We start from the raw sequence: 72,089 nt of genomic DNA, 5'->3' as shown, positions 1-72,089 counted from the left end.
ACAATCTTCTCCCAGATTCTCCCCCTGAATCTAGCTTAGCCCCACTATTCTCTCCCATAATTCTAGCATTCCTAGTATGGTGGGCTGATTGGCATCGTTTAGACCACTTGCAAAAGTAGAGATTCCTTAGTAACTTGAAGGCATCCTGCTAGACAATTTCAATGACAATAACCTTAGACCAAATGACCCTTACATACATTAGTGACTTGGGAAATTTGGTGAATGTTATGTCAACCCAACAAATCCCCCCTCAACAAATATCTTGTTATCTAGTGTTAGGGACCATGCTATGGGTGTGAAGGTAATCTGTTGCCTACTAGTACAAAGGAATACAAAAGAGCCCACACTATGGGCCGAGGGTCCTGGTCCTTGGCTTTTTTATAAAGCCCAATCATCTACAGTGAAGTTAGCCTCATGAGAAGCTTCCTCCTCTTAGTCTTCTTCAGCTTCTTCTTTGATAAGTAGAGCTTTAACTTTGTTCTTCAGGAAACAGTTGTCTTCGGTGTGGTTGATTTTACCACAAAATCCACAAAGCCTTCTTCTTTGAGTCGATGTAGCCCTTTCTGTGGTTCTTACTAAAGGAACCTTTGTTGAAGAACTTCTTAGTGTAGAACGCTTCATCATTGTTGTAGATAAGACTTGATTTTTCTTATAACCTCTTATACTCCTAAAGGAGTCATGTCTCCACACTTTCAAGCTAGGTTCTGGCAAGTTCTTCAAAGTTGACACAAGATGAGAATATTGTTCACTTGGCATGCTTTTGAGAAGTACCTCAATGGCATCTTCTTCTTCCACTGGTGCACTTATATCTGCTAGTTAAGCTATAAGACTCTTCATATAATTTATGTGCTATGGGAGGTTGTCAGATGTTTTCATTTTAAGTTCGTAGAATTGGATTTTTAAACTTATTTTTGAGTGCTTTATTTTTGCCCCACAAATCCTTAATAGGATTTTTGGAGTGATGATTTGGAGAATTAAATCAAAGGGAATTTAGGGTTTGAAGTGATGGAGAGTTGTAGCACATCCCTAATGGTAAGAATGAACCACCAATGGTCTAAGATTTCTGAGTTTAGAGTTGATTAGAGCTTGATTAGTGAGCTTAACTCACTATTAACAGCACAAAAAATAGAGGTTTTTGGAGCTTTAATTTGATGAAGTTAGGGTTTGATTGAGAGCATTTGATCGAGCTCAAATTCTCTTGAGGCATAAAAAAGCAATGTGTTAACTCTGATTTGAGCTCATAAAATAAAGCTTTGATCAAATAAAGCATGGATTAATCATTGTATTACCAAATTGTGTCTCTATGGACTACACACACCTGGATCTCTATGTTGAAGACCTCAAATCGAAAAACTTACATTACCAACTTGTAGAACACCCTTAAAAACCCTTGGGGCTAAGTGGAATTAGCAAATGACACTTTGTAGCTAAGAAGATCTGATTTTCCCTCGAAATAAAGTTTGCTTGATTTTTGAGTTATTGCCAACGCCACGATGCTTCATTTGACAATTTTGCCTATAGGTGCCTACGCCTCGTGGGCTATGGGGCTAAGTAGAGGGAGCAATCAGCCCTCCACTCCACCTAGGTGAAGGGGATGATGAGAAGAAAGCTTAAAATGCTAACTATGATTAACTAGGATTAAGAAGGGATAAGTGAAGTAAAAATTGTTAGCCAACATGTATCGTTATTCATGATAACACATTACAGACAAAGAACATAAATGAATAACAACACATACAAACGTATTCAAAAGACAAGTAGTCGGCAAACCATCTATATCTGCATATATTTTTGCTTCTCTCTCTTCTGTGTACATATGCTTCAAAGTGATTGTGCTTTGCACCATAAGGTGTTTCTAGTTAAGATACAAAGCAACACATACTTTCAGTATGCTGATTGAATAATGAATAAGGATAAAGTATAACTATTACTAACTAAGGGTTAACACTTGGCACATCCAATGTGTCATGAACCATAGAGCTTGATTTCCACATGTACATAGGGGCCCATGGGCAAAAGGAGATAGTGACTATAAATAGGGCTTGGGATACTTTGGTAGGACCTTTTGACACTTTTACTAACTTTGGTCATCTTGTACCTTTGGGCTCCATCTATGGAGATTTGGCCTTCCATGGTCATCCTCTTGGTGAGAGGTTAAACACACTTAGGCTATTTGTGCATCTTCTCTTGCTACATGCACTTATAGATTTTCTCTCTTTCTTGTATATTCATGTGATGAGCCATTGGATCACTAATCTCATGATTAATGGATGCTAGATTCTTGCTTTGATGTGTTTGATTCCATATTTTGCTCTAGATCCATTTCATTTGGTATCAGAGCCTTGATTTTGATCCATTTTCAAGGTTTTGGGCATGAGATTAGTCATTTTCTTGATAATTTTCTGAATTTTCTCTTAATTTCTTGGAGTTTTGGCTTAATCTTACTTAATTTCTACTTAATCTTTGGAGATTAGTGGAGGAGAGGCATCATTTCATGTGATTTCATGTGATTTCATGGAGATTTAGCTCATTTGGACCTAATTTGGATACTCTGGACCAAATTTTTGGGGCGGGGTACAAAAATTAGGGAAAATTTGAATTAATCATCTTTTAATCTCTCTGTTAATCATGTTTATCTTTTGTGCTTCTTTTCCAAGCTTTCCATAGCCATTACTTCTCCTCTTTGCCCCGTTTTGCTTCCATTTGCTAGGGCTTTTGTTGAGCTTGAGGAGAGGAACACATAGAGTACCAATTTACATGCAAATTTCTGAAAATTTTTGAAATTTTTTTCCCTCTTCCTTGGAGAGACAAATGGAACATTAATTGATGAATCTATGCATAAATGGAAGAGGGAATGCATTTGCCTTGATGCATTGATTGAACCACATACATGGAATGGATGTTGGTTCATAATATGAAGGCTTTTGCCATGAGCATGATGCTTCTATGCATGGGAATGATGCTAGTGAGCATTGGAAAAGCTTGATTGATGATTGGAATCAATTGGCAATACTACATTCAAATGCAATGGATGCCCTTGGATGCCATTTGATGCCAATTACTCATAAGCAATGCTCATGGGAGTGATACCAAGTGGATTTTGATACCATTGGTTTATGGTATTACTTGATTTGTGCTTGTTGATGATTGATGTTGGATTTGTGGATGAATGGTGGACACTTGGAGCTATGAGGATAAGCATGAGTTCATGCATCATGGTTCATGAGTATATTGTAAATGGCATGAGTCATGCCACATCCTTGTAAGTGATTCCCCCCCATTACATTCACCTCATTTTGAGATTCAAGTTGCATACACCTCACGATTGTTTACACTCACGTCAAATTTCTAGAAACTAGATATGTGGTGAGGGTACCCCGGGTGTTGGTGGAGAGGCCCGTGGGTAGAGCATGACTTGAATCTACCGTGCCGTGATTGCCTTGGGAAAGCGGTACGGTGGAGGATTAGGTTTGGTGGTGAAGACTTGGCCTCAACTCATGCCTTGATTCGAACTAGGTACGAGGGTGGGAAGAGCTTGGCCGGGAGATCGGCAAGCTTCGACGCGCTACACCGACAATCCTCTTCAAACGATCACTCTCTTGGTTCATACATATGCTTGGGATTGCAAGGATTGCTATGCCTTTTTGGTGATGCATATGCTTGGAATTGCAAGGATTGTGATGCCTTTTTGATGATGCAATGAGGCACATGCTATGCAGTAAATTGAATTTGATAAGAAGATTGTGGAATTTTTATTGCATTGCTATTTGAGAAATATTGAGATTTAGCTCCAAAGACAAAGGAGACTATGTCGAAATTTTCTCAAAATTCTGGTTATGCATGGGAAATTGAGGTTGGTGAAACATAAGTTGCAGACCTTGGGATGTCAATGAGGTGTGGAAGGTGTTGACATTGGTTTGGGAGCAAACAAGGATCAATTGGGTACAAAAAGGGTCACTTTGGCAAGAATCTGCAGGTTTCCAAAAACCCTAATTCAATCCCAACCCTTTTGGACTGACTTAAAAGGGACCATATGAGCTCTTAGTGCTTCCTTAGAGCTACCCAACGAGCCCTTAACCTCTGCATTTCGATATCTCTTTAGGGTAGAATTTAGGGTTTTTACAGAAACAGTAAACCCTAATTCAGTCATAGGGGTTTGAAAATCTTCTAGATCCAATTAGATAGGCTTGTAGTACTCATCGAGGGCTTCGATTTGAGCTAAAAAGTTTTGCATTTGGATATCTCTAGCTCAAGTTATACCCAAAATACCGTTTCAGCCTATAACCCTATAAACCCTAAAACAGAGAATAGTAGCACACCTCATCTCTTACAAGTCTTTGCATAGTGGTCTATTACACTTCATTAGCTCTCCAACAAGCTTTAGATCACTTCAATCGGACATTTCTACCTCAATTTAGAGCAAATTTCTAAAACCAAAGGTTTCCATGGGGCCAAAGCCAAAAAGGGCGATCGAGGCGCAACACTTTGGCTTCTGATGAGGTAGAGGATGAAGAGACAATGATGGAACAAGGAATTTTGGATGCTCCGGAGGATACTCTTGGGCACACTTCAAGAGAAGGGGATACTTTTGGGCATACTTCAAGAGAAGGGAATGAGGAGTTGAATGTCGGAAGTGCCCATAAGCACACCCCACAATCTTCACATACCATCCCCATCGATTCGATCATGCAAATGCTGATGGAAATGAATGCTAAGATGGACACGATGGCTACAAGGGTGGAAGTCAATGGTAGGCTTGACACTATGGCTACAAGGATGGAAGTTTTGGAAGAAAGGGTCGCTCGGCCAATGAGCCAACCTTCCTATGATAGTGGTCATGGTGCTTTACATGAAGGCAAGCAATTTGGGACAGCTTTTGAAGGCCGTAGGGAAGGCAAGCTACCCATGGTACAAGAGGTTGCTCCCAAGGTAACACATGAGCATTCTACCAAGAATGTCACTTTTGGATTCATGGCGGATGCTAGAAAGCCTTCTATACATGAGATGAAGCCTACTACATTCCAAGCGGGTTCTTCTCAATTGGATGGAAAGCAACATGCACCTACATTCAGACATGAGGAGTCAAATTTTGGGGATCCAAGGAGAGTACCTTTGAAACCCAAAGCAAATCAGTTCTCCATGCTTGAAGAGGAGGTGTATGATATGGATGATGTGGTTGAGCTCGATTGGGAACATATGTCATTCTTTGAGAGACAAAAAAGCTGAGTGCATGTTTTGCACGGTTGCATCATTCATAATAAGGAACTCATGAGTGACATAAGTGTAGGTGGATGGAAATGCTAAATTTCCTCAAGAGGGAGTACAAAGATTTTGCACAATTCCTTGGATCTTTTGTGCAAATGCAAAAGCACAAGCCCTCGCACCATCATGAGAATGCATCGTCAACCGTGTCAAAGGATGTAAAGGACAAAATTTCACTCTCTAAGTTCAAGGGTGATGGTTCAGCCCCACACGAGTTGGAAGAATGGATGAATAAGTTGGATACATACTTTCAGCTCTATCCGAAGAGTGAAAGGGACAAAGTGCATTTTGCATCCTTGCATTTGGAAGACTATGCACATCAATGGTGGAGACATATGCTCAAGGAAGGAGTTATGCCACATACTTGGGAAGAACTCAAGCATGAAATGAATTTGACATTTGTGTCGCCTTTGGTTCTTGACCGATACCATGAAGAATGGTATGAACTCACACAAAAGGGCATGTCGGTTAGGGAGTACATCAAGAGGTTCATGAAGCTCTCTATGTTTGTGGATGGACTCAATGAAGGCATGCGATTGAAGAAGTTTGTGCATGGTCTAGAGTCATACATCAAAGCGGATGTCTCGGCACAAAGACCAAGCACTATCAAAGAGGCTATGAGATTGGCGGAGCTATATGAGCTAAAGTATAAGAGGGTTCAGCCCAATGTACCTTTTCATAAGCCATTTCACACTTCTTCAAATGTGGGGAAAAGTCTACCTTCTTCTACATCCACTTACACTCCCAAATTCCATACATCTTTTGGAAGTGGACAGTCCACAAGTGAAGTTCATAATGATGCTAAGAAGAGCAATGGGTTTGTCAAGGAGCCTCCTCAACCATTCATGAAGACTCAACGGATGGATGATCCTAAGATTGAGGAATTGAGGAGCAAAGGTCTATGTTTTAAATGCAAAGAGAAGTGGTCACCCGGGCACATTTGCAAATCAAAGAAAGTGGTGGCTACTATGATCATTATGGATGAGCATGATGATTCTAAGTCATCTCATGATGTGGAAGAGTTTGAAGATTGCAGTGAGGAGACACATGTAGAAGACTTGGAGGGTCATTCTTTTGTCAAAGAAGAGGATGAGTTTCCTTTCGACCCCGGTGGAAGGGATCATGCATGCATTTTGAGGGACAATATGCCAAAATAGAGTGCTGCCCATATTTACAGAAAATTACAGCAAGGAGATGGTGAAGAATTTTCTCATTATAAGCTTCGGAATGGTCTACTATGGCACAAGGATAAGGTGTATTTGGTTCCAACCTCATCCTACATATTCCAAGTTGGCACATAGATACTATGAACCATATTTGGTAGTCAAGAAAGTGGGAGATTTGGCTTATAAGCTTGACCTACCTCCTTCTACAAGGATTCATAATGTGTTTCATGTATCCAACCTTAAGAGGTTTGTGGGCTCTCTTCCTCAAGAGATTGAAGAGTTACCACCGATGGATGAAGAAGGGGAGATTATCTATGAGCCGGAGAGGATTGTGGACAAGAGGACAAGGGTTTTGAGGAACCGGAACATTGATGAATTCCTTGTGAAATGGAAGCGCTTGCCCATAGATGAGGCTACTTGGCAATCAATGGAGTATGTTCAACAACATGGTTTACTTGATGGAAGTATTCCTTGATCAAGTGGCATGATTATTATATGAAGAATGGGCATATCATGAGGTTTTATGTGTGCTATAATTTCTAGACAGCTTTGGTTGGATCTATTGTTTGGATTACCAATCTACTCCAATACACTTGGAAGATCATTTGGTTTGATGACACATATGTGGGACCTTTTTGGGTACGGCTACGTATCAATTGCAGCTCATTTTTATGGAGGTTTCATGAAGAATTTCAAGGGAAGCTTCATCGACAACATGGCTGCCATAACAGTCCTACATGCTATTTTTGGAGAAGGAGTTTACCGGCTTCACTACATTTGGTTTCCCTATTCCAAATGTATTCGAGGCACATTTTTGAAGACCTCTCTACTTCCCATGGGTTTACATTGAGATTGCGATTCAATTGTAAATATCTTGTATGATTTTGAGGACAAAATCTTTGGGAAGGGATGGTTTGTCATGAACCATAGAGCTTGATTTCCACATGTACATAGGGGCCCATGGGCAAAAGGAGATAGTGACTATAAATAGGGCTTGGGATACTTTGGTAGGACCTTTTGACACTTTTACTAACTTTGGTCATCTTGTACCTTTGGGCTCCATCTATGGAGATTTGGCCTTCCATGGTCATCCTCTTGGTGAGAGGTTAAACACACTTAGGCTATTTGTGCATCTTCTCTTGCTACATGCACTTATAGATTTTCTCTCTTTCTTGTATATTCATGTGATGAGCCATTGGATCACTAATCTCATGATTAATGGATGCTAGATTCTTGCTTTGATGTGTTTGATTCCATATTTTGCTCTAGATCCATTTCACAATGGGTAGTCCACCCTGCAGGATGAAAGACGAACCCACTTGATGATGAGGATAAGTAATGAAAAAACCAAATTCTGTAACTTCTTGAGAAAACTTTTCTTGAAAACCTAATCCAGCTCTATCTAATGGGTTTCTGAATAAGACCAATAGGTCCATTTGCTCCACCACCACTCCCGTCGAATCTGCCTGCACACCAGATTCATCATCATGTTGTCTCTGACGAGACGGAGCTCATCCGGGTGGCATGTCATTTTGATAATTTTCTTAAACTCTTCAATATATCCTGCATATAAAACTATCCATGAGTTCTCGGATGCAAGCTTCATAAGTATCCACCTCACTTGCGGATAACTCATAGACTTCTTGATTATTGTGAGCTTCAAGAGCACTGATTTAGCTCTACAGGACTTGCAAACTTGCCTGATCTACCTTGGCTTGGGCTTCATGTTGCTTCATGATGACAAACATGTGTTGGCTCCAATAGATGTTGACTTTAGCTCATAATTCATATATTTCTATTGTAGATCCTAGATCTCTTCTTTTTCTTTTTGTAGCTCCTCTTTTGTTGAATCTAGGCAAGTTTGAAGGACTGTCTTCTTAGTATTTAAAGTAGCTACCATTGTAATTGTCTGTAGCTCCTCTTTTGTTGAATCTAGGCAAGTTTGAAGGATTGTCTTAGTATTTAAAGTAGCTACCATTGTAATTGTCTGTTCGGCACACTAGGAGATATATCAACAGGAAACTTGTAGCATTATTGGGTCCACTTCCTTCACAATGTTCAAAAAATAAGGAACCAAGTCAGAGCTCTTCTTTATATTAATTGGATCCGGAGGTGCGGATCCTTCACCGGATTCCTTCCGAGGTTGATCTTTCGGGGTTTCCTCTGGAACTTCCTCCTGCACAGGGTTCTGTTGATTTTTCTTATTCTTTTTATCTTTGTGAAAAAATTTGAGGGCACCACCAACAACAGCAGTATTAGGACTTCGAATTTTCGCTAGAACTCCCTGATGCATAAACTAAATACATAAACCAATCTTGGTCTTGGAACTGGACCCAATGCTTTGGAGTTCTGCCTTCAATCATCTCACTGAAATAGCCCATGCCACCGGGTTGCCTGCAGAATCATAAAGATAAACTCCCATGGCCCTTTTGGACATGTATGTAGCTTTATGAGTCAAAATGATCATCTCAATTAAAAATCTGAAGCGCAACTTGTACTCCTTAGTCGTACCCTTGGAGCCAAAGTAGAACTCCATGTCCTCATCTGAAGCAGGTGGCACATTCATGGCCCCTTCCAAAGGCAACCCGAAGATTTCAAAAACATATTCTGTAGCAAATAGGGTATTGCTCTAAGCTATTTTGATTATGCTATTCTTTTGTACCTCCAACAACTACTCCAAAACATTGGTGTGCTGAGCACCTAAGGATTCCATGGCAATGAGGCAAACTGCAGGCAACAGGCCCACCTTCTCCAACTAAAAACCATTAAGGTTGAGATTAACGTTGAGAACTCCTATGAGTTTCTCGAACTAAACCATGGCTGCAAGACGAATGAACACAGTAAGCAAGGAAGCAGTGAGAGCGAAACAGAACATAGTACAAAGGCACAAATGGAAAATGAAGAGTTGGTGATGAAAACGTTAAAATGTGGTAGCAATTTTTCAAACAGCCAAAATATATGCACACCAATTCGATGATGATATTGAAGATGCACAACATTCGAGAGAACAGGGCAACGAAGTGAAGTAAAAGAAAGGCCGCCCCACAATGTGATAATAATAGCCCAATTTGGATACACATGAACCAGTGCATGATGAGACAACTTGGACAAGGACATGTGGTAGGTATATGCATAACAGTGGTAGTGTACACTGAAATAGACGCTGGTTCTAGTAACCGTCCAAAATAAGGCTTTAACCAGAAACCATTCACAGGCTTCGACAATTTCACACCGTCCAGTGTCATTAATTCAAATGTGCCTGTGCTAAGTTTGGAAGATATCCGGTATGGGACTATCCACGGTAATTTAAGTTTATCTGGATGAGGACCCATTATGGAATTGAATAATAAGACTGGATCATCAACATAAAAAAACCAAAATTATATTCCGATCAATCCACAGCTTCCTTCGGCACTTCCTTTGGTAGCATTGAACGACATCGAATGTCCAGATACTTTACAACCTCTTCTCCTCCAAAGCCAGTAACTGTTCCAGTCAGTTTTCTTCGAACTCTTCCAAAGATAATCGGGCAATCACTGCCACTCTTAAATTGGGTACGATAAACTCCATTGGAACCACCGTTTCCAACCCGTAGACCATGGAAAACGGCATTTTCCCCGTTTTGCTGACTTATATAAGCAGTCCGAAATGCCCATAATGCAGAGTGCAGCTTTGGTCCCAATCTTTCCGGTTCTCATTGACCACTTTCTTTAAAAAAATTTGTAAAATCTTATTGGAGGATTTTGCCTGACCATTGGCCTGTGGATAATAATACACTACAGATTTCTTATAAATGATCATGTGCTATTGAGTTAATCTCTTAATCACTTCATTTAGAAAATGTCCACTCTGATCACCAACTAATTCAATTAGACAACCAAACCTAGTCATGATGATTTCATACAGGAACTTTGCCACTAAGCTGGCTTTATTATCTCTTAATGCCTTAGCTTCCACCCATTTGTTTACAATAATCCGTGGTGGCTACCAAAATATACTTATTGCTAGTTTGATGAGCTGAAGGCTTAAATGGTATGACAAAATCCACACCCCATTTTTGAAAAGGTTCTATCGAGAGCACTAGATTATGTGGCATTCAATCCACTGCACTCGGCTGACCGAGCCGCTGACAAACATCACACTCTCGAGCAAATTACCTTGCATCTTTGATCACTGTAGGTCACCATAAAACAGCTTTTTAAAAAAATTCAGCCTTGTTACTTCTCCAAAAAATGGTCGCCCCACTGATACCTTGATGAGCTTCCATCAATATGACTTGCTGCTCATGTGACTGCACACACCAGTGAATAATTTAATCAATGCCCATTTTGTACAATTGGCCCGTAATCACCAAAAAGGTTTTACTGCAGAGAGCTAAATGCTTCCGATGATCTCTGGTCATGTCTGCCGTAAAATTTCCTTCTATTAAGAAGATAAGCAATTTCATCATACCAATCCGGAGCCACAATAATCCGAAACAAATCCACATATGGCAACTAATCTGATACACCTTTTGGGGGTTCTCCAGTGTCAATCCGAGATATAAAAAATCAGCCACACCCCGCTGCATGTTGATTACATATGAGTAAAATAATGGTTGAAACCCTAAAGGTAATTATTCTCATCATGAAGATTCTCTCTCTTTTATGAAAAGAAATTGTGCGTAATGCAACCATTTAGATGCATAGTCATGGAAGAGATGCATCAACCTCCGTATATGGGACATAGAGGTGTTTCCTCCACTCTTCAAGTTGTTGGCAAAGAATTTTATTGGACTACTTCAAGGTATATGGGACATAGAGGTGTTTCCTCCACTCTTCAAGCTATTGGGGGCAAAGAATTTTATTAGCCTTCTATAAAGAAAGATATTGCTCAATTTGTAGCTGAATGCATGGTATGCCAAAAGACTAAGAGCTACAAGGGTAAGACTCAAGGACTTTTAATGCATTTACTAATACCTACTAAGTCTTGAAAGCAAATATCTATGGATTTTATTACAAGTTTGCCTACTAGCTGGCAAAAAATTATATGAATTGGACTATAGTGGACCGCCTAAGTAAGCAAGCCTATTTTTTTCCATGCAAGAAGTCTTTATCATCCATCTAGAAACCAATGGTCAACTTGAAGTGACCAATAGCACCATACTAGATTTACTTGGAGCCTATATATCAATTCAACCAAAACTTTGGGATCCTTATTCACCTTCTACAATCCGTTTATAATAACACACCTTCTATAATCTGCTTATAATAACACACCTCACATAACCACCACTAGATGAGCACCATTTGAGATTGTTTATGGAGAAGCCTTCTCCATTCCGATACGAGGCTTTCACATAGGCTCCAGGTAACATATGATTTTAATATTGATTTTGATTCTATTCTCTGAGAGGTGCGTGTTATTCTTTTTGCACAAGAGAGTTATGCTAAACAAGCAAACAAGAAACGTAAAAATAGATCTTTTAAAGAAGGTGACTATTTAAATTTAAGGATTGACTATTTAAATTGAAAAGAGATGCTGACAAAGCATAGAGAAGCATTGCGGTATTAAATTGGCACTAAGGTTTTATGGACCATTCAAGATCATTAAAAAGATTAATAACCTTGCTTATTGATTAGATTTGCCATCATGATGAAAGATTCATAAGTCTTTTCACATTAGTCTTCTTCTTTCAAAGGACCTTTACCTTCCTATCTAATTTATGAAGAACCTCCTTTGATTGTTGATGAACAAGAAGAACTTATTCTAAATTCAGTCATCATCATTGACCATCAACATATTACAATAAGAACATGTAATGTATATACCGAGCCGATGTTATCTACTCATATCAATAGACATGCAATTGAGGTTGGTTGCAATCCAAGAGGGGATGTTACATGTGACAGGTACTATCTCTCTATGATGCACTGGCTATGCCTAGTGTGTCATTTTATTTAGCTCAATATCCTAGGTGATTATATTTACTTGATGTTGAATATATGCTTACGCGGATTTAGGTTATTGTGCTTGTACTTGTACCGTATGTGTGAGAGTTGATTTGTTCAGTGGGCCCAAACAATTTCGTATTCACATGATAATAGTTGGTTGTGATGAGTGAGTCCACTCAATTTGCTACTACATATTAGTATTATTTTGTTGAGTGATTCCAATTTAATTATGACCTAACATTGTGGATTGTATGAGTATAGGCTATGAGTACAAGGATGACGATATTTTTTTTAAGTGCACGTGTGCACCCTTTTTGGTTAGGCCGATTGTATATAGTTGTTGGGCAAAGGCTTTATTATTTTTATACCTTAGACATCGACAAAGCTTACTTTTGTAAAAAGAAAAACCTAATTTTAAAAAAGTAGACTACTAATGGTTATAAGGGCTTTTTTTGTTAATATAATTTAAATACCGCATGTGGGAGGAGGAGCCACACATGTCAGAGGCGGAAATATATCAGCAGACATGCAATTGAGGCCAGTTGCAATCCAAGCAAGAGATAATGTTACATGTGATGTGTACTACCTCTCTATGGTGCGTTGGGGACACCTAGTTTGTCATTGTATTTAGCTCAATATAGTGCATTGAGGACACCTAGTGTGCTATTGTATTTAGCTCAATATTGTGGGTGTTTCTATTTAATACTTGATGCTGAATATATGCTTGAATAGATTTCAGTTGTTGTGTTTGTGCTTCTACCATACATGAGAGTTGAGTTGTTGAGCAAGTCCAAACAATTCTGTATTCACATGATAGTAGTTGGTTGCGAATGAGTCCAATTAATTGCTACTACATGCTAGTATTATTTTGTTGAGTGATTCTAATTATTTAATTATGGCCTAACATTGTGGATTGCATGAGTATAGGCTATGAGTACGAGGACGACGAGGTTGGGCACTAGACGTGAACACCTCCCTCTCAGGGATTTCAGTTGTTGTGTTTGTGCTTCTACCATACATGAGAGTTGAGTTGTTGAGCAAGTCCAAACAATTCTGTATTCACATGATAGTAGTTGGTTGCGAATGAGTCCAATTAATTGCTACTACATGCTAGTATTATTTTGTTGAGTGATTCTAATTATTTAATTATGGCCTAACATTGTGGATTGCATGAGTATAGGCTATGAGTACGAGGACGACGAGGTTGGGCACTAGACGTGAACACCTCCCTCTCAGGGATTTCAGTTGTTGTGTTTGTGCTTCTACCATACATGAGAGTTGAGTTGTTGAGCAAGTCCAAACAATTCTGTATTCACATGATAGTAGTTGGTTGCGAATGAGTCCAATTAATTGCTACTACATGCTAGTATTATTTTGTTGAGTGATTCTAATTATTTAATTATGGCCTAACATTGTGGATTGCATGAGTATAGGCTATGAGTACGAGGATGACGAGGTTGGGCAATAGACGTGAACACCTCCCTCTCGGGGATTTCAGTTGTTGTGTTTGTGCTTCTACCATACATGAGAGTTGAGTTGTTGAGCAAGTCCAAACAATTCTGTATTCACATGATAGTAGTTGGTTGCGAATGAGTCCAATTAATTGCTACTACATGCTAGTATTATTTTGTTGAGTGATTCTAATTATTTAATTATGGCCTAACATTGTGGATTGCATGAGTATAGGCTATGAGTACGAGGATGACGAGGTTGGGCACTAGACGTGAACACCTCCCTCTCAGGGATTTCAGTTGTTGTGTTTGTGCTTCTACCATACATGAGAGTTGAGTTGTTGAGCAAGTCCAAACAATTCTGTATTCACATGATAGTAGTTGGTTGCGAATGAGTCCAATTAATTGCTACTACATGCTAGTATTGTTTTGTTGAGTGATTCTAATTATTTAATTATGGCCTAACATTGTGGATTGCATGAGTATAGGCTATGAGTACGAGGATGACAAGGTTGGGCACTAGACGTGAACACCTCCCTCTCAGCATTATTTTTGTCTAAGTGCATGTGTGCACAATTTGGATTTACTATGGTTAGGTCTAGTGTACGTAGATGTTGGGCAAAGATTATATTATTTTGTTATCTTAGACATTGGACAAAAGTCATTTTTGTAAAAGAAAATCCCAATTTTGGAAAAGCACTCTATTAATGGCTCCAAGGGTTAGTTTTGTTCATATGATTTAAATATTGCGTGTGGAAAAAGGAGCCACACAAATCAGGGGGGAAATTACACCCAATCGTGTGTTCTTGACTATTATCTTATGTGTTTGTTTATGCTTGGTGCAAGGTTAATTTATTGGTTATTATGGGCGAGAGAAATCTTCATGTACAAGATCCTTTGACACTTCTTCACCCCCTTCACCTTGCTAGTGGACATTTACACAACTCTTAATTTTCCTATCCTATCATCTAAACAAATGTGTTTTGAGCAATGAAGCCTAGCTAGACACATCTTTAGCTAGACAGTCCTCACTATCTCATATTTGAACAATTTTGATTTTTTTAATTGTAGTATATGCATTTAAAATGCTATAAATTATTAAGAATAATTGAACAAAAAATATCAAGCAAAAAAGTATTTACTACTTGCTCATAGTGCATTAAACATGCCTTACATGTACACATCAACGACGTCCTGAACATCATGGCATATCTCACAAACATGTCTCAAAATATTATACTTACTTGCCTCTATAACTTAGATATCTCAAAAACATGTTTATACAAAATGCAAATGTGAATAAAAACAACATGGAGTTCAAATTCATCTCTATGAGAACTTGAAAAGCAACATGCAGCTTTAGATATATCAAAATAAATAAATCCATGCAAAGAAATGAAGAGAGAGAGAGAGAGAGAGAGAGAGAAAGGGAGAGAGAGAGTTGCATGCACAAACCAAAATCATGTGGGGCTACTGCTACGACAATGCAAATCAAGTAGTAGGCGAATGATATATCTGTGCTTACACTAGAAGCTGCACTGATTCATTAAGGAGGAGTAATACATAGGATTATAAGAAGGGCATGTTTACAACATGTCATTGAACACATGCATGTAAAAATCAACATTGTGTGTGTGAAAGAGAGAGAGAGAGAGAGAGAGAGAGAGAGAGAGAGAGAGAGAGAGAGAGAGAGAGAGAGAGTCCCGACCGGTTTTGGTGCCCTCAAAACCATGTGAAATTAAACTGTATCAAGTCTCTAGTCAAGTTGTGAAGAGAGGAGCTTCAGTGAGCAATCAAACAAAGAAATCTTGTGTCGTAGATTGGTGTGTCTCAATGAAGAGATGCATGCAAAAATCTACATGGTTTGTGTGTTGAGAGAGAGAGAGAGAGAGAGAGAGAGAGAGAGAGAGAGAGAGAGAGAGCCATGCTAAAAGTGGGTATTACAGCTCACATAGGTCGTGTAAAGGGGTTACTATTGTGGCACGTCTCTTCCTTGCGGTCAACTCATTTGGTGGAGAATGACACGACTGTATATTGGATGAACTACATCTATAGTTCGGAGTAATTAGTAAGAGAAAGCTAGTGCATCAAATGGAAGCCATATGGCAAGTAATTTTTGATAATATATTTGCTATTAAGAAGAAGAAAAAAAAAACAGAGCCATGCTCGCATTGCCCACTATTTGGCCTTGGCGGGCAGCCGTTAGTGTGTAATTATCGTTCAGGCTCCTCCAGAGGATGGCTGCAGCTATGGCGATGGCAGCTTCTGCGGTGGCATGCGCTTCCTCTGCGCCACCACTATGTTCATTTTCGTCTCCATCCTCTTCCTCTCCAACGCCACCCCCTATCCCCAAACAAGTTCGAGTTCCAAACCCTAGCCTTAACCCTAATTTGCCTTTATCGTTGTCGTCATCCCCACACGACCCCTCCCTGCGGTTCGCGAACCTGCTGTGGTTCAAGGGTCCCTACAACACGCAGATCTTCGTTGGGGAGACGGAGCCGGCCGATTCCGTCGTCAAGCGCTTCCGGCGCGCCGTCATGCAAGCCGGCATCATCGCTGAATGCCGCCGCCGCCGCTTCTTCGAAACCCCCCAGGACATTACCAAGCGGAAGCGCCAAGCAGCCCAGCGCAGGAAGTCCAGATCGTAAGTTCTCTCGCCCCTTTTCATTATCATATAATGATCTTTGGAGCTTTTGTTTTAGTCGCTCTGCAGCTATGTAGGTGCATGTAGATGTCAGCCTAAGGAGTAGTATGCGTCATAGGCATTTCAATTACACTCATGTAGTAGGGGCCAGCCATAAGGAGTGGGCAGCGTTGCAAGGGGTAGGTAATACCGCTAGCCAACCCCTAGGCACCAGTCGGCAGCCTTATGGGCTTGGGCCAACGGTTGGCGAAGGCTAAGAGGCCTGGATAGCAGTCGGCCAGGGGCAGATTGCAGTCAACTAGCAACCAGTAAAGTCCACACAGCATATTAAGTATTAAATGCTAATTAAAACTGGTCGTGGCAGAAATAAACAAGCTGACAGCCTTGAGCCCCTTTTGACAAACGACCACCCCTTGAGTCCATATAAAAAGGCAAGCCATCATCAATCCCAAAAATCATCAGAATAAAATCAGAGTTACAAGCAATATGGTCAAGCATGTGTGCATAGGCCTCAGCCTTTGCATACTTACAGTCACTCTTTCAACCCAAGGCAAATGAAGCTCAGCTTCTTCAAGAGATTAGAACACACCAACCCTCAATTTCAGGCCGGTGTATCCTCTTCAAAGATAGCTTCACAATCGCGTACAACATATGCATAGTACTACCCAACGTTTTGTTGCTTTGTCCTTGCGTTTGGCGGTCAGTCAATCAGTTTGTCCGCTCAGTCTTGTGGACACAGTTTAGCTTGTATTCAGTTCTCCAGAAGAAGAAATAAAGCAAATACTCTTGCTTGCGGGGGGGCCCTTCAATGGGTAATTTGGGACCCCATCTGGGAAGGCCTTGTTGTTTCACACGGTCCTGGCTTGGCGTATGCTACATTGGTATGAGAGCTTGGGACGTGTTTCAACTAGGCAACCTAGGGTGAGAGCATCCAAGGTGGATGTTAAAGCTAAGATCGGGAAAAATCACTCCGTCCATCCACCATGGCATCAAGCTTCGAAGACATCACTAAAGAAGAAGAACCATTCGAAGAAATGCTTCCGCTAAAAGAAGACGAAGACAACCAAAAGTTAAAGGAACAGATAAGGCAAGTCTAGATTCAACTTGAAAGAGTCCAAATGGAAAAAAATCTGACAGAATTACAGGCAACCTTGGCCTAGCAAGAGACACCCAACGAACAAAGTTCCTCAATGGAACAGTGGTGTGGATGGATGACTGAAAAAGAAGAGCGAGATTGTGAAGCAACATTGGCCAAACAATTGGTAGAGAAAGCCAAACGCAAGGCCAAAGAGGAGCGACTGTGGGCAGAGCTCGAAGCGAAGGCGAACCACGAGCGACATGCCCGAGAAGACTTTAGGGATCAATTCCAACACACTCCGGACTCTGGTAACTTCTTTCCACCCTTCTCAGTCCTCCACAACCTAGCCACGACCTCGACAACAGTTATCCGTGCCTCACCGAACTTCACCAAGTACGACGGCAGGTGCGACCATTCGGTTGTGAGTCGTGACCTAGTTTATTCACTAGTTTGTTGCCCATTTTCCACTCTCCAAGATCACAGACACCCAAGATAAAGTCCATATGGTGGTTCCGCACCTCCCAAGTGATGCAGTCACTTGGTGGCAACATTGGTTCCGTTTGCGCACAAATTCTTACGCTGGCTTACCGGACTATGATTGGCACCCAGAATGGTTCCCTTGTGCTCACCTATTCCAACAAAGTGATCACATCAGCTCAACAGTTGGGGAAGTTCGAGGAGGAGAAGTTGAAGCAGTTCATTCGGGGATTGGGTCCAAACATTCGGTTTCCCGTTCGAGACTTTGAACCCTAGACTTATGATAGGGCTTTGACTCTTGCGCAGAACCATGAGAAGTGTTAGAAGTCATCTCGTGTCTTTATCAGACACCAGGGCCTCTGTTGTGGATGTGCCCGCCCTATATAGGTGTTTTTATCATTTTTCCTCACTCCTCGTATTTTTTCCCCATTTTTTCTCGTTTTTTTCCATGGTGTGGGTGGCTGCCACCACAGGTTGGCAGGAGCTTCTGATGCTGGCCGACTGCACTCTTGGACACGTGGGTCGGCCGACCTTATCAGAAGTAGTCGTGGAGTTTTTTTCTGCTGGCCGACTGGATGTGCCCAGTGGTGAGGGCTGGCGGCGCATGCTAGCGCTGGCCGACCCCATGATGGGGCCATATGAATAGGCCCCATTGCCCCACATTGTATTCATTCAGTTTTCCTCGAGATCTTGTGTATAGAGAAGTAGTCGTGGAGTTTTTTTCTGCTGTGGCCGACTGGATGTGCCCAGTCGTGAGGGCTGGCGGCGCATGCTAGCGCTGGCCGACTGCATGATGGGACCATATAAATAGGCCCCATTGCCACAGATTGTATTCATTCAGTTTTCCTCGAGATCTTGTGTATAGAGAAGAGTTATACGCCTATCTCTCTCCTTCTCTTGTGTTGTCTATTTTTTGCACTCTACTTGCTCTTGTGGTCTCAGATTTGGTCATCATTTCCGTTGCGTATTTTGACATGGTATCAGAGCCCTAGGCTCTTGAAAGATCTTGGGAGTTTTCTGAGCAAGAGGGGGATAGTTACGTTGCTGATTGGTGGACTGTTTGGACTGTTCGGGAAGAGAAGTTGCAAGAGGAAGGCGGGCTAAGGTGCTGGACAGCCACTTGCAGGTTTAGAGTTTTTTTCACACCCACCCACCCTTTTTCAGTTACATCCTCGTGATGGCAGATTTGTTAGAGATGGCTGAGAAGCATGTGAAGATCCCGACTCTCCCCACGTTCCCAGTGGACTGTCAGTTAGACGGGAACAATTACGGCATCTGGAAGGTTATGATGGAGTCTGTGTTGGAGTCATATGACCTTGCTGATTTCATCGTTATCGGGGTTCCACAGCCGGAAGCAGAGGAAGAGGAGTTAGTCAATGAAGAAGGACCGCGAGGCACAGGCACAGGCACAGATGTGGGATCGTGTCAACGCCAGGGTCCGGTCATTTATTTTCCTCAATTGCACACCACAAGTAATCAATCACGTAAAGCATATGACGCTGGCCAGAGGCATATGGCAGCACTTGGCTTCTCTTTATAACAGGGTATCACCCATGAAGAGGATCTCCTTGGAAGTGCAGATGCGGGTTATGAACCCTGCAAGTCATCGACGATGCGGGAGCACATTAACAAGCTGTAGGCCCTTCAGCAGGAAGTCCTCCAGGCTGGGAAGGAGATATCATCTGAAGACATGGCCATTACTTTGCTGTCCCACTTGTCTGCTGAGTATTCCGCTTTCTACTCCTCTTTGATTACGAGTGGCAGGCTCAGCACCATTACCTGGGAGGAGCTTGTGCCCATGGTCTTGGACGAGGAGGAACGTTTCACGAACCCTCCTCACAGCGGAGGTTCGGAGGCCTTAACTGGCCAACGGTCGAAAGGCCGGAATAACAACAAGGGCGAAGGAAAGGCTTCACCGGAGAAGTCTTCTGAGAAGAAGCCCGACACAGAACGAGAGAAGCTGAAGGCCGAACGATCCTGCAATGATTGTGGCGAGAAAGGCCACTATTGGAGGAAGTGTCCTAAGCGGATTGGGAAGAGTGCTGATTCTTCAGCCTCAGCTGCAAAGACTCTTGCATTTGTGCACTTAGAGATGATGGACTCCGATGCTTCATCGTCTTCGAGCGAGGAGGCAGTTGGCTTCACCGCGAAGGATACCCGGGAATGGATTCTTGATAGTGGTGCTTCTAGGCACATGACTGTCCCGTGACTTCTTTTTGGATCTGAAACGGCAGTCAGGTCGCATTTTAATTGGCGACAACTCCACTTTTCCGATACACAGTGAGGGCTGGATGGAGATTATTCCCGACCGCAAGGGGAGCAAGCATGCTTCCCGTGTTCTTTACATCCCTGCTCTGGGTTTTCATCTTCTATCAGTGCATGAAGTATGCAAGACTGGCTTTCGGGCGGAATTTGAGGAGCATTCAGTTGCTCTACGGGACCGGGAGACTGGCCAGGTTGTTTGGGAAGGCGGTGTGGAGAATGGTATCTACAAGCTCTTTGCACTCTCCTGGCCACTTAAATGTGGATGCACTGCGGCGAGCTTTCCGAGACCAGATGGTGGTTGGCTTGCTAGATGTTGGCAGTAGGCAAGGACGTTGCAGTTCTTGCATACGTGGTAAGCAGCACAAAGAATCCTTTCCGAAGCAGGCTTTCAGGCGGGCTTCGAAACCGTTGGAGTTGATTCACACTGACTTGTGTGGGCCTCAGCAGACACCATCATTGGGAGGATCTCTCTAATTTATGCTACTTGTTGATGACTGTACCAGATTCATGTGGGTCTACTTTCTTTCACAGAAGGACGAAGCTTTTGCACGGTTCAAGGATTGGCACGTGATGGTGGAAAAAGAGTCTGGATTGCAGGTAAAGACTCTCAGGGCTGACAAAGGGGGTGAATTCTCCTCGACTGTATTTCTCAGATTTTGTGCAGATCATGGCATCAAGAGGGAACTGGCCAACACAGGATCGCCTTCAGAGAATGGAGTTGTAGAACGCAAAAACAGGACTGTGGTGGAGATGGCGAGGATCATGCTGGAGCATCGTGATCTTCCTCGTCCACTTTGGGGAGAGGCTGTGGCAACGGCTGTCCATACCCTCAACCGGTCTCCAATGACTTCAGTACCTAATATGACTCCGTTTGAGGCATACTTTGGCAGGAAACCTGATGTCTCACACTTCTGTGTTTTTGGGAGTGATGCGTACGTACATATTCCGAAGAAGCAGAGGGGGAAGCTTGACTCCAAGTCCCGCAAGCTTATATTTGTGGGGTATAATTCTCTTTCCAAGGGATACAGATTGTATGATCCAGACAGGAATGAGATTGTTGTCAGCCGGGATGTGGTCTTTGATGAGCATGTTCCAGTATCCACTGTCGAGGAGCCGCCACTTCTTGGAGATCCAGAGGAGTCTGATGATGATTCCCAGACCATTGTTCGAGTTGATCAACCTCAGTCAGTACAAGAGGTTGAGCCCGCAGCTGGAGTAGAGCCCTGGCAACGGCCGGAGGCTCCTCCATCTGTTCGAGTACCCAGGTGGTTGTTGGGCACCCTTCGGGAGTCAAGTGTCATGGAGTTATCCTCCGAGTGGACCACAGAGGACGGCCCTCGAAGATCACACAGAGTCCGAGACAAAAGCAATACAGCGGAGCTTCTTCAGGTAAACTATGCTCTGATGTCTCGCATTATGCGGGACAAGGAGCCCACTTCCGTAAAGGAAGCCCTCTCACAGGATACTTGGAGGAAAGCCATGCAGGTGGAACTTGATGCCATCGAGAAGAACAACACATGGGAGTTGGTACCGAGGCTGTCGAAACGGTCAGTCATTGGTGTCAAATGGGTCTTTAATATGCGTCTGTCATGTGCATGGTCAATGCCATGGACAATCTTCAGACGCTGATCCAGAATAGGCACCCAGATAAAGAGTATTAGAACTAGGACATGGAGCACAAAGTGCTATTTAGCAGTGTACAGATTGGAGCAAAAGCATGGAGAAGGATTGTCGGCTGCGTTGGAGGCTGTCGGGAGCAGAGGAGTGCTGTCGGCTGCATGAGGACCAGATGGTGATGATTATGGACATAAAGAGGGCAGTCGGCTGGCCGACCAGCAGTCGGCCAACAGCCCAAATATTCCCAAGTGACTATAAATAGCATGGATGCTCATCATTGTACTCATTCACTCCCACTTTGGGTGTGGGTCTAGACTAGGAGATTTTGGTGTTTACCACCTTTTATGTAAGGCAGCCTATGGCTGTAGATTAGGGTACCTTTTTGTACCATATGAATATACTGAATTTCCAGCACATCTCTCTCTCTCTACTCTCTCTCTATATCTGCGTTTTGCATCAGATGGTTTCCAAGAGTACACGGATATGAAGCCCAAGGCAAAGAACACAGAATCGGGAAGAGCTCCGAGGAGGTTTGTTGGTGGTGTTCCACAAAGCCAAAGGGGATGGCAGTCCTGTGAGCCAGACAGGGTCTCGGGCAACGGTCCCAAGGGAGGTTTATCCTCCAAGGGTGATGTGAGAGTGCCAGACTCATTTCTCAGGAATGAAGACCAAGACGGTGTTCAAGGCAGGGCAGGAATGGATTGTGGACTTGATGAAAACAGATGCATAGATCTTCGTGTGAGACAGAGTGGTTTGGAGAACAGGCCGGGCTTTCAGAGAAAAGGGTTGCCAGGGATGGATGGATGACAGAGGGACTTCGGGAAAGGATTGGGATGATGACAGTCATCCAAGAGCAGGTTGGATTCCCGTCATCAAGTTTAGCAGAGGGGGATGTCATGTGCATGGTCAATGCCATGGACAATCTTCAGATGCTGATCCAGAATAGGCAGCCAGATAAAGAGTATTAGAACTAGGACATGGAGCACAAAGTGCTATTTAGCAGTGTACGGATTGGAGCAAAAGCATGAAGACGGACTGTCGGCTGCATTGGAGGCTGTCGCGAGCAGAGGAGTGCTGTCGGGGCTGCATGAGGACCAGACGACGATGATTATGGACATAAAGAGGGCAGTCGGCCAGCAGCCCAAATATTCCCAAGTGACTATAAATAGCATGAATGCTCATCATTGTACTCATTCACTCCCACTTTGGGTGTGGGCCTAGACTAGGAGATTTTGGTGTTTAGCACCTTTTATGTAAGGCAGCCTATGGCTGTAGATTAGGGTACCTTTTTGTACCGTATGAAAATACTGAATTTCCAGCACATCTCTCTCTCTCACTCTCTCTCTCTCTACTCTCTCTCTATATCTGCGTTTTGCATCAGATGGTTTCCAAGAGTGTTTAGGGCTGAAAGAAGACTCCCAGAGCTTCCGCCTGTTTACAGTGTCAGATGGGTCGGTGGACAAACACAAAGCCAGACTTGTGGCTAAAGGTTATGCTCAGCGGCCAGGCATCGACTACGAGGATACCTTTGCACCGACAGCACGGATGACCACGATTCGGACGGTTCTTGCCCTTGCTTCTTCTCAGAGGTGGCCCGTGTATCAAATGGATGTAAAATCTGCGTTCCTTAATGGTGACCTGCTGTATGTTGAGCAGCCTCCAGGCTTTGTTGTTCCAGCATCAGAAGGGATGGTTTATAGGCTATGTAAGGCCTTGTATGGTCTTTAAGCAGGTTATGGTGTTGCTTGCGAGGTTGTGTGGTTGCGGAGGCTGCTAGGCGAGATTGGGTTTCCACAGAAGGAGCCCACAGTCATCCAGTGCGATAACCAGAGTTGTATAGCTATCGCTGGAAACCCGGTCTTCCATGCCCGGACCAAGCACATAGAGATACAGTATCACTTTGTACATGAGAAGATCTTGGCTGGTGACATCTTGCTACTTTATTGTTCGACGGAGGACAATGCAGCGGACCTCTTCACAAAGTCTCTACCTCAGGCTACGCTCAGGCGGCACTCCAGCTCCCTTGGGTTGATTTCATAGCCAGGAGCTGATAGGGGGTGTTAGAAGTTATCTCCTGTCTTTATCAGACACTAGGGCCTCTGTTGTGGCTGCCACAGGCTGGCAGGAGCTTCTGATGCTATACGACTGCACTCTTGGACACGTGGGCTGGCCGACCTGATCAGAAGTAGTCGTGGAGTTTTTTTCTGCTGGCCGACTGGATGTGCCCAGTCGTGAGGGCTGGCGGCGCATGCTAGCGCTGGCCGACTGCATGATGGGGCCATATGAATAGGCCCCATTGCCCCACATTGTATTCATTTAGTTTTCCTCGGGATCTTGTGTACAGAGAAGAGTTATACGCCTATCTCTCTCCTTCTCTTGTGCTGTCTATTTTCTGCACTCTACTTGCTCTTGTGGTCTCAAATATGGTTATCATTTCCGTTGCGTATTTTGACAAGAAGATGCTCAATGGAGGCAAGCCCAAGACCGCTCCAGTCACCCCCAAACCTCAGTAGCAGCAGACGCAGATCACTTAGTAGAACTAGGCGTCTATCCAATAGGCAGGTAAGGGGGCACCCAACAACAAGGACTAAAAGAAGAAGGGCCAGACTAGCTCTTCTACTCGGAAGGAGTGACAGGATGGACCCAAGAAGACCCATGAAGAAAAGATCAAGGAGGGCCTTACTGGAGGATTCTTACAGTCAGATGAGAAAGGGCGGTATTTCAAAGAGAACCGTTGTTTCTTTTTGCCACCACATGGGGCATGCAAAGAAGGATTGTACCAAATGGCAAGCAGGAAAAGGCAAACAACCAGCCTCTATAGTGGCTACCGCCATTGTTCTACCACCCCCTCCACCCTTGCCCTCAACCACCAATGCTGTTCAGCTTTTGCCCACTTTGAATGCGGTACTCGTAGTGGTATTCAATGACAAGCAGGAGGGCGGAGGTGAGAAGGTTCAGAAAGGTCTTATCGGAGTTGAGAAGGTTCAGAAAGGTCTTATCAGAGCTTATGGCATAGCGAAGGGTAACAATTTGTTATTCTCTTCGACATGGGTAGTTTAGAAGATTCCATCTCTCTGCAGTTGGCGACCAAGATAAAATGTGCCCTAGTGCCTTATCATTTGGACGTGGATGGGTTCACTCCCAGCTTATGTACCCATATCACCCAGAAAGCTCAATAGTTTGCCTTCACAGTCTAGAAGGCTCAGTTTCAGAGGGATTTCATTCTCGCCCCTCCTCGGATGCGACATGATCCTAGGGATTCAGTGGTTTTGCTAGTATGCGCCCATTCCTGATTGGAGGCAAGGCACCTTCACAATCGTCAAAGGTCCAGAGCCTACTATTATTCGCGGGGATCGGAGCATTCAACGTATTTCGCTCGTTTCCCACCTCCAAGCTCTATGTCCGCCCATAGAAGATATCGACATCCATCGCAACTCCGTTAGAGCCACAGATGATAGGCCTCCTCCAACAGTTTCAAGACGTCATGTTGAGGGATGATCTTTCACCCAGACCTCCACCCTCTTGTCCTGAAGACTATCGTATCGATTTGGTACTTGGAGCTGAGCCATCGAGGAAGCTAATGACAAGTGTTTCTTTGTTCGAGTCGCAGAGCGAGCTTGCTCGTTTTTGCCCCTGGCTCGAAAAATAAAAACAAAAAACCACTCAATAAGTTTTCGTACCGTCTTTCCAAGGCGTTGGAAGCTGAGTTGGAGATGCAACTAGCGCAGTTGTTAGGTCTGGTTCCTGTTAGCAGTCATCTCCTGTATCTACAGTGAGGGCCTTTGTTGTGGGTGTGCCCGCCCAGAGCCTTTTCTCATTTTTCCATATTTTTTCTATTTTTTCTTTGGTCGTGGGATAATCCTGTGCTGGCCGACTCCCTCTGATATGGCCGACTTCATGTCTTTTTACTGGCCGACTGTTTATGAGCTGGCCGAGTGGCTTTCTCCAGTTGTGGACATGTTTTGTTGGCTGTCGGCTGTTTTTGCTTGGCCGACTAGCATAGGAGGGTGGTATAAATACCATCCTTGGTCCCCCACTCCAGGTTGTACCGGATTCACCTGTATATAGTAGATTTCTCACACATCTTTCCTGTGCATCAATGACACTTGTATGAGGCAGCCTTTGGTCGAAGATTTTCATCCCTTGTCACACGGTTGATCTCTCCTTCCTTGGAAGCCAACAAGACGACAAACTTTTTTAGCCATCATTGAGTCAATCAAAGAGCGTCTTACCAAAGCTCAGGAGGCTTACACCAGATAGGAGAATAAGTCACGGAGAGACATCAACTTCAAAGAAGGTGAATGGGTATATTTAAGGATTATGACGCAAAGACTCAAGCAAGTGGGCAAGGGCTGTCCAAAGTTGTCATTCAAAAGTTTTGGTCCTTTTTCCATCATCAAGAAGATAAGCGATGTTGCCGTGCAACTCAAATTGCCAGACAGTTGGACGATGCACAACGTCTTCCACGTCTCTTGGTTAAAGCCCTATATCAGACCTTCATTGCATAATGTTTTAGAAGAGTAGTAGCCATAAATGGTTGATGAAGCAGAAGTCACAGAGTCTAAGCTGATCCTGCTACATCGTTGGAAGCGCGGTTTTGGACGACGTCTTCGCCAATTTTAAACCAAGTTCAAAGATCGAGGAACCCATGAAGCCGTTTGGCTAGATGAAGAATTCTTCCTCGAGTATCCATAGTTATTGGTGGACTATCTAGAAGCCATGAACCTGCCGCCAAGCTAAGCTCGAGGGAATGTCACATGCACCCATGCACTCTGGTACACAGTGACAAACTGACTCATCAACAGTGCAAGAATCATGGATAGAAGTAGTAACTTTTAGGATATTTTGTTGTAGGCCGTGACCCCTTTGTGAGCCCCATTCCGGGATATGTTAGGCACAAGGTACGTAGGTCAGTCTCCGAGCCATAGAGGTCAGTGTTAGGTCAATCCTCTTAACCCACTTTGGAGAATTCAGCAAGTGATCATCACGTAGGTGCATGCAGATGTCAGCCTTAGGAGTAGTTTGCATCATAGGCTCATTAGTTACTCATGTAGTAGGGGCCAGCCCTAGGGCCAGCTCCAAGGCAGCCCCAAGAAGTGGGCAACCTTGCAAGGGGTAGGTAATACCCCTAGGCACCAGTCGGTAGGCTTATGGGCTTGGGCAAGCAGTCGGCCAAGGCTAAGAGGCCTGGACAGCAGTCGGCCAGCAACCAGTCAAGTCCACGCAGCAAATCAAGCATTAAATGCTAATTAAAACAGTTGTGGCAGAAATAAACAGGCCGACAGCCCCTTCTGACAGCCGACTAGCCCATATAAAAAGGCAAGTTATCATCTGTTGGGTTTTATGCTGTGTATGCACCCAGAGGAGTGCTAGTGATCATCAGTAGATTACTGGGGCACTTTTTACTTCAGTTAGTGGAGGTTTTTTCCCCCAGTTTAGCCTAGTTTCACTTATATTCAGTTTATAGGTGTTTTGGTCCACCCGACACATTTTATGGCCGGACATGTGAACACATATCTTTAGGGTCACTATTATGTGGCTATTGTACTTCACTTTTCATCAAGCATAATACTAAAGTCGTGTTCTCCCTCTCTGTTGCTCTCCACGCTTGTTTGCAGCATCTTCAAACCCTAACCCTAACACCTTCATTGCCTTCATTTGGTATCAGAGCTTTGAAGGCTTGCCTTGCCCTGCCCGTACACTGCCAGTACATCATTGCTGCTGCCCGTACAACTCTGTACGTTATTGTTGCTGCCCGTACACCTGTGCGCCGTACTGCAGTTACCGTACCAGTTCGTCGTTGTCAGCACCCGTACCTGCTTCGTACAGTCAGCGTCGACTGTACTTGTCAACGCTGGTCGTCTGTCGTGTACTCAATCGACTGCTGCAACAGGTGTCGCCTTGCTCTTCACTGTGCAACAGGCGTGGCCTTGCTTCCGTACAGTCAGCGCCGCCTTCAGGTATTGTACCTGCCCCGTACACCTGTCAGCGCCGCCTTCAGCATCTGGTCGCCTTGCTCTGTACAGTCCTCTGTACAAACCTGCGCAAACAGCCGTGCAGCATTCAGTGCTGGGTACCTGCTTCTGTACCAGTCGACTGTACCTTCTGTACATTCGATTGAAGCTTCAACACTGTACCTGCTTCGACTGTACCTGCTGTGCCCAATACGACTTCCAGACCTGCAGAGTACCTGTTCGCACTGTTCAGTACAGTGCTCCGTCAGAGTACATCCACTGTACTTCAACTGTACCTGCAGTTTGCTCCATACAGTAAACTGTACCTGCACAGTACAACAGTCATTCACATTGAAGTCAATTTGTACCTGCTAACATCACACTGTGGTAAGCATTACAAGTTTTGAATATTGGGCATTTTTATTTTCTCTGTGAAAATCTACAGGCAAATACAGGCAGACTTTCTAGCAAAGAACTATACAGGTTTTTTGCACAGTTTGGGTGCAGTAAATTTGGGCATTTTTGGGGCATTTTGGCATTGTGTACGCCATTTGCTGCTCTACTCAGTCATTGGTGCATTGAGCTGCACATTCAGAGGATTGAGAGTGCAGGCATACTTGGGTGAACTGTATTCAGTGGAGTACAGTTGTTTTCAGGGTTTTTGCTATTGGGTTTTTTGATAAACAGGTACAACATTGTGCGTAAGCATAATGGCAAATCAACAGCAAAGTGATGTATTCACGTATTTGTCTAAGGAAGACAAATTGGACGGCACGAACTACTCATTGTGGAGTTTTATGCTGAAAAATGTGCTTGTGGCAAAAGGTCTTTGGGATTTTGTTAGTGGTGATGAACCACGTCCAGGTCCATTGGCTCCAGAGACTCCTCCCCAAGGGGGTGCTCGTGGACGAGGACAACAGGTACAGGCTCCAGGGCAGCCATTGCCTGTTCAAAGAACAAATGCTCAAAAGACATGGGATGCCAGGGATGCACAGGCTTTGTCACTCATTGCATTGTCGGTACAGAGGTCCATTATACCTCATATTCGTTCAGCTGGCTCTTCACAGAATGCATGGGTGACTTTGGAGCAGATGTATGCTGCTCGTAATGAGGCTAGGATCTCATTTTTGAAAAGAGAGCTGGAAAATCAGAAAATGAATGAAGGAGATGATATGTCTAGCCACTTAAACAAGCTGCAGGATTTGAGAGAGCAACTCATCAATGTGGATGAGATTATTCCTGAGACACAGCTTGTGTCCACCATCTTGCACTCTTTGCCAAGATCTTACTTGGCTTTTCATACCTCTTTGAACCTCAGCATGAGGAATGCTGTTGAACCCCTCAAGTATCAGGAACTTGTTGCTCTCTTACTACAAGAGGAGCAAATGAGGAAGAATATGAACATGAACACAAATGCTGAACAAGCATTTACTACAGGTCAAAAGGGGAAAGGAAAAACTCAGCCAAAGAGTTCAAATCAAAATTCAGGTGATGGTGGTTCTTCACAGGATACCAAGAAAGGTGATGCACAGCCCAAGAAGAAGGGCAAATGTCATTACTGTAAGAAGCCAGGTCACTACATCACGGAATGTAGGAAGAGGATTGCCAAAGAGAAGGCAAAGGAAGCTGGGATGTCTGTTAATGATGCTTCTAAAGCTCCTCCAGAGACTGCTTCTTTTGTTGAGGACAGGGATTACTGTTTTTATACATGCAGCTATGATGCCTCTTGGTCTTCACAGGCACTCAGTTTGACAGAGCATGCATGTACTTGGTATTTTGATAGTGGTGCCTCAAAGCATATCACATCTCGCAGGGATTTGTTTAGTCATGTTGGCCCTGCCCCTGTTGGCAAAACTGTTCAGTGTGCCAACAATGCTTCATATCCAGTTCGTGGCATTGGGGAGATTCAGCTCACAGCCATTGATGGCTCCATTCTCCGCCTTACAGATGCCTTATATGTACCAGGGATAAAGAAGAATTTGTTGTCCATTTCTTCTTTAGCACATTGTGGTATGCAAGTCCACTTTGATGATGATAAATGCATGGTCAGCAGAGACAAAGCTAATGCCTTGACCTTGATGCTTACTGGTACATTATGTCATGGACTTTATCAGTTGGATGCATTTCAGCCAGTGGATCAGTCTGCTTATAATGCATTCACTCTTACTCCCGCTATGGTTGATGCGGAGTTATGGCATGCTCGTATGGGGCATGTAAATTTTGGTAGTCTTATGCTTATGCAGCGACATAACATGTTTACAGATCTACCTCTCGTGGAGAAGCCTCCAGATCACATTTGTGAAGGATGTATTTTGGGAAAAATGCATAGGTTTTCCTTCCCACGTGATCAGGCTCTAAGAGCAACTGCAAAGTTGCAGCTTATACACAGTGATCTTTGTGGTCCCATGCGGACGAAGTCATTAGGTGGTTGCTTCTATTTTGCAACATTTATTGATGACTTCTCTTGTATATGCTGGGTCTATCCTTTGACACAGAAATCACAGGTATATGATGCATTTTTGGCCTTTGTAGCACTTGCTGAGACAGAGTCAGGATGCAAGATCAAGACTCTCCGTTCTGACCGAGGGGGGGAATATATGTCACATATGCTGAATTCCTTTCTTGGGAGTAGAGGTATAAAACATCAGTATACTACTCCTTACACTCCACAGCAGAATGGGGTTGCAGAAAGGAAGAATCGGTCACTCATGGAGATGGCCAGATGTATGCTAAAGGCAAAGAGGCTACCACATATCTTTTGGGTGGAAGCTGTCATGTGTGCTTGTCATATTTTGAATCGATGTCCCACAAAGGCATTGGTTTCTATTACTCCTTTTGAGGCTTGGCATGGCCGCAAGCCTTCTGTATCGCATTTTCGTATCTTTGGGTGTCTTGCATATGCACACATACCCAAAGAGTTGAGGAGGAAGTTGGATGATAAAGCCACAAAATGCATTTTTGTTGGGTATAGCCGTGAGAGCAAGGGCTACAAGTTATATGACCCACTATCGAGGAAGATATTCACTAGTCGAGATGTAATTTTTGATGAAAAATCAGAAATATCCATGGCTGGTTATGAGGCAAATCAGGCTGAAAATGATGTGTTTGAAGGTCTACTACCTATGGAATTTCATTGCACAGTTGGTGATCCAACTAATGAGGGTACAGGACAGCCAGCAAATGATGTAGGTGGTGCAGAAATTCAGCAGCAAAATGAACCAGAAGCTGAACCAAATATGGGGCAGCAGGCACCACAGGTCAGACATATACCTAGATGGTATTTGAGGACATTACAGGACAGCCATTTAGAGGGTCCTCTTGCTGGTCGTACTCGTAGGGAGACAAGGACCAATGAGCATGCACACATCATGGATTTGAATCTGGTTATGGCAGCCAGTTTACAGGATGATGATGAACCTGATTCATTTGTGGATGCACGAGATAATGTGCATTGGAACAAAGCCATGCAAAATGAGCTTGATTCTATTAAAAGGAATCAAACATGGGATTTGGTTGATCTGCCCAAAGGCAAGAAAGCAATTGGTACTAAATAGGTCTATAAGTTGAAAAGACATGCAGATAGATCCATTGACAGGTACAAAGCCCGTCTAGTTGCAAAGGGCTATGCACAGAAGAAGGGCATTGATTATGAGGAGACATTTGCTCCTACATCTCGTATGTCGACACTTAGGTGTGTCATTGCATTGGCTGCACATCGTGGTTGGGTTGTTCACCAGTTGGACATAAAGACTGCATTCCTACATGGGGACCTCGAGGAGGAAGTTTATGTATTTCAGCCCATGGGTTTTGCAGAACATGGTCATGAGGAGAAAGTATGCAGGCTGAAAAAGGCCTTGTATGGTTTGAAACAAGCTCCATAAGCTTGGTATGCAAAAATAGATGCTTTTCTACTCACTCAGGGATTTGTGAACAGTCCATCAGAAGCCACTCTGTATGTAAAGAAAGAAGAGACAGATCTGCTGGTCATCACTCTTTATGTGGATGATCTCTTGCTCATGGGATCAAATGATGACAAAATTGCAGCTTTTAAGGAGATACTGCAACAGACATTTGACATGTCTGACTTGGGGCTTGTACATTACTATTTGGGCATACAGTTTGTGCAGGATAACAGAGGCATTGGGTTGTTGCAATCACGTTATGTTGCTAAACTTTTGGAGAAGTTTAAATTTCAGGATTGCAAGCCTATTAGTACTCCTATGGAGCCTGGGATGAAACTGTCACTACAAGATGACAGTATTTCCTTTGATGCCACTACATATGCTTAGGCTGTTGGGTGCCTCATTTACTTGTGTAATACAAGGCCAGATATTCAGTATGCAGTCTCTCAGTTGAGCAGATTCATGCACAGCCCGCGGTTGTCACATTGGCAAGCTGTGAAGCGTGTATTCCGTTATTTGCAGGGTACCTTGTCTCTTGGATTGCTTTATCCTGAGGGGGGTGACATGCAGTTATACGCTTACAGTGATTCAGATTGGGCTGGTGATTTTGATACCAGACATTCCACTAGTGGAAATTGTTTCTTTCTTGGCTCTTCATGCATTTCTTGGCTAAGCAAGAAACAGACCACAGTGGCCACTTCGTCTTGTGAGGCAGAGTACAGAGCAGCCTACACTACTACTGTTGAGTGTGTTTGGCTGCGTCGTCTCATGACTGATATGGATATTTCAGTGGAGGAGCCTACACCTATCTATACTGATAGTCAGAGTGCCATTGCTGTGGCCAGGAATCCTGTGTTTCATGCTCGCACGAAACACATTGAGATTCACTATCATTTTGTTCGGGAGAGACTCCAGGCAGGAGATATCAGTCTGATCTACTGTCCTACAGTTCAGAATGTGGCAGACATCTTCACCAAGGCATTACCACGTCCGAAATTTGAAGCATTCCGCAGTGCTTTGAATTTGTTTCCTTTTGGTGGATGATGTACAGTGATCACATATCACTCCAGGGGGGTTTGTTGGGTTTTATGCTGTGTATGCACCCAGAGGAGTGCTAGTGATCATCAGTAGATTACTGGGGCACTTTTTACTTCAGTTAGTGGAGGTTTTTTCCCCCAGTTTAGCCTAGTTTCACTTATATTCAGTTTATAGGTGTTTTGGTCCACCCGACACATTTTATGGCCGGACATGTGAACACATATCTTTAGGGTCACTATTATGTGGCTATTGTACTTCACTTTTCATCAAGCATAATACTAAAGTCGTGTTCTCCCTCTCTGTTGCTCTCCACGCTTGTTTGCAGCATCTTCAAACCCTAACCCTAACACCTTCATTGCCTTCATCATGAGTCCCAAAAATCATCAGAATAAAATCAGAGTTATTAAGCAATACAGTCAAGCATGTGTGCATAGGCTTCAGCCTTCGCATACTTACAGACACTCTTGTGCTTTTAGCCCAAGGCAAACGAAGCTAAGCCTCTTCAAGAGATCTCAGCACACCAACCCTCAGTCTTGGGCCAGTATCCTCTTCGAAGATAGCTTCACAGTCGCGTACAACTTATGCACGGTTCTGCCCAGCATTTGGTCGCTTAGTCCTTGCATTTGGCGGTCAGTCAGTCATTTTATCCGCCTAGTCTTGTGGACACAATTCAGCTTGTATTCAATTCTCCAGAAGAAGAAATAAAGCAAATACTCTTGCTTGCGGGGGGGGGGGGGGGTAATTTGGGACGCCATATGGTGTCGTCTCGACTACATCTTTCAGATTCATGTATGCTGTTTAAAGGATTGCTAAAAACTCGCTAAACTCAGGTTTAAAGGCCTCGTTGTTTCACATGGTCCTAGCTTGGCGTATGTTATAGCATAACTACCTCTTGAAGTTCCAACATCTTAGTATCAAGGTATGCTTTTCTACCGCTCCCATCGCCTTGGTCTGCACAGACATAACTACTTCTTGATTGCCCCGTTGGTGATGTCCAGCCGGGGTTTCCATGAGAATAGAAGAAATGTAAGGAGAAACACCATCCTGCAAATCTCAAGAAAGCGTGTATATATGGTCAAATCTTGCCCGTGTGTGTAATGAAGTAGTGCAAAGGAGACACCCTCTTTAGAGTTCAAATCTTGCCACAAGGGATGGGAGCTCTTTTGTTTGTTAAGTCTGGTGTGTACCCATATAAAGCAACACCCCCCCACGTTTTTTTTCTGAATGAAACTGAACATGCAGGCTTTTTCCAAAAAATGCCCCCAAGTTTGTAAAAAAACATTTTTTCTAAAACAGGGAGTTTCATGCTTTTTCCATATTTAAGTCCTGCATGTGCTTTTTCCTATGTGCAGCCCTCTCCTCTCTACACTGCAGGATGCTGGCTGCCTGTTGCATGTGTGTGTACCCTTGCCAAGCTTAGGGTTGTTAAGCCTTTCCGTACGCGAGTCGCATACTATTGTTGCAAGCACGTAGATTTATGCACTTTCTTGCACATTGACACAAAACTCGGCCTATGGGGTATCTTGGGCTAAGGTATGGAACACACCCAATGGCTGGATACACCCTCGCACGCACCTCTCTCTCTCTCTCTCTCTCTCTCTCTCTCTCTCTCTCCCCCCTCCCCCCCCCCCCCTCGCGGCCCTCATACCACATGTTTCAAGCATGCGTGATAGAAAACCACAAGAAGCACTAAACTGAGATCGAAACCCTAGCAAATACCGTAAGAAAAATATGTGGGATTCTCGACATACATGCGACCATGTGTGAGACATGCAAAAAGCACCATACCTTTTCAACCGAGATCAAAACTCTAGCAAATACCATAAGAGAAATACTTGGGATCCTCGACATTCTTGCGGCCATGCAAGAGACATGCAAACAAACCTTGCTTTTCTTGCCTCCATCCTTAGGATCGCTTTGATTCCAACTGTGAGATCCCCCAAGATCTCCCTAAACACAAGTAACAAGATTAGTTCCAAATAGAAGGGGGTGCAGTTTGCTAGAAAACGCAGTGTCAATGGGAGAGAAGAGGAGCGAGAGAAAAACGAACACACTCCTGCACAAGAGGGAGAGAAGATAGCATTCAAGGGAACTTGCTTCAGCTTGTTTGCACTTGTGATGTCATGTGCATCCTGCACTTGGATGCCATGTGGACATATTTGTACAAGCAAGTGCAGGATTTGGAGTGGTAATTGGTCCCTTGTGAGCCCCAATCCGGGATTAGTCAGCTAGGGTTCCACTCTAAGCGTCCAAGGTTAGGTGTACAAGTCCGGTACAGGGTCTTGGTTAGGTGTGCATTCCCGCACATGAAGCAGTGTCAGTCCTGTTGGGGTAAAGGCGTTATGCCCACCCTTATAGTGTGTACAAGCCCATAAGTTATAGTACATAGTACACTTAGTACTTTTAATGTACTAAGTGCACTATGTGTACTAGTGCAATATACATGTGTGATAGGGGAGTCACACACTCATTGATTGATGAGTTGACTTATCCCCACAACTCTCTCTCTCTCTCCCTTGCTTCTCTGTGTATGTCTCCCATGAATGAACTCTAAACCCTAATACTGGTTTCTCCCCATCAACTGGTATCAGAGCCCTGGAGCAGTCGTACTGGTCGTGCTGAATTCTGGTCGCCTTTCTCTGCCCAGCCAACCAGCGTGGGCTGCCCGACAGCCACGAGGTCTGGCCAAGCTTGGCGCTAGAGGGAGGGCCATCGCTGGTGAGAAGCGTCATCAGCACAGTCGACTACTTAGGCTTGCAGCAAGGGACCTGGACACAAAAGCGTCGACTTCAGGCGGATAGGTGGCCGCTATTGCTGGACGTAGGCAACAGAGCCAGGCGCCTACAGCAGTTCAGCGTGAACGAACACAGCAGCAAAGTGAGCAGCCGTAGCGCTGGGCGTCGAGCGTGTAGCGTCGGCTGGTCCAAAAAGCGAGCGAAGGCAGCAGCCGTAGCGCTGGGCGTCGAGCGTGAGCAGCCAGCCGAACATTGGCGAAGAATTCGAATACATCAGGAAGGCGACGTCAACAAGCGCTGCCGTCCGTCCTTCGGAAAGTCTTCGCCCTCGCATTGGCTCGCTTCAGGCTAAGCGTTCTCGCCAAAACAGCCATAGCCATGCTAAATCCAGACACTAGTGATTGTGTTCAACCTCTGCGATTGCGGCAACCTAATCAACTGGCTGAGCTCTAATTTTGGGCACTAATCGCAGAGATAAATCTGAGAGCTGGCCAGAATTGAAATGGGTTTGTCACAGGAAAAGCGAGTCCCTTATCTGCATCAGTTTTCTGCAGAATAGCACCAAATCATCAACCTGCAAATCAGAGAAAAATCAGAAATTTGAAAGGTATTTTGCTTCAATTTTTTTTTGGGACTTGCAATTGAGCAGGTACAATTATCAATTGAGCAGGTACAGGTGCCCAATTGCTCAATTTTTGAGCAAAATTGGCAAAATTGGGTGACATTGGTCACAATCAGGATAAATTTGCAGGAAATTGGTCAAATCAGGATCAATTTGCAGGAAATTGGATGTCGAAATTTGGGGCTTTTGATGTAATTGTGCAATTAAGCACTCATACATGCTGTATGATGTAAAAAATTGCACATTTGGGCAAAATTGCAGCAAATTGCAGCAAATTGCAGTGCAAATCAAGGGGCTTTTGTGCCGATTCGGTTGATTTGCATGCAGGCAATCGCATTTGATGCTGTGGATAATGTGCTGATGCCTTACAAGCACTCAATGTGCCTGTAAATCAAGGGGCTTTCATGTATTTGATGTATATGTGGCCAGGGGGAAGACTCGTGAACACTCTGGATGCCTTCATGTGCGCCAATGTACCATGTATGATCAGAAATTGATCTTAAATCAAGGGGCTTTTCAAGTTTGTATACTTGTTGAGCTTGGCAAAGCAGCAGGCAAGACATTTATGCCTTGAATCCTCAGAAATCAGCTTGCAGTCAAGGGGCTTTTGCCCAATTTCTGTTCGGGACTGTTGTATGCAGTGTACGGGACTGTAAAAGTCTGATTTTCACTCATTTGGACAGCCAGGAGAGCATTTATTGCTATTGTACCTGCTGGTACAGATTTGGCACAGCTTTGTGCATGTTTTGGCATGGCTGTACACTGTTTTGAGTGATCAAAAGGTTCAAATTCAGCTGCTGAACTTGCCGGGACAGGTTTGGTACATCATTGGTGAGCGCTTAGTACTGCTGTACAGTACTTTGGAAGGGCAAAAGAGCACATTCAAGGTGCTGTCCAAAATCTGCAGCAACCAGATTTTGGTGTTTTCATCACATAAAGTGGGAGAAAAGTTGCATTCTTGCTTCCACAGTGGGAGATAAAACTTGGGAGAACATTTGTGAGCACTTTGTGTGCTTTGGGTGCAGTGTTTGCACATTTTGGGTGCAGTGTTTGCACATTTGCAGGGAGTCAGGCATTACAGGTTGTATTTTGCTATGGCAACCACAGGTGAGAGCTCTTCATTGCTTCACATCAAGAAGCTTGAAGGCTCGCAGAATTATGATATGGCCAAGATTCCGTATGCTTCAGCTTGTGGCAGTCTCATGTATGCCATGGTTGCTACTAGGCCGGACATTGCATTTGCAGTGGGAGTGGTTTCTAGATACATGGCCAACCCTGGCAAGAAGCATTGGGAAGCAGTGAAAGGTGTCATGAGATACCTGAAGGGCACACAGGATTTGTGCATTTGCTTTGGCAAACAGGATGCATTAGTGCATGGTTACACGGATTCGGATTATGCCGGTCATCCAGATAACCGGAAGTCTACTACCGGTTATGTATTTACATTCACAGGAGGTGCTGTGTCATGGATATCCAGGATGCAGAAGTGCATTGCCTTATCTACTACAGAGGCCGAGTATATTGCAGCCACAGAGGCTTGCAAGGAGGCATTATGGCTATCTCGGTTAGTGGTTGATTTGGGTTATACAGGGGATATTCCATTGTTGCATTGTGACAGTCAGAGTGCCATCCAGTTGGCAAAGAACCCTGTCTTTCATGCAAAGACAAAGCATGTGGATGTGAAGTATCACTTCATCAGAGAGGTGATAGAGAACAAGCAAATTCAGCTTGTTAAGATTCATACGGATGACAACCCGGCTGATCTGTTGACGAAGAGTTTGCCTCCGGAGCGGTTTGCTCATTGCAGACACTTGATGGGCATTGGATGAGGCCAGTTTCAGCCTTGATATGGCCTTGTATATTATCATGTACATGCTGATTTTTTCTTTTCCTTTACTTAAGGGCACTTTGCCTTTAAGTGGGAGGTTGTTGGGGTAAAGGCGTTATGCCCACCCTTATAGTGTGTACAAGCCCATAAGTTATAGTACATAGTACACTTAGTACTTTTAATGTACTAAGTGCACTATGTGTACTAGTGCAATATACATGTGTGATAGGGGAGTCACACACTCATTGATTGATGAGTTGACTTATCCCCACAACTCTCTCTCTCTCTCCCTTGCTTCTCTGTGTATGTCTCCCATGAATGAACTCTAAACCCTAATTCAGGTTTTTCCCCATCAAGTCCGTATTGTGAGTCACCCCTGGAATGATGACAGGTGTTCCATGTGTTTGGCTTGTAGCCAGATACCAGGCATTTGAGGAGTAGAGCACCCGAGAGAAGGGTTAAGAGTCAAGACCCTTGCCTACAAAGGGGGTAAGCCTTGTAGGCCACCCTAAGGGCCAAGGAGGCCCATGGCCAAGCCCTATAGCCAATACATGGGTGGGCATGCTGTTGGCCAGGCCTGGAGGGCCTGGGCAGCAAGGCAGCCATGCCTAGAAGGGCTAGAGGCCAGGCTGGCCAGCCCTTATGGCCTTGGCCAGCACCAAGAGACATGAGCATGAGCTATAACATAGACGTGGGTGTGAGCTATAACATACATGATACATGAGTCAACCACGACATGAGCTTCTGTAGTAGGTGAACCTAATATTTACTAGCCAAGTAAATATGCCTCAACCTACCCATGCCTTAGCAAGATTTTCTTGTTATATATAATATGTACCAACATCAAATTACCAAGAAACATTCTTGTCCTTTGTAATTATTAGAGAATTAAGTCACTTATTACTCAATAACTGCTCATCAACCCTAACTAAGGCACATGAGGCTCCACACACTATATATGTGGCACTCATCCATCCATACACTCAAGATAATATCTAGCATCTCTATAACAGGCACATGAGGCTCCAGACACTATATATGTGGCACTCATCCATCCATACACTCAAGATAATATCTAGCATCTCTATAACAGGCACCTCCATTACTTGGCACAAATCAGTGGGATTTTGGATTAGTAACTCTTCGCAGGACAGATTGGGTTTGGATGTGAGGTTTACTTAGATTTTGGATTAGTAACTCTTCGCAGACAGGTTGGGTTGCACCCAGGCAGGCGGGACAGCAAGGCTGGCGAGCCCAAGCCTGGGAAGCAGCATGGACAGCATCTCCAAGGTGTCCAGCATAATGGGCAACAAGGCGCCTATTTAATGGCAGCAAAACAGGTTGTGTGATTTTGTCATGTGCAAGATGTGTGCTGGCTAATCCCGGGGCATAGAATGCCCCTCTTGTAGGAGCAGACATAATCTTAGGGATCCGATGGTTTCACAAGTTTACCCCAGACATTGATAGGGATCAACACACGTTTCGGACTACCCAAAATGTGTCAAAGGCTCCAGTATTCATTAAGTGTGAACCCGGGATACCTAACTTTCCGGTCAATAGCCACCTACAGGCTAAAAGAGATTTGGAAAGGCGCACAGTGTGCGGTGATCTACATTCAGACCACCCAGACTGTGACCATTGCTTCGGAGAAGTACAAGTGTAACTTGGTTGAACACAATGCTAATCAATACACTTAAATATACTAAGATTTGAAGGACACTTGCTCATATACAAGAAGTAAATTGCTGAATTGACAAGAGACACACAATGAGCCGGAACGGCCGACCCCTCCCTTGAGTAATTTGTATTACTATTGGAGAAATTCAATACATAGCTTCACGGGCATCCATTGCCAAATCCTCCATGCCAATGCATATGAAATTCAGCATTTAGAAAACAATGGTATGTCGATGTAGATCACCAAGGAGCTGCCTTGATGCCCGGCCCGACTTCAGTGCCCATATTCTCTACCATTGGCTCTATGTTCTACCAAGCAAGGTAGCAACATCTTCAAGAGCACATAGGACAAGAGAAATACTACACAGGGCGGCTAAACAAGGAGTCCTGTCCTTCTACTGAGTAAGTAATGACAATACATTGTCCAATTACCTTACCAGTCTTCATAGAAGTTGTTGCAAGCGGAAGCCTTCGCGTTGGAAGCTTTAGAAGTGTTGATATCTTCGATTTGCCGCAATCCTTCGCGACAAAAGTCTTCAAGAGGATGAAGGGAACCCTGGGAAAGCTTCCCCTATGGTTCAACTTGAGAAAGGAAGGCTGAAATTAGGGTTTTCAGCAAAAAGACCAGAAATTACAGCAAAAATGAGAGCTGTTTTGCTGAATTTCAGTCATTGGGAGTGAGTAGGAGAGTGATTAGCACTTGGAAACACTCTTGGAAGCTTGGAAAACACCCTAGCAAGTTGGGTATGGCTATGGAGAGCTTGGAAATGGAGAGAAATGGTGGAAAAACAGAGTTTTCAGCCTCCAAAAATCCTCATGAAGAGAAAACACGAATTTCTCTTAATAAGTAAGTGAATTGGGGTCCAATCAGGTGAAGGGACATGGGGAGATGCCCATTTATGAGTAAAAGGGGAAGATCAGGTCCTGGACATTGAGTCTTGTCCGCCTCGGGACTTCAGTGAGTGTGAACTTGGAAGAGGTCATAATTTATAAGTGACTTTTGGGCGCAGTGAATTGGGGTCCAATCAGGTGAAGGGACATGGGGAGATGCCCATTTATGAGTAAAAGGGGAGGATCAGGTCCTGGACATTGAGTCTTGTCCGCCTCGGGACTTCAGTGAGTGTGAACTTGGAAGAGGTCATAATTTATAAGTGACTTTTGGGCGCCCAAACTTTAATGAAATGGGAACGCACTCACTTATAAATATTGGCTAAGTCCTAAGGGCTATTTGAGCCTAGATTGGGAAATACTTACCACCTGTTCACATGCCACACAACCATGTCAGAAGACAGTTTCACACGCACGGTTCACGAGCGGGCGTCCCCTTACCCGGAACTATACATAGGTCATGCACGCATGAAAACAGCATGCAATTTCATTTGCAGGCAGGCACATAAAGATGCTATGCAATGCAGCATTGGCATGAGCAATTTCCGTTCATGAAACCATATAAGACCAGGCGTTTCCAGGCAAGTATATACGAGATACCAGACCCAGTGGAAAGCCAATCCTCTAGGCGTTTCCGGGCATGTACACAAAGGCACAAGTCCCAGAGGAAAGCCAAGTCCTCCAGGCGTTTCCGGGCATGTACACAAAGGCACAAGTCCCAGCGGAAAGCCAAGTCCTCCAGATATTCCGGGCATGATCAAGTCCCAGCGGAATATCATATCCAACTATACAGCATGACACGTGTCAATCACCTGCATAGGCATATTCCATAAGCCATGGACACTAATCCAATATGTACATAGTGTGAAAGCAAGAGTGAACCATTCGGGTGGCCAAATGGTGACATTCCCCCCCGCTTCTAAACAGTTGTCCGCAACTGAAATGCATCCAAATATGTCTGAAGCACATGCGGGCAATCTTTGAAGAACTCTTCATCTACCCATTTAGCATCAATGGGAAGATAGTTCTTAAACTTCACAAGATAACGCCTCACAACTTTGCCTGCAGCAAGCTTGCGTTCCTTGTGATACACAATCTGCTCTGGCTGCAAGATCTCCTCAAGCTCATCCACTTCTGGTGGATCCTCAATGACCATTTCACTGGGCTCCGGCCCTACATACTTTAGAAGGAGACTCACATGAAAAGCATTGTGTATGTGCCAATGACTAGGTAATGCCAATCTGAAAGCCACTTCATTGATCTTCTCGATCACTCGAAAAGGCCCATAGTACCTGGTTGCAAGCTTAGGATATGCACCCTCTTTGCCAGGTCTCTTTGCAAGTCTTGCTTTCTCAAATTTCAGCAATACCCAATCATTCTCTTTAACATCCAATTGCCTTCTATGCTTGTCGGCAGCCTTTTTATGCTTGTCTTGTGACCTTGCAATGGCTGTCCGCACCTGAGCAAAAGCAATATCCAAGTCTCTTACATGCTCATCAACTGCAAATATCTCATCCTTTGTGCGAAGGATGGGTGGCAAAACCACCTTACCATAAACAATCTCAAACGGGGCCTTTCCCGTAGATGCATGCACCGTGTTGTTGTATGCAAATTCCACAAGCGGTAAGTACTTCTCCCAAGAAGACTTCTGATCCGCCACATAACATTTCAAGAGATCCAACACAGCTGAATTTGCAGCTTCACTTTGCCCATCTGTTTGAGGGTGATAAGCTGATGAGAAGTCCAATTTGGTGCCCATATTATCAAATAAGGCCCGCCAAAAGAGACTTGTAGTCCTGGGATCTCTATCCCCCACAATGGACTTCGGCATTCCATGATGTTTGAACACTTGTGCAAGATATATTTTAACCATATGCTCAGCTTTGATGGTCTTTTTGACCGGCAAGAAATGAGCTTGCTTGCTAAACCTGTCCACAATTGTCCAAATTGCATCATTACCCTGTTGGGTACGTGGCAAGTCCATAATGAAATCCATTGTAATACTTTCCCATGGCTGCGTGGGAATAGGCAATGGCTGAAGCAAACGTGGTGCCTTTTGCCTATCAAATTTGACCTTTTGACAGGTGATACATGCACGTACATGTGCCTCTATGTCCTTCCGCATACCTGGCCAAAAGAAATACCGCTCAATCATGTGCGTAGTAGGCATTATGCCTCTATGACCAGCATATGGAGGAGCATGGCACTCATCCAAAACCTTTTGCCTCATGTCAGACACCACACATAGGCAATTATCTTTCATGAGATAACCCTCTTTGATCACATATGAGGCATGTGCATGACCAGCCATCAAATCAGCCCAAATAGTGGCAAAATCAGCATCCATATGATACAAATCACGCATGGTAGACAAGTCCCCATGAGAGGCAACCGAGATAGCTGCTACATACGGCTTTCGTGACAATGCATCGGCCACTACATTCTTCTTTCCCGGGGTGTGCAAGATCTGAAAATGAAACATAGAGAGGAAATTGGCCATCCTCATGTGCTTCTCTGACAATTTAGTTTGAGTAAGAAAATATCTCAAACTCTGGTGATCTGTCTTCACAGTGAAATCAGCCCCAAGAAGGTAATGTTTCCATATAGTAAGTGCATGAATTACAGCCAAGAGCTCTTTCTCATAAATGCCAAGAGATAGCTCTGCATCATGCAATCTACGACTCTCATAAGCCACGGCATGTCCCTCTTGATTAAGGACAGCTCCTATGCAATTTCCAGATGCATCACATTCCACACAAAAAGGCTTTTGCAAATCCGGAACGATTAACACTGGACCATGAGTAGTTGCATCTTTCAATTTGAGGAATGCATCTCTCTCTACATTAGTCCATTTGAACACGGCCTTCTTCTTTGTCAAATCATGCAAAGGAGAAGCAATCCATGCAAAGTGCCGAATGAACCTGCGGTAGTAAGAGCATAATCCAAGAAAACTACGGATCTCATGCACCGAACTCAATTCGGGCCAATTCCGAATTGCATCAATCTTTGCAGGATCCATCCGCACTCCATCTTTGGACACAATATGCCCAAGATAATGTATCTTTGACAAGAAGAACTCACTCTTCTTTGCATTTATGAAGAGTTTATGCTTATGGAGCTCTTCAAAAACAATAGCCAAATGAGCTTTATGCTCTTCTTCGGTCTTCGAGAAGACTAGGATGTCATCAAAGAAGACACCTGTAAATTTCCTGTACCCACGGAATATGCGATCCATCATTCTATTGAATGTAGCCGGGGCATTTGTAAGACCAAAAGGCATAACAAGATACTCATAAAGCCCAAATGCTGTCCTGAAAGCAGTTTTGTGTACATCCTCAGGCACTACACGCACTTGATGATATCCACTCTTAAGATCAATTCGGTTAAAGTATGCCGATCCATCCAACTTGTCAAGGATGTCGTCTATGCGTGGGATCGGAAATCGATTCTTGATGGTAAGCTTATTCAAAGCTCTATAATCCACACACATACGAAAGGATCCATCCTTCTTTTGAACCAAGAGGACGGGTGAACAATATGGGGAAGAGCTTGGCTGAACCAAACCTTTCTCAAGAAGCTCATTCACTTGCTTCATGATCTCCTCTTTTTGGGATGCACTTACACGATAGGCTGGCCTATTAGGTGGTAAGCTACCCGGCACAAGATCAATGCGATGATCTTCCGGTCGTACAGGTGGTAACTCATTTGGTAACTCATCAGCAAAACAATGATTGTGCTCTTGCAAAAATTTCAGCCTATCATTACAAAGAGTGTTTACATGTACATTATTTTTCTCAACATGATCTCGTACAAAAATCAAGTACGCAAAAACACTCTTTTTCATTACTTTCTTAATTTGTACATGAGATACAAGGGGAATGGTATCACCCTCTTCACCAGCATCAATTACATGTTCTCGGCCTTTATGTATGAAGGTGATCCTGTTGGTCTTGTAAGCCTTGCACGGATCAATACGTGTGTGCCAAGGCTTTCCAAGCAATACATCACAGCCATTCAAAGGCGCCACAAGAAAATCCTCATGATCCACATAGCCTTGAATGTGTATGTGCAACTTGCCAAAAATAGGCATGACCTGCACTTCTCTACCAACAAAGGCAGTCCCTGCTTCAATTTGAGGACCCATGTCCTCCACTTCAATACCCAAAGCAGCTGCCATCTGAGTGGATATGAAATTTTCAGATGCACAATTATCAAACATGAACAAAGCGGGCTGATCCTTGAGTTGTCCCCAAGCTTTGCATACAACCCTATCTTTGCTATCATGTGAAGTGTTGCCCTGCACATCCGGAACCATATGCACATTAGGCTTCTGTACATTAGCATTTTCAGCTTTGTTCTTCTTATTTGGGCATGCTTTTGCCATGTGCTCAGTGCTGCCACAAGTAAAGCATTTGCCTTCACGCATATATTGCTCCTTCTTCTCAGCACTAAGACCAAAGTTTGCCGGCTTATAAGGGCGCTTTTTAGCAAACTTATTTTCAGCTTTTGGACCTGATTTGGCTTGGTTTTGGTCCCTTTTAGGTGGCTGTCCATCATTTTGCAGGTTTTGGACAGCCCTCTCTTTGCCTTGAAATGAGGGTTTAGCCTTATTGGATCGACTCAATTTGAGTTCCAATTGCTCGGTGGCGGTGGCGGCGGCGGCTGCGATTAATTGGTGTAAGGTATGACCAGGATACATTTGTAATCCCGCTTTGTACACGGGTTGCAATCCCGATTGAAACCTTCTCTTCCTTTCCGCCTCGGTGACATGCATAAATGGAGACACCTCCAAAAGCACTTTCCAAAACTTTTGTACATATGCATTTACCGATTCCCCCTCATTTTGCTTTACCCAATCCCACTTCATTGTTATCTCATTCAATGCATTGGGAGGCAAGAATTGAGCATAAAACCTCTCCTTGAACTCTTCCCATGATCTAACGGGATTCGGTGAGAGCTTCTCCGTGAGCCACCAATGGGCAGCAGTGCCTTTCATGAACATGCTTACATGCCGGATCATGGATTTCTGAGTGAAATCCTCATCACTGAAAGCAATATCAAACTGGGCAATAAAAGCAAGTGCCTTTGATGCATCATACTCTCCATGATATGTGTCAAACTTCACAGATTTGTCTCCGGCTTTAAAGTCACGAGACTTTGATGCATGTGTGTGCATCTCAACATGTTTTCCCCTATGTTTGTCCATTGGGACAGCTCCTGTGACTGGCATCATTTTTGGACCAAAAGGTGATGCATAAGGCATAGATACATGTGCCCTGTAAGCATGAGGCATGGCTGGCCCCTCAACATGCATTGATACATTTTCAGCCATAGCTTCTCCCTCACGAGCACACTCGAAGGCATGAGTGGCATGAGAGATACGCGGAATACCTGCACCAACAGAAAATTGCAGCCCATGTTGCATGTGTTGTGCATGTACATTTTCAGCCGGCAATGGCATTTGACATACATTTTGACCACTGCCATAAACATTGTATCCTTCACGGGCTACATGAGGTATTCCTGCATGGCGTGAAGTCACTGATTGTTCCTCTCCCATCGCATGGAGATTCATCCTCTTAGACATAAGTTCTTGTTCGGGCACTTGTCGGGATTCCAAGACATGTGGGATGGTTGCCTTTTCTGCATAGGCATCCTCGGTACGAGCCAAGTATGCACGTGCTGCATCCCTCGGTTGCATGTGCAACTCTTGAGCAATCATTGCCATTGCATGATCCATATAAGATTCAGCTTTCTTGGCCTTCAAACGATCATGTACCAATGGATCCTCGCGGCGATAGAGATTCAATTCTTCTTGTTGTGCATGGAGAAGAGCCTGCATACGAGTAAGTTCAGCCCTCAGGACTATGGACTCTTCTTCTTGTATCTTCTCTTTGCTACGGGACGGCTGTCCCACATATTCATGTTCCCTATTGTGCACCACATGAGTTTGCTCATCCTGTAAAGCATTGGAGGCATGCATTTCATTGTCCCTACCTCTTGTATTAGCATCTCCAACATTCATTGTATGGCTGTCCATAATGTTCTAAGTGTAGAGATAGCTAGTGTTCACGGTGATCGTCTCTCACGATAGAAGTGAAAGAGAACCGTATGCTCTGATACCAATGTAACTTGGTTGAACACAATGCTAATCAATACACTTAAATACACTAAGATTTGAAGGACACTTGCTCATATACAAGAAGTAAATTGCTGAATTGACAAGAGACACACAATGAGCCGGAACGGCCGACCCCTCCCTTGAGTAATTTGTATTACTATTGGAGAAATTCAATACATAGCTTCACGGGCATCCATTGCCAAATCCTCCATGCCAATGCATATGAAATTCAGCATTTAGAAAACAATGGTATGTCGATGTAGATCACCAAGGAGCTGCCTTGATGCCCGGCCCGACTTCAGTGCCCATATTCTCTACCATTGGCTCTATGTTCTACCAAGCAAGGTAGCAACATCTTCAAGAGCACATAGGACAAGAGAAATACTACACAGGGCGGCTAAACAAGGAGTCCTGCCCTTCTACTGAGTAAGTAATGACAATACATTGTCCAATTACCTTACCAGTCTTCATAGAAGTTGTTGCAAGCGGAAGCCTTCGCGTTGGAAGCTTTAGAAGTGTTGATATCTTCGATTTGCCGCAATCCTTCGCGACAAAAGTCTTCAAGAGGATGAAGGGAACCCTGGGAAAGCTTCCCCTATGGTTCAACTTGAGAAAGGAAGGCTGAAATTAGGGTTTTCAGCAAAAAGACCAGAAATTACAGCAAAAATGAGAGCTGTTTTGCTGAATTTCAGTCATTGGGAGTGAGTAGGAGAGTGATTAGCACTTGGAAACACTCTTGGAAGCTTGGAAAACACCCTAGCAAGTTGGGTATGGCTATGGAGAGCTTGGAAATGGAGAGAAATGGTGGAAAAACAGAGTTTTCAGCCTCCAAAAATCCTCATGAAGAGAAAACACGAATTTCTCTTAATAAGTAAGTGAATTGGGGTCCAATCAGGTGAAGGGACATGGGGAGATGCCCATTTATGAGTAAAAGGGGAGGATCAGGTCCTGGACATTGAGTCTTGTCCGCCTCGGGACTTCAGTGAGTGTGAACTTGGAAGAGGTCATAATTTATAAGTGACTTTTGGGCGCCCAAACTTTAATGAAATGGGAACGCACTCACTTATAAATATTGGCCAAGTCCTAAGGGCTATTTGAGCCTAGATTGGGAAATACTTACCACCTGTTCACATGCCACACAACCATGTCAGAAGACAGTTTCACACGCACGGTTCACGAGCGGGCGTCCCCTTACCCGGAACTACACATAGGTCATGCACGCATGAAAACAGCATGCAATTTCATTTGCAGGCAGGCACATAAAGATGCTATGCAATGCAGCATTGGCATGAGCAATTTCCGTTCATGAAACCATATAAGACCAGGCGTTTCCAGGCAAGTATATGCGATACCAGACCCAGTGGAAAGCCAATCCTCCAAGCGTTTCCGGGCATGTACACAAAGGCACAAGTCCCAGCGGAAAGCCAAGTCCTCCAGGCGTTTCCGGGCATGTACACAAAGGCACAAGTCCCAGCGGAAAGCCAAGTCCTCCAGATATTCCGGGCATGATAACATCAAGTCCCAGCGGAATATCATATCCAACTATACAGCATGACACGTGTCAATCACTTGCATAGGCATATTCCATAAGCCATGGACACTAATCCAATATGTACATAGTGTGAAAGCAAGAGTGAACCATTCGGGTGGCCAAATGGTGACAACAAGGCCCTACATGACCGGTTCCAGAAGATCTTTCTTTAGGACAATTTACCTCTCAGACTTCCCTCATCTAGACTGGAGTACCATAAAATTGAGCTCCTCCTAGGTTCTGAACCCCCAATAAGTTTCCATACCGCTTGAGCAAGGCCATGAAGATGGAGTTGGATTGTCAACTCCAAGAATTGTTGCAGTCTAGTTTCATACGTTCTATTGCATCTCCATTCGTAGCCCAATCCCCTGTGAAAAGGAAGGGTGGATTCTCTAGACCTTGTGTAGATTATCGCACGCTCAATAAGCTGATGATAAAGAGCAAGTTCCCTATGCCTCGGATTGATTATATCTTAGAGAGGTTGAATGGAGCACGGGTATTTTCAAAAATTGACCTCAAAAGTGGCTACCATCAAGTGAGAATTGTGGACAGGGACATTGTTAGAATTTTGTGCATCTCGTTGTGTGGGAACGTGCCTTTTATTGGCGCACACATGTATTTTTCTGGTGTTTATGAGTCATGGGCTGATTTATGCTAGTCGGCCAGCTTCATGGCCTCCTTCATAAAGGCCTCTTCTCATTACCCTTGAATTAATCCTTTCCATGCATATTGTAACACCCATCTGTTGGGTATTACCATTGTAAGCCTCTTGCTAATCAATCAAGGTGATCTTGTTAGCAATCTCTCTCTCTCTCTCTCTCTCTCTCTCTCTCTCTCTCTCTTCCTTTGTCTGTGCTTTTGCTTTTGAACACTCTAACACGGTATCAGTCGCCAATGCGTGCGCGACCAAAGCACATTGAGGTACATTATCATTATGTCAGGGAGAGGCTCCATGCTCGAGAGATTGACTTGATCTACGTGTCTGGACTCTGCACAGGCCAATGTGGCAGACAGCTTTACGAAGCCTCTTTCGAGAGAGAAGTTTGAAGGTTTTCGCAAAGCATTAAACTTATTGCCTCTTCCAGGGTAGTTTGCTATAGGGTTTGTTAGCCATTGGCTCTTGGAAGTTCTGGTATGAACAAACACTTACACACAGGTACTTTTTACCAACTGCTGGCTTGGGTTTTTTCTTGGTGTGAACACACCCTTGGTGTGTTGGGACACTTATCCCTAGGACCTAGGTGTGTAGTACCTTGTACTTTCACTTATTATTATTATCGTGAGTACTTTCCAGCGATATAGTTTCTCTGTGTACCTGCGTGGCTGTGTGTGTGTGTGTGCATGCGCGCACTTCCATTGCCTCCACCCAACAAATAAAGGCCCTTTTTGATGACTTTTTGAGGTCTAGCCGGCCCGAACCAGACTTGCTATCTATTCCCTATGTAAAGGCAGGTCAAGGGTCATTATTGGGCATTCAGATATAGAGGTTTCCAAGCCAAGACCAAGGACTAGAGAGCCAAGTCCAAGGACAGCAGCAACCAAGGCATTTGGATCATGAGAGAGGCTGTGAATCAGCAAGACAGAGCAGCCCTTGTGTGCGTCAGAGCATGCACAAGTGGAGGACAGTTGGTAACCTTTTGTATGCATAAGGCAGGATGTAAGTGGTTATCCAAGATCATCAATGTGAATATAGCATGTTTTGCAATATATAATAGATTAGGGCTACATCTCTTGTCGTCTTCTGTGCGTTTGCAAGATTAGTAGGATTTGCGTTAATCTCTCATGTACTTAGTGTTAATCTATGTTGAAGTTTTCTGCTGTGTCACTCATGTGACACACCTCGATACTGTTTTCAAAACCTAAGCTGATTGACATGCTGCAGTATGGACATCAAGTCACCTTAGCTCGAAGGCCTGGTCTCAGTCAATGCTCATCCCCACGATGCCTATGGCTTGGTTCCTGTATTTGGCTCATAATTGTTTATACCAGTGCGTTACTGCTGGATGCCTGAAGCTATTAGTGTCCCATATTACCCACGGTCTGTCATCTTCCAGGATCCTAGGTGGGGTTAGGGTCATTCGAAGTGTTTGGATAAAAAGGGTTTTTTGAGTAGTGTTTGATTTGTCACAAACGGGTTGCCCATTGTTTGCATGGAGGGTCTTGTTGCATCTGTCTCCTTATTGCCAAAATTTGTGGTCGGCTGCTTGGATATTTTAGAATTTTGTCCGCATCCAAGCCTGCAGTGCACTGCTGTTTTTATGTGCACTTCTTTTGCTAAGATCTGACTGCAAGCTTACAATGGCCATTGTATACTGCAGGCGATTCTTCCCAAGACCTCTGAGTGACCAGAGAAAAGATTCTAAACAGGTGGCTGCTGCTGATGAGGACGATGATGATAACTGGGAGTATGATGAAATTGCAGGTGGACTGTAATAAACAAGGAGAGCTTACTATTGATGAGGTTTAGCAGTAGCAGGAAGGAACTGTAAATTCTGTAATTGAGGCAGTAGACTTCTTGCCACCACTTGATAGCTTGCCTGTGGTTGGGTTGCTAACCTGTCAACAGGAGCAAATGCAACTTTTGAAAGCGAGGGTGGCATCTTTGTTCAAACACGTATATGGGAAAATGGTGTCATCTGTGGTGTTCATTAGTCTGTAATTTCGTCTGTGTTCCTGTAATACTGCTGTTTGTGTCGTTGACAAACAAGATGCCTTGCCTGTACAGGTGGCTGGATTCAAGTGATGATGCTCCTTTGGCCAAAGTTTACTTACATGCCACTTGATTTAACTTAGTAGATTTAGCTTTATGGTTTTCTTGATTTGCCTTCACTTTCAATTCGGCCAAGGGGTTGGATGTGCAAGCTTTTCTGAGTCTTCATCAGACATGTTGCTTTCCCACCGGAGTTGGGTGGGCATTGGAGAATCTTGCTTGTTGCGTTGTGCTCAGACGGTCTATGGATTGTGAGTGGAATAGCAACATTTCAAGGTTTCAGTCTTGTATAATCATGGGGGTATTGTTCCTAGTGTCGGGTCTCTCCGGCTTTAAAAAAAATCTTCATAGATGTCTGCAATTTAGATTGTCTGAATTGGTAAGAGTGATACCTGTTGTCTCTTGCTATAAGTTTTTGTTACCTGAACTATTGATAGCTTGTCCCTTGTTAGAGCCACACTTGCAGAGAATTGGACGCTCGCTTTAGCAGGATATGCTTTTGGTCCTAGAGAATGAATTACAAGGTGGTGGTGGTTAAGTGCAAGGAGGCTAGGTGAGGCTACAACCCCTTTTTAATACTCGTACCGACACCTTTTGAGAATTACATATACCACTAATCGCACACAACCTTACAAGTACTGGCACACATGATACAAGGCATGACACATACCATTCAACTCACGGTAAATGATATAAGACAATGAGACATGGAAAAAACGTCACAGTACTCAATGACACAACACAAAGCACAACTAATGACATGTAGCACATGAAGCATATAGCTCATGAGCTGATTTTTTTTACTCACATCATGAGACGTGAAGTGATCTCAACATGGTGCAGAAAGGGAGGGCATTCTTAGATTTGGTAGATGTATGAGAGGATAGTACCAGCACTCAACATGTCAATTTTTCACATAGGACAACACTTAAAAAAGTACATAGGGTTTGCTTTATCCTTCGAGAGGAAGTGTTAGAAGCGCTTACCCTCACATGTGCACTGTCTTCGCTTCTCTAGTGTAGATGTATGGTGCGAGTAATATGCCCAATGGCGTGGGATATATAAAGGGGAAATTGGTTGGTCTTTTGCTCCTCGAACCTTAACGCTTGGTTTTTCTTTAAATGATTTACTGTTTGGAAAACCTTGAACCAAACCTGATGTTCGAAAGTGTTAAATTGGAACTAGATTTAACATGTTACACTTGCTTTGATCCCCTATTCACTATTTTGGTAATTAATAGATTTAATATTTCTGACTCACTTTGATTCCCTATTAAATTTTACATTTTACACTTACTTCGATCGCCTATTCACTATTTTGGTGTGCATATTTGCTCTTTTGGTGTTAATTGATTTTGGACATCAATTAATTAATCCTTAAAAAGGAGGTTTTTATTTTATAAGTTACGCCTTAAATTGTAAGGACTTTTTTTTAGAAGTATGTTTTAAGGAGGTTTTTATTTTATAAGTTACACCTTAAAATGTAACGACTTTTTTAAAAAAAGTATGTACAAGCCTTAGGAAAGAAATGAGAAAAAATGCCTTAAATCAAACAATGTAAAACACTGCATATATTATTGACATTGATGATAACATATGAGATTGAAGAGTTGAGGAAGAACTAAAACCACATTTACACAAGGTAGAACTGAAACTGAGGTATAACCATCTTGATCTTTCCTTTCTTGCTCTTTATCTCCTTCTACATTGCTTGCATTCGTAGCATTAAAATACCTTAATGCTAGTGCATCCACGAAAACTATTTCATCAATGTCAACACATTGGCTCAGATGTGGTTGGGTTGATACTCTTCTTCCTATCCATACCATTACCCATTTTTGAATTGAACCATGATGTTGTAGGATAATGTTTTCTTGTGTGGATCATGCAAAGGAGTGTGCTAGCCAATGTTGCACCAAGTCTGTTGGATATATAATTATCCGTAAATACGTAGGCACACTCAAAGAGATTAACAGGCGACAAGCAAACTTTGTTCTTAAGGTCACCCTAGCCATAGAACTTTCATATAGTATCCGAGCATACCTTCAAAGGTATGCATACGGATCTGTCTCAAACCTCTACAAATGGCCAAGCCTCCTTGAGGTTTGTAGCAATCCTAAGCCATGTACGACTAGACCAGTTTTCAGACACGAATGAGTGATGGTGCCATCAAGTAGCTCACAATCATACGAAAGTGGAGGTGATTTAAAGTTCCTCCTTTCTCCAAGGCAAACAATCCTTTGATGCACTCCATATGTATAAACTCTTCTAGAGGTAAATGCCTCCATTACAAATGTATAAACTCTTAGAGATAAATGCCTCCATTACATATGCCCACATTGGAGGTGATTTAAAGTTCCTAGGACCTTTCTTCAAGGTAAACAATCCTTTGAGGCACTCCATACGTATAAACTCTTCTAGAGGGCAATGCCTCCATTACATACCCACAATGATAGAAACTTCAAATATCCTAGTTTGTTTCTCTATTGGGAGAACCGTGGACATTTGTGGATAGATGGATCTCAGGTCACTACTTAACCTTTGACTTCTTTACCACCTTCAAGAAGAGCCTCCAATAATGCCAAATACAAGATCATAATTTATTGCATACTTTATTTAGAACATGCACAAAGATGTATAGGCCGAAATAAAATATTTTGATTTCAAAAAAAATATGTATAGCCAAAATATAATATTGTAGTTTCAAAAACCCTTTTTTGAAATCACTTAGTTTACTGTAAATATAAGAATTCATTTTAAAAGGGAAGAAATTTTGGTGACATATTATTACAAAATGAATATAGAAAATCAAGCAAATGTAGAGAAGAATTTCACTCGATGATCTCGCCTTTTTTTTTGGCCAAAAATCTGGGTACCAGACTATGAGTCCACATTTCCAAAATAACCAGCTTTTTCTACATTTTTTTTTTTGTGAATAGAGAGGAGGATAACTCATCACAAAACTAAATATACGTGCCTAACAAATTTGTGATAAATATTCCACCTAAATAATTATTACCTTGCAAAAAAATGATTTTGGTGCCTTATTTTTATACTTGATTGGATAGTCACCAACATACAAGCACTTCCACTATAAGCTTGAATAATGTAGGGATAGGATTAAATACCTTTAAAATCTAACAAGACCATTGGTGAATTGCATTTGGCTTTGACAAATGAAAGTTCAAATCACCTTAGAGACTTGGTAAAATTTGTGAATATTTACCCATTATGATGGAGACATAACCTTAGAGACTTGTTAAAATTTGTGAATATTTACCCATTATGATGGAGACATAACCTTGATGGAAAAAAGGTGACATGTTGAGTAATTTAGATTCTTGTTATGGATGGTTCCACTTAAAAAAAAGGTGACATGTTGAGTAATTTTAATTCTTGTTATGGGTGGTTCGAGTAAAAGAAAGCTTTGATTTAAGACTTCGTAATCTTAATTCAGTTATATTATGGAAACTTAATTTATGCCACACACATGCACATAAACAAGCAATTTACATTGACAAAGATATAGAAGACTTGAACTTTAAACACTCTTGTTATTGGGGCATAGAGGGATGCATTTCCAACATAAATATCTCAAAAATTTAACATTTTTCACTCACTTTGATCCCCTATCAAAGTTAACATTTTACACTTACTTTGATCCCCTATTCACTATTTTGGTAATTAATAGATTTAACATTTTTCACTCACTTTGATCCCCTATTAGATTTTACATTTTACACTCACTTTGATCACCTATTCACTATTTTGGTGTGCATATTCGCTCTTTTGGTGTTAACTGATTGTGGAAATTAATTAATTAATGCTTAAAATGGAGGTTTTTATTTTATAAGTTACACCAAGACTTTTTTTAAAAAGTATGTACAAGCCTTAGAAAAGAAACAAGAAAAAATGCCTTAAATCAAACAGTGGAAAACACTGCATATATTATTGACATTGATGTAACATATGAGATTGAAGAGTTGAGGAAGAACTAAAACCGTATTTACACAAGGTAGAACTGAAACTGAGGTATAATCATCTTGATCTTTCCCTTCTTGCTCTTTATCTCCTTCTTCTACATTGCTTGCATTTGTAGCATTAAAATACCTTAATGCTAGTGCATCCATGAAAACTATTTCATCAATGTCAATAGATTGGCTCAGATGCGGTTGGGTTGATACTCTTCTTCCTATCCATACCATTACCCATCTTTGAATTGAACCATGATGCTGTAGGATAATGTTTTCTTGTGTGGATCATGCAAACGAGTGTGCTAGCCAATGTTGCACCAAGTCTGTTAGATATATAATTATCCATAAATATGTAGGCACATTCAAAGATATTAACAGGCGACAAGCAGACTTTGTTCTTAAGGTCACCTAGCCATACAATGCATAGCCTCGTGTGATTTCCTTGGCAGCAACATTGTCAGAGAAGAATCTAAAGCATGGTCAATGTAGATCTTTCATATAGTATCTGAGCATATCTTCAAAGCTATGCACAGAGATCTGTCTCACACCTCTACACATGGCCAAACCTCCTCGAGGTTTGTAGCAGTCCTAGGCCATGTACCGCTAGACCAGTGTTCAGACACGAATGAGTGATGGTGCCATCAAGCACCTCACAATCATATGAAAGTGGAGGTGATTTAAAGTTCCTCCTTTCTCCAAGGCAAACAATCCTTATATGCACTCCATACGTATAAACTCTTCTAGAGGTAAATGCCTCCATTACATATGTATGAACTCTTCTAGGGGTAAATGCCTCCATTACATATGCCCAAAGTGGAGGTGATTTAAAGTTCCTAGGACCTTTCTTCAGTGCAAACAATCCTTTGAGGCACTCCATAGGTATAAACTCTTCTAGAGGGATGCCTCCATTACATATGCCCAGAGTGGAGGTGATTTAAAGTTCCTAGGACCTTTCTTCAATGCAAACAATCCTTTTAGGCACTCCATAGGTATAAACTCTTCTAGAGGGCAATGCCTCCACAATGATAGAAACTTCAAATATCCTAGTTTGTTTCTCTATTGGGAGAATCGTGGACATTTGTGGATAGATGGATCTGAGGTCACTACTTAACCTTTGACATCTTTACCAACTTCAAGAAGAAGAGCCTCCAATAATGCCAAATACAAGGTCATAATTTATTGCATACTTTATTTAGAACATGCACAAAGATGTATAGGCCGAAATAAAATATTTTGATTTCAAAAAAATATATATAGCCAAAATATTGTAGTTTCAAAAACCCTTTTTTGAAATCATTTAGTTTACTGTAAATATACGAATTCATTTTAAAAGGGAAGAAATTTTGGTGCCATAATGTTCTAAAATGAATATAGAAAATCAAGCATTATGTAGAAAAGAATTTCACTCGATGATCTCGACCTTTTTTTTTGGTTGCCAAAAATGTGCGTACCAGACTACAAGTCCACATTTCCAAAATAACCAGCTGTTTCTACATTATTTTTTTCATGAATAGAGAGGAGGATTACTCATCACAAAACTAAATATACGTACCTAACAAATTTGTGATAAATATTCCACCTAAATAATTAATACCTTGCCAAAAAATGATTTTGGTGCCTTATTTTTATACTTGATTGGATAGTCACCAACATACAAACACTTCCACTATAAGCTTGAATAATGCAGGGATAGGATTAAATACCTTTAAAATCTAACAAGACCACTGGTGAATTGCATTTGGCTTTGACAAATGGAAGCTCAAAGTTCAAATCACCTTAGAGACTTGTTAAAATTTGTGAATATTTACCCATTAATGGAGACATAACCTTGATGGAAAAAAGGTGACATGTTGAGTAATTTAGATTCTTGTTATGGGTGGTTCCACTTTAAAAAAAAGGTGACATGTTGAGTAATTTTAATTCTTGTTATGGGTGGTTCGACTAAAAGAAAAGCTTTGATTTAAGACTTCGTAATCTTAGTGCAGTTATAATATGGGAGCTTAATTTATGCCACACACATGCACATAAACAAGCAATTTACATTGACAAAGATATAGAAGACTTGAACTTTTAACACTCTCATTATTGGGGCATAGAGGGATGCATTTCCAACATAACTATCTCGAAATTTTTTAGTCTGTTGATGTAATGAAGGTCACTTGATTGTCTTTGCTTCATCCCCAAACGAAGTGGACCATCATCTAAAGGTTATTGACATGTAGCTAGAATCTCACTAGTCATCAAAAGGATTGTTGGTGGGCATGATAGCATAATCATCGTCCAATGTCCAAATCCTCTTTCTCAAACCTAGCACCCTTGTTTGCACATGTGGCTCCATTGCAGTATTCACCAAACTAGAATCACTATAAAATGAGAAGAATGGATGACCCGAAGGGTAGCATGCTCTTATGTACAGTCCCACACCCCATTTCCAATGCTAGGCCATGTGGAACACACAATATACTCAAAAGGCAAGCAACACGCATCTCTCAACTTCTCATTGTGCAGGATGAGTGGACAATGGAGTCATTGTTTTTGGGCCTCTATAATGCATCCACATGTCATCTCTTGGGGCTAGATTTGAAGCCTTTCAAACAAAGGCTTGCTCTCCCCATATAACATTACTGTTTTCTTACCCACCTTCTTATGCACGGATACCAACATAGGGAGCCCTAAAAGTAATGTAACCAATCCTAAAAGGATTGTACTGACAATAATCTATACTCCATGGTCTTTTATAAACCCATATGCAAGCTTGTCAATGTAACCAATCCTAAAAGTAATGTACTTACAAGAATCCATACTCCATGGTCTTTTATAAACCCATATGCAAGCTTGTCAATGTAGCACAATATGCCTTGCAATCTCCAAGTCTTGAACACGAACATAGTGCAAGGACCTTTAATAAAACCATTTCTAAAATCGTCCATGTGCATGAAATTGAGTCTAAGCAATGAACCATTCATCACCATTAAAACAATTAGCAATTCACCAGAAGTTATGAGTAATATAGAGAGTGGAGCACCATTGATATTATAACTTCTCACCTGACAAGGGACAAATAGTAGCCAACTAGACATTGTTAGCAAGGGTAGTAGTGGCAACTAGAAACCCTTTCCTTCAACAATATTTTCTAAGTAGGAACTCCGCCATTGGAATCTACCTCATGTCTAATAGGTAAAGCAAGTCAATGTCAATGAGCTCCATGTCTACATCTTCCTCATCCCATGTTTCGCCCATTTGAGCATATGTTTCAATAGATTTTTCATGGTCCACCTCACCAATTTGAACATTGTCATGGGGGAGTGGGAGTTCCATTTTCACTAGGTGGATCTTTATTTTTCCTTGTTTACATCCGTGGAGGAGAAAACAAAGATACTTTGTCTCTTAATTTTATGGCTCTCTTCTTTCCACCTCTCTCGATTCTACAACAAGAAAATCTAACACATAAAAACAAGTGTAGTATCATTTTCTATCAAAATCGTGAACAAACAAAACATGACCTGTATATACTATCCATGCAATGCTCTAAACCATTATATTACATCAAGGCTTATCACAAAATTCATAGATGATTAAAATCTCTTTTTATAAACCATAGCCCTCTTTCTCTTCTCTTTTGCAAAGAAGACCATATTAGGGAGTTTGGAAAAATCCCAATTCCCATTTTGCAAGATCAAAAAATGGAGGGCATTGTAAACACCAAAAAGTAGATTGAAAAGAAAATTCCCAAAGTGATGGGATTTTCCCAAACTCCCTAATATGGTCTTAAGTATCTTATTCCCTAGACAATTGCAAGATTTGTGGAAACCACATGTGTTCAAAATGTCCACATGAGGATCCACCAAGGGTGGAAGAGCCAGAACAGATTGAGTTTCATTCTGTGAGAAAAAAGAGGAAAGATAGAGGTTAGAAAGTTCTTCTTGGACTTCGAGAATTATTCACTATTGGATGCGAAAGGGATACGAGAGAAGTACTTCTAGGACTCTTCATATATACTTCAAACTTATGAGGAAGCGGTTGGTTCAGATATATTTGAAGTACAGGTATATTGACGTCTTGCGATCAAGATAGATTCAAGAGGGAGGGATTGTACCTCTAGCCCTCTTCATGGCATATATATATATTGGATTGAAATCGATCTAATGGTTATTTGGACATGCTCTAGTTGGGTGGCAATGATGCCCGATAGCCCAAGAAGTGAGATTTGTATATGGGAGGCAACGATGCCAGATGCCCCATTGGACGGTAATGATGCCATAATGATATTTGTGTTTAGGTGGCAACGATGCTAGAAGACCCATTGGATGGAAACGATGCTCGAATGAGATTTGTATATGGGAGGCAACGATGCCAGATGCCCCATTGGACGGTAATGATGCCATAATGATATTTGTGTTTAGGTGGCAACGATGCTAGAAGACCCATTGGATGGAAACGATGCTCGAATGAGATTTGTATATGGGAGTCGATGATGCCAGGCAGATGACCCATTGACGACAATGATGCCAGATATCTTAGACTTTGTAGAGTCGGCGGTCATTGCGGACCAGATAGCCCAAATGACTGTATTGGATTTTGCAGTAGGTCAGTCATTTTGACCAGATGGTCCATATGACTATATTGGATTTCATAGTCAGGCAGTCAATGTGATCAGATGGCCCAGATGACTATTGATGAATTCTCGCGCGATCCTAGTGACCAGATGGCCTTGAGCTATGGTCTAAGTGATGTCCCTCGGCGGGAGCTAGATAGCTCAGCATGGTTTTTGATGAAACTAGACATGATCATCCATGAACAGGAGGATCATTACTTGTGCATTGCATACTGATGTATGTTTGAATTTCTTTGACTTTGTGTGTTGTTTTTGATGTGTGGACAATGCTTGGATTTATGGCATGTGATAGTCCACTGGGCTCCAGACTACCTAGTTCATTGGGCTCCAGACTACCTAGCCAGTACTACCTGGAATACCCAGTAGACATGAATAATGCATACTTGTTTGTTGACTAGCTTCTGTCTAGTTTTTGCAAGAGATAAGTATGCATTTATTTTATCTAACACGTGATAGGCCATGAAGACGTACCATCAAGAACAAAGTTATTGGTCAAAGAAAAGATATTGAGATGTTGCCAGGTGAGTAGATGACACCACCGATATGGGGAAAGACTAGATGCACAAGCTCACTAGATGAGGATAGTACCTTGAAATATATGGAGGTACATGAAGTACTTGGAACACATGGAACATATGGATGTGCTTGGAACACTTGCAGTCCATAGTTGAGGATAATTACAATATAAGAGGGAGGGAATGTAACTATTTGGCCCTCCTAGCTCTATTTCACATGATGAAAGCCATGCATGGACACTAGATGGTGGAAGAAGACATGGGGACATGATCCATAAGGTTTGATTAAGAAAAAGCACCATTCTTGGTCAAAAAGTAGGAAAAAGCAAAAAGTTAAACAGGGTCGAGTCGCCAAGGGCACCATTGGAAAGAGGAAACTGAGCCGGACCAAAAAGCTAAAAGCTGTTTTTTCAAAAAGCAGCTCCAAGGCCAAAAAGCAAGGCCGTGAAGCTAGAAAAACAAGGCCGTGAAGCTAGAAAAGCAAAACAAGAACTCTATTCAAAAGACCAAAAGCAAAGCAAAAGGCAAAGCATCACTTTTTGGCAAAAAGCAAGGCTTCCCCATGTATGAAAGAAGCATGAGCCTCTCTTGAGCATCAAGTTGAAGAAGAACCTCTTCATCACGTTGCCATCTTTGTTGAAGCCTGGAGATCATCTTCTCCATCATCATCTACTTGATCATGAACAAAATCATGGAATTTTTCATTGTTGCCCAGTGATTCAAAGTGCCTCCATCAACTGCTGTTGTGCCATGTCATCACGTGCCCGTATGGCTGTATGTACGGATCCATATAGCTATATGAAGCTATATGGATTCGTACAACCGTATAAAACTGTACAGGTTATGTGTGGAGCTGTACGGATTGAAAATTTTAGAAATGCTAAAAGTTTCAAAAACCCTAAAACTACTCCAAAACCCTAAAAATTACATTTTGGAGGTTTTTATCGCTATAGGTGGAAACCATTAAGACAGGTTTTATATTAGTTTTCTTGCAAGAAAGAGATTTTCCATGGTTTTCTTCATTGACAAAGCTGTAGGAGTTGTGGAGATTACTCATGGGATGAGCGAGTGATTCTTGGACTTGGAATTAGACTTGGATTTGGATTTGGATATGGACTTGGACTTGGACTTGGATTTGGACTTGGACTTGGACTTGGACTTGCACTTGCACTTGGACTTGGACTTGCACTTGGACTTGGACTTGGACTTGCACTTGGACTTGGACTTGGATTTGGATCTGGACTTGGATTTGGAATTGGACTTGGATTCATTAGATTTGGATATTGGATCTGGTACTAGCCCGGTGAGAGATACTTGTCTCGATGGTCATCCTCGTGGTGTCCTTGACAATAGAGATCTTGTGCCTAGACATCGACATCGACTTGGATATCCTACATCGGCATATCTCAGTTCTCTCATGAACCATTTTGACTTAGTGTGGCTGGGGCAATTTTATTGGGCTGATCGTTGAAATATTAGCAGTGCTTTGAACTATGCCGCAACGTCTGGAAGTGCTCCAGACCATATTGTGCATACCAGCTCTGCTGGTGGCCTTGCCACACCCAACGTTATCGCAAAATGCTTTGCCTTTTGCGGCAATGGAGCTCAAAAATGTGGTCTTAAAGGTAAAAACAGTGTGAGCATTTGGATCCTCCTCACTCTTTCCCTTGAACTTTGGGTATTTGTGAGACATCCTTCCCGCATCACCGACTCTTCTTCTTCTTGATCTTCTTGCCTCATGTTTTAAAGTTCATGGTGCTGTCTCTCTTGATTTCTCAGAGGTTCATGATTCTGTCATTCTTGCTAGTGTGTTGAATCTCTTCTAGAAGTCTTCTTGGACAATGTGGCCTTCACTCCCTGTGGCTTTGGATTGTTTGCGGTATTGCATTGCTTTACTTGAGCTTTCTTCATTCTCCATGCAATGTCCATTGCACTCCTATGACTCTCCGTGAACATACTTAAAATTTTTAGTTATTTTCAGTTAAAATATGGTAAACTTAAACCTTAATAAATGCACGACAGGGTGTTTGATTGACAAAATAGTCAGCACCCGTACAACTAGGGACAGACCTCGGACACTTTTGTCAAATTTTTTTCCACATCGTCGGGCGCTTCGACACGCATATCGAGTTCGACACCCCAAATTAGGGATCCCCATCCCAAAAAGATGTCATACACACACTTGAGCGCCCGTACAATGCTTGTGCAAAGACCAAAGATCGACCGCCCTAGTGTATGGTCCACATAGGCCGCCACGTGGACGCCCATGCTGCCTCTGACTCGGAAGGTACATGCGTACAATAGCTTTTGCCCATGCACAGGTACCATTCCTTTCCCCACGCCCATGCAAGCTACAAGTCCGTGTACTTTCACCGTACACCATCCTTTGCACCCACGCTTTGCTCTTCCTTTCCCTGACTCGTACCCGTACCCGCACCTATAAACCCCTAGTACCTCGTAGTCAAGATACCCAACACCCTGCTGTGCTTGTATCCTGACACTGTGCATAGTGTTTGTACCTGACAAGTCGTACCCAACACTATGTGTGGGACTGTACCCAACTAGTGAGATAATCATAATTAAGTTTATGATTATGGTCAAAATTATGATTTAAATTCCTAATTTGATTTTAAGCTTTCATGAAAGCACCAAAATATCCTCGAGAGACACACATAATAATGAGTCTAGAGAGGTTGCTCTAGATGCCGCCCCATCTCTCCCCTTGGGTGCCCCACAAGGAATTAATGACCAGGTTAGCTTTGTCATCGTTTAAAAGGAGATTTTTTTATTAATGTTTAATGTTAACTTTAAGAAATTAAGAAAGAAGATGCCACTTTTCTTTATACCAAAATTTCAATGAAATTGTTGTTTTCTCAATGAAATTGCTGTTTTCTCAAGAAAAATGATGAAATCTGTCATATTCTGTAGTTTAGTTTGTAAATTGTTATCTTAATTGAGTTAAGAAGTACATGTATATCTTCTCCTCACCTCAATGCTAACCCTGTTTCCGTGCTCGTGTAGCCGAGCTGCGACGTTAGTAGCGAGGCCCGGAATTGACCCAAGGTATCTCTCATACCATTGGGAGAATGAGATTTCACCAATGGAGGTGAATATTGTAATGCTGCCTAGTTCTACGGGCCCAAGCTAGTGCAATGAATAAGCCCTTCCTAGTGCGTAGACATCTCTCTAAGGGGCAGGAGGATCAAACAATGGAGCTAGAGAGGGTGCGCGACAGGCCGGCTTGAGTTCTCGCTAGCTGCCGCCGCCGCCGACGATGAGGTGTATGGTCCCGTAGGGATTGCCCATTCTATAAAGGCTGGAAGGCCGAATTCTAGATCATCGGCGCGTAGAATAAAGTAAAGAGCTTGGATTTGGTTATGAATAATTTTGAACATTGTATATATATTTTTAAAATCCTTTGTAAACATTGTGTATCATTGATAAAGATTGTTTAAATGAACCATGTGTAAGGTCTTTAATTAAGGACCTTGTTTATTTATGTCAAATAGTGTGGTAGGATTAATTAGAAAACAAATTGACGTGTGAGTTGGGTGGAAAGTGGGAGGATGGAATGCCATGATGTCAACATCCTATGGACGAGTGGACCCGATTAGTTGGGTAACTTTTCAATAAATTAATTAAAGCTCTACTACGTTAGATAAATAAATTCATGGCCAACCCTACTCTAGAGTACTAGGTGAGCGGCTATGCCTTGTATAGATGAGGAAAAACGTGTTGTTTCTAAAAATCAAGAATAGAGGTTGCCCGAGGTAAGGTCGATCACTCTATGAGTGGTTTGATTTTAGAAATCTTTTAGAAAGACCATGCTCCCCTTGTGGGATAGAACTAGGTCATATCGTATCCTTGTATCTTACATGGTCAAGGTTTCGACAAGTAGGAAATTATCCTAAGTTATAATTAGTAAACTATCTTAAAGGTTTTCCCTATTTAGGAAGGGGGGGACCTTACAATTGGTGTCAGAGCCGATCTTAGTTCCTAGGACTTGTTAATTGAGATTGTTTTAAAATATATGTTTTACCTAATGTAGATTGATAAAATAACTTACTAGAACAATTTGAATTGGTGATTGAATGACCATGAAGAGGGTGACGCCTACTCGAGATTCTTAGTCTTCTAGTGCATCTTCCAAACGGCTTATCACTCTTCAAATTTTGAGTTCTGAGATACTATGGTGCAGATACTAGAGAGATTGTCCCTTCCTCATACCTCTCGTATCCAAAGAAGGTGGAGATCACCTTTGGAATCGTGGGCCGAGGTATTTTTTCATCAGAGCAGACCGAACTAGGAACATCACCACTGATTTAAAGTGGATTCATTGGATCGAAAAGTTGAAGATGGTCCGTTTATTTTGGTTCGTGGGTACTCCTAGGCCCGACAATTATGTGACCATACATGGGAATCGCATACCATAGGACCGTTGATTTAAAGTGGATTCATTGGATCGAAAAGTTGAAGATGGTCCGTTTATTTTGGTTCGTGGGGGTACTCCCAGGCCTGACAGTTATGTGACCATACCATAGGACCGCTGGGTATATGATAAGTAATGCGAGTATTACCCACCGACAAAGTAGCCGTTTTGGAAAATAGCCCAATCCAGAGTCTACCACCCTTACCATCAGTCTTCCATGTCTTAGAAACTACGGCGGAACCCCCATATTTCACCTATGTGGACCACTCTAGTCTCATGTCTAGTTGAGCCTAGGATTTTCTTTTATGATGAATAAGACTACTTATATTAGTCTCAAACCTTTGTAATAAAACTTTTCCTTGTAAATATTTGAGAAATAAAATGATTTCAAAGTTTTACTTTAAAAGCATGAGTGTAATGTAAAGTATGAGTCTTGTAATCCTAAAATTTAATCTTACGATGATGGCCAATACAATCAGCCTCCACTCCCCAATGCACTATATATAGATGTCCAGGAGAAGAAGCTCCTACTCAAGAAAATGATGGCCACGACAATTAGCCTCCATTCCCTAATGCACTATATACAGATGTCCAAGAGAAGAAGCTCCTACTTAAGCCAATGCAACCTCTCTCCTTTAAGGGGGAAGGTTCAAAGATTGAGAAGGATGCTAAGGTTTGGATCGAAGCAATGGATGATTATTTCTCAATTGTCGATAATGGAGCATTAAACCAGTCCATGCTTGCACGATTTTGCCTCACCGGGGATGTTAAGCTCTGGTGGAAGGAATGGTGCCGTGACAAGGGAGTTCACTAAACACTCCCAAACATGGGAGGATATCAAGCAAGCTGTGAAGGAACAATATCTCCCACCATCTCATGAATCCATCAAGATGAATGAATTTTAACCTTGGAAGAGTACTATTCTAAATTCATCACTCTCCGAAAGTATGCCCCGGCCATGAGGACTTCCTAGCAAGTGGCTCGTTTCTACCAAGGCTTGAATGAACCCTTGGATTCCCGCCTCGAAGCAATGAGGCCAAGCACATTGCAAGATGCTCTTATACGAGCAAAGCCTCTTGTGAAAGAGCTGAAGTCTAGTAAAGCTAATTCTCAGAAGAGATCTTACCCTGAAGCAAACCCTAAAGATCAATCTTACAAGAAGCCCCAGCAGAACGTTCCCTACTACTACAATGGATGGCGGCATTTTGTTCCTCGCTCGTATGTTGGTTCTTCTAGAGAGGCCCCTCTCTGGGAACCAGGACACTTTAGGGCCAATTTTCCCAAGCTAGCATCATCTTTACCTCAAAGTGGTAGAACAAATCAAGGCCGTGGAACCCCCATCTGAGCAGTTGCTTGCACCGCCTATGTTATAAGCGAAGAAGCAACTCTAGAGATAGTTGAAGAAGAACGTGCCACAGTCCATGCGACGGTAGAACATCACAGTCCAAATCAACAATTTGGTGTTATTCAAACCCCAACCACTCATCACGGTAAGCCATTCCAGCTTTTGATTGATCGTAGTAATACCCATTCATTTCTTTCTCCAAGGTGTTTACAAAAATTAAACTTGGGTCAAAAACCAGTTAGAAGAATGGTTGTAGAACAGCTAGTGGGAAGGAAGTAGTGTCTCAACATTCTATAGGAAACCTTGATTTTGAACTGGGTAGTGAGCAAACTCATGGTCATTTTAGAGTCTTGTCTCATAAGGAATTTATGGCGGGATCCTTGGAATGGATTGGTTAATAGGAAAACAATGTTAGTATTCACTTTTAAAAATGAGCATGGCCAAGTAGTATCAGTTCGTCAGGGGAAGATAGGTAAACCTAAGTCTAGGGTAGTCAAGACAAAGCATCTTCTTAGGGGAGCACATAGGGGATAACAAGTTTTCCTAGTTAAGCTCAACAAAGCTGCTAAACTTAATAAAGAAACAAAACCCTCTTGGCTCCAAGAATTCTCTGACATCTTTCCTGACGACGAGACAGGCTCATAGGGCTACCGCCTCTCCTTGAGAAGTCGATCATGAAATTGAAGTGATCCCTGGTGCTCAACCTGTCTTAAAAACACCTTATAAAATGTCTCTTCCTGAAGCCACTGAGTTTAAGGAGAAACTTTCATAACTCATTGAGCAAGGATTTGTACGTCCCAGTAGCTCTCCTTGGGGAGCACCGTTCTTTTCTAAAAATGAAGGACGACACTCTTCGTCTCTGTATAGATTATCGGGGTTTAAATCAAGTCACTATCAAGAATAAGTATCCTATCCCTCGCATCGACGAGCTTCTTGATAGGCTTTATGGGACAAACATTTTCTCAAAAATAGACTTAAGGTCTAGTTACTACCAGATCAGAGTCAAGGAAGAAAATACACCCAAAATAGCTTTCAATATATCGGTTATGGCCACTATAAGTTTACTTTAATGTCATTTGGGTTAACCAATGCTCCTGTGACCTTTAATCGCCTAATGCAAGATATATTCCGTCCTCTCCCTACTTGGATGAATTTGTACTTATCTTCTTTGATGACATCTTAGTATACTCCAAGTCGGTGGAAGAGCATGAGGAGAATGTGCGTAGAGTTCCGCAATTGCTGCATAGACATAAACTCTATGCCAAGAAGAGCAAATGTACCTTCTTTACTCATCAGATTAAGTATCTTGGATTCATTGTCTCCCAAGATGGTATCTTGGTAAATCTCGCTAAGGTCAAGGGTATATTGGAATGGCCACCCCCTAAATCAATCCGTGAAGTTCATGGATTTTTGGGAATCATAGGATTTTCATCAAAGATTATGACGGAAGAAGGATTGAAAAATAGTGTGGTTGCCAATCCATCAAATTAGCTTTGATCAGCTCAAAGCCATCATTACCTCAGCACTAGTTCTGAAACTTCCTGATCTCACCAGGGAATTTAAGGTGGTTACTGATGCCAGGAGTCTAGCACTTGGTGGTGTCTTAGGACAAGAAGAAAGACATGTGTCTTATATTTCTCGCAAGCTGAAGCAAATTATGCCATCCATGATTTGGAGCTCTTAGCAGTTGTTCATTGCCTCAAATTATGAAGACATTATCTCTTGGGGAAAAAATTCCAGCTCATAACTGACCACAAGAGTCTGAAGTGGATCTTCACCCAACCTAACCTCAACATGAGACAGAGAGGGGCAGCATGGACGTCCACGTGGTAGCTTGTGTGGACCGTACACTAGGGCAGTCGGCCTTTGGTCTTTGCGCAGGCATTGTACGGGCGCCCGAGTGTGTGTACGATATCTTTTTGGGGCGGGATCCCTAATTTGGGATGTTGGCCTCAATGTGCGCGCTGGAGCGCCCGGCGGTTCGAAAAATAAATTTGGTGAAAATGGCCGGGATGTCTCCCTGGTCTAGGGATGCTGATTGTTTGTTAATCGGACACCCAGTCTTGCATTTATTAAGGTTTAAGTTTATTGTATTTCAACTGAAAATAACTAAAATTTTACATATAAGCTCAATTCAGTGTCTGTTTTGGATGTTGTTAAATCCTATAATACGATAAAATCACACGCAAATTTTGAATTTAGACTCAAAAAATTAAGATTCTAAGTGGAAACAGTTGGTTTATTAAAATTATTGATTTTTACACCACAAAAGACCATAAATTCATGGGCATATATTATTATTGAAGATGGGCATGTTACATTCTTCTCCTCTTAAAGAAATCGAGATGTTCTCATCTCGTCATCATGAATTTGGGGTAATCCTTTAAGAGTTTTGCTTCATCTTCCCAAGTCGCATCTTCTTTACTCAAGGTAATCTTTCCACTGTACTAGATGTTCTACAAGAGTTCTATTACAAAGTTGTCTTTCTCTAGAATTTATGATCCTACTAGGCTGCAACTCAAGGACTCCTTGAGTTGGGATTATAACTTGTTCATCATCAAGAATATGATCGAGACTAGGTACATAAGGCTTTAATAAACTTACATGAAATACATTATGGACCTTGATATGGGCTGGGAGCTGGAGCTTATAGGCACTTTTACCCAAATACTTGATAATTGTATAGGTCCCACAATATCTTGGGTTGAGTTCCTTATATTTCCTAAGTGACAGAGAACTACGCTTGGGTCGCACTCATAGAAGAACTTTTTCTCCTTCCTTGAAGATCCTTTCAGACCTCCTTGTGTCAGCATAATGCTTTTGCCGATCTTTGAGCAACTTTAATATCTTTTTGGATCGCCTTGGTCTATTCCTCCACTCTTCAAGCATTTTTCTGGATGCCTCAACTCTTATGGTAGGATCATAGAAATTTAGAGGAGATAAACATTCTTGCCCATAGAGTGCTTTGAATGGTGACATTCCTATGCTTTGATAATAAGATGTATTATAAGCGAATTCTACCAGAGGAAGGTATTGAATCCATCTTTTTGGTTCTCGTCCACAATATGCTCTGAGAATGTCTTCAATTACTTGGTTGACTCTCTTAGTCTGGCCATCGGTCTCCGGGTGATAAGCTGTACTAAAGCAAAGTTGAGTTTCCAAGGCCTAAAATAAGGACTGTGAACTTTGAAGTGAAATCAGAATCCCGATCACTGACTATCCTCTTCAGGAGACCATGAAGCTTGAAGACCTCCTTGACGAATAACCAGGCAACATTAGAACCTTTAAAGGTCTGCTTTGCTAGTATAAGATGTGCTACTTTGGTAAGTAAGTCCACCACCGCTAAAATGGAATCATATCCTCCTTGTATAGTGAGAATACTCGTGACAAAATTGTTGCCATATATATATAGGCAGTGATGTGTGTGAACACACTTAGGACCGTCGGGGCACTTTTTCCCTCTTTAGGAGGTTTTTTCCCCTGGCTTGTATATACGCCCATCCTTCTAGGGCTAACTTATCTTTTGTACATTGACACAATCTAATACATTGTGTGTTGTGTGCATTCTTGCTTCTTCTTCTCCAAACTTTGTGTACTTTCCTGCAACCCTAATTCCAACAATTGGTATCAGAGCAGGCATCGGCTTCCAGGGCTACACCGCCAGCACCCTCCAACTCACGTTCTCCGATTGAGGTGAGCTTTCACGAGCGCTTGCAGGTTCCTATACTCTGCAAATAAGCTTGTAGGGCTTGGTGCTCTCAGAAATTGCATCTGAGGTCGTTTCGGGCTCCGTTAATGCATTTCAAGTTCTGCACAGGTGTTTTCATCATTTTCTGCAGAAATTTTGACAGTGCAGTTTTCTACAAAACAGGCATATGTACTCTATTGTGTGGACCGTGCTACATAGCACGAGTTGTTTTCTGTTCAGTGTTTGCTTCATTACAGGTAGCTTTTGCATCAGTTTCAGTCAGTGGCCATGGCTGATAACAGCAATGATGTATTTCGCATGTTATCTGATGATGACAAATTGGAGACAGCAACTACCCACTTTGGGCATACATGATGCAGCATGTTTTGGTTGCAAAAGGAGTGTGGAACATAGTGCAGGGTATGGATGTACGTCCAGGTTCTGTGGATGTAGGATCTGTTGAGGATGTTGCAGGTTCTAGCAGCTCTACTGTTGCTGCTGTTTTACCCACTGCTGAACAAGCTCGTTGTTGTTGGGATGGTAAAGATGCGTAGGCTCATGCCTTGATTGCACTTTCTATCAAACGTAATATCACCCCACATATTCGTTCAGCTAAAACAGCAAAACAGGCTTGGGATATTCTAGCTGGTTTGTATGCAGGTGTCGTAAAACGAGGCAAAAATTGCTTACCTGCGTAAAGAGCTAGAATTGAAGATTATGCAAGAAGATGATGACATGAATGTTTTTCTTGCTGAGATTAAAGATCTCAAAGAACAGTTGATTTCTGCAGGTGAGATTATTCCTGATCATTCTCTTGTGCAGAATGTTCTTGATGCTTTACCTGAGACATATCAGACTTTTGCTTCCACGTGTAGACTTCTTACCTGAGACATATCAGACTTTTGCTTCCACGTGGAGACTTCTTAATGAGGACAGACCTGATGCTGTCAAGTATGATACTTTAGTCAACAAGCTCTTGCAAGAAGCGCAGTCCAGGCAAAACAGGGCCAGGCAGCGTGTGCAGTTGATCAAGCATTTATTGCTGCCCAGCAACAGAGAAGAAGTGGTAAGGCAGCCCCTTCCACTGTTTCTTCTCCTATTAGTAGGTCTGCAACTTCTTCTCCTTCCACAGGTAACAACAATAAGTCTGAGAAGGCTCTTGATAAAGGCAAGAAAAAGACCAGATGCAACTATTGTAAGGCAAATGATCATGTCATTAAGAATTACCCTAAGCTAAAGGCTAAAGAGGCAAAGAAGAAAGAGTCAAATATAAAAAGGCTGAAATCTGATCTATATCGGGTCCCGTGAGAGCAGCATGTCATCAACGTATAGAACGGTGACAAAAAATGTGTCCTTACTCCTCTTCACATAGAGGGTACTCTCTATTGGATTGTTGCAAAAATCATTTGCAACCAAGTATGTATGAATCTTCTCATACCATGCTCTAGGAGCCTGTTTAAGGCCATAAAGAGCCTTTTTCAACTTGCATACTTTAGACTCTTCTCCTTTCACAAACAAAACCAGGAGGCCGTGATACATACACCTCCTCATGTGAATCACCATTCAAGAATGCAGTCTTAATGTCCAACTGATGTACATTCCACCCATGATGTGCTGCCAAAGCAATGAGACACCTAATGGTAGTCATACGAGATGTGGGTGCAAAGGTTTCATCATAATCAATACGGGCATACCCCTTTTGGCCTTGTAGCGATCAATGCTACCATTTACTTTGCATTTTAACTTGTAAACCCACTTAGTACCAATGGCCTTCTTGCCATGAGGTAGATTTGTCAAATTTGAGTATAGAGTTATACTCATCCTGCATAGCATACATCCAATGATCATCATCCTATGCTTCCTCAAAGGAAACAGGTTTCTCCTCATTACATAAAGTAGAAATGAGAACATGATCCACATGAGAATAATCCACATGATGAGAACCTGCACGAGTTCTGCTATGTAAAGGAGCTACCAACTTGGTATCCCTTAATGTCTGCACAAGCCATTTTGGCATACACCTAGATTCTTCTATGGCTGCTCTCTCCTCATCCACTCCATCCTCAATAGTTGCCTCATCAAAAGGCTGATTTGCAGGCTGATTTTGCACGTGCAAAGGCTGAATTTCAGTACTTTGTTGAGCATTTGATTGCTCTACATATGGCTGCCCTCCATTAAACAAAGGTAGAAGCGAATCAAACATGTCCTCTTTTTTGCATGAAAGCATGGGTTGAACTGAGTTTTCGACAAAAACAACATCTCTACTTACCAAAATCTGCTTTGACGCCGAGTCTATATCCCTTCCTTTTTGAATTGTATCCCACAAATAGCAAGATAACCAAAAACATGCAAATGAGCTACAGAAGGCTTCCTGCCATGCCAAGCTTCATAAGGAGTTTTAGACTGCAAGGCCTTAGTAGGACATTTGTTTAACACATAGTTTACGCACATAGTTATCTCTAACCAAAAACCATGAGGTAAATCTTGGGCTTTCACCATACATCATGCCATCTCCATGAGAGACATGTTCTTCCTCTCAGCAGCCACACCATTTTATTGAGGTGTGTATGGCACTATACATTGATGCCTTATACCTTTTCTAGCCATATATGCATGAAATTCCTT

The 72,089-nt window shown here is 42.6% G+C and overlaps 1 protein-coding gene across 1 annotated transcript; it reads left to right on the top strand.

The window, feature by feature from the left end:
* The first annotated feature begins 16,002 nt into the window (after positions 1-16,002).
* On the top strand, positions 16,003-50,967 carry LOC147616665 (uncharacterized). The gene is made up of 2 exons (XM_086777733.1): positions 16,003-16,456; positions 50,508-50,967. Exons 1-2 carry the CDS (start codon positions 16,050-16,052, stop codon positions 50,620-50,622), a joined length of 522 nt encoding a protein of 173 aa, XP_086633859.1. The 5' UTR covers positions 16,003-16,049; the 3' UTR covers positions 50,623-50,967.
* The last annotated feature ends 21,122 nt before the right edge of the window (positions 50,968-72,089 follow it).

This window comes from Cibotium barometz, chromosome 38, assembly GCF_041138505.1.
Source record: "Cibotium barometz isolate CiBa-2024 chromosome 38, ASM4113850v1, whole genome shotgun sequence".
Classification (NCBI taxonomy): Eukaryota; Viridiplantae; Streptophyta; class Polypodiopsida; order Cyatheales; family Cibotiaceae; genus Cibotium; species Cibotium barometz.
Note: the sequence above shows the minus strand (reverse complement) of the source record. Positions and strands in the feature narration are given on the sequence as shown.

Excerpts from the sequence above, each read along its gene's own strand:
- LOC147616665 (XM_086777733.1), top strand. The coding sequence starts at position 16,050 with ATGGCTGCAGCTATGGCGATGGCAGCTTCTGCGGTGGCATGCGCTTCC. Across the intron at positions 16,457-50,507 it reads CAGCGCAGGAAGTCCAGATC|GCGATTCTTCCCAAGACCTC; the intron begins GTAAGTTCTCTC and ends TGTATACTGCAG.